The sequence below is a fragment of the Musa acuminata genome, chromosome BXJ1-9 (genome assembly GCF_036884655.1).
Source record: "Musa acuminata AAA Group cultivar baxijiao chromosome BXJ1-9, Cavendish_Baxijiao_AAA, whole genome shotgun sequence".
Lineage (NCBI taxonomy): Eukaryota > Viridiplantae > Streptophyta > Magnoliopsida > Zingiberales > Musaceae > Musa > Musa acuminata.
Genome location: NC_088335.1, coordinates 15,099,001 through 15,171,089, shown reverse-complemented (window position 1 = coordinate 15,171,089; position 72,089 = coordinate 15,099,001).

Sequence of the window (72,089 nt, the reverse complement as noted above, 5' to 3'; positions counted from 1 at the left end):
ATATAGTTTAAAGCAGGCTCCAAAACAATGGCATGAGAAATTTGATCAACAATTCTTTCTAATGGATTTATTCATAATGTTATGAATAAATAAGTTTATCTCAAAACTTTTGATGACTATATGGTGATAATTTGTCATTATGTTGATGATGTGCTAATAGTGAGCAATAATATGAAAGGTATTGTAGAAACAAAGAGGTCCCTATCTTCAACATTTAAGATGAAAGATCTTGGGCAAGTTGACACCATAATAAGCATCAAGGTAAAAAAAAATATTGGGAGATATGTTTTGAGTCAAACTCATTATATAGAAAAAGTATTGGAGAAATTCAGTCACTTAAAAATCAAAGAAGCAAATACTTTGTTTGACCCAAGTATTAAATTAATTGAGCATGTTGGAAGAACAATGGCTTAATTAGAATATTCAAGTGCTATAAGAAGTCTTATGTATGCAATGCAGTGCACAAGACTTGATATAGTATTTACAGTTAGTAAATTGAGTAGATATACTAGCAATCCAAATGTAAAGTATTAGAAGGCTATTGAAAGAGGTTCTTTGGTACCTTAAACGGACTAAAGATTATATAGGAAAATCTAGGAGCGATATCACATACGATTGGAAGAACAAAAAATAAAAAATCTCAGATTTCCTAGAAGGTATTCGTTATCATGCGAAGATTAATGCACAAAAATCTGTGAAATTGAAAAACCACATGTGAGAGTTATATTACCTAGGGAAATCGTATATTCCTAAATTCCTACAGATCTGTGAGAGAGGATTAAAGATGTCAAGTATCTTCCTCTCTAGTAGCGATCCACACAGCAAGGGCTGCGAATACACTTCTCAAATCGTTATCTAAATCTCTATACCTGCTGGTTGAGGAGGAGAATGGGAGAGGAGAATAGGAGGTGGTAGCCAAAAAGGCCCAACCTAGGGCCATTTGATTCCCTCTTATTTATAGAGTTCCCATATCAACTTAACCCTAATGGATCCTACTATTGAATCTCGTATTTTGATGATGAAAACAATTGATTAGCGTTTATGTTTTAATCTGCAATTTGAGTGACGCAGGATGCTTTGATCAGGATGAGACAATTAAAGCAGGAAGAATCATGTTGTGCTAGGGGAAAACATATCAGAAGATTGGACATCTGGTTAGAGGATCGGTCGACGTATCGACAGAAGGCTTCGGGCCATGGATTCGGGCATCGGGCCAAGAAGAGCGGATATTGCACCAAGGATATCGGAGTTACGGAGTCAATTGGCTGATTGGGCAATAGGTCGCAAGAGAGGATGATGCGCCGAAGAATCGGACGAAGCGTCAAGGGACCAATGACATGCCAGACAACATGATTAATGCTTAATATTAATTGTCTAGATCAAAGTGTGTTTTACATGTGCAGGATTAACTATGATAGCAAGACATAAAGCAAAATGAAGTCCCAAAGTCAAGGACGCAATTTCGTTGGGAGTTCGTCGGAAGTCCGGACGTTCGTCGAAAGTTTTGTCGGAACCTACCAAGAAGTCTCGGAGCTTGCTAGAGAAGCTTGTCTGAACTTGCCAAGGAGATCGTCGTGAAGTCCAGGAGCTTGCCGGGAGTCCACCGGAACATTGTTGAGAGATCGTCAGAAATTCGCCGGAAGAAACCAGACTTATCTTGCTCAGATTATGTCTTAGATTTCATAGTTAGCACGTAATTGGGTTTGGATTTGGGCCAATACAATTAAGGGCCAGCTAGGCCTTGTAAGGACTATGTTGGGCCTAATGAGAGGCCCAAACAGTGCCCCAAGAAGTCTCACCATCGTGGCATAGTCTTCGAGACTATGTCAAGCAGTGGTACCGCCCAGTGTAGTGTCAGTGTCAGATTGACACTAGGCGGTGGTACCGCCCGTGCCCGGGAAACCCGAGATGAGATATTTTTAGGCTCCAAGTTTGAATCAACTTGAAGCCTATAAATACCTCTCTTATCCCTGGTTAAAGCACATAAGCAAAAAGAGTTTAAAAGTAGAAAAACGTTGTAGCAATCTCTTGTGAGAATCCTCTAGTCTAAGTGTTAGAATTATGTAAGAGAGGAGTGAGTGCTTGTAAAGGTTGACTCCTAAACCTAAGAAAGGGAGAAGAGGGGTATAAGAAGGAGGTTGATCTTCACCTATTAAAGGATGATCGATAGTGGATGCCGGTGGCCTCGACGGAAGAGGAAACGGCGAAGTGGATGTAGGTCATGACGACCGAACCACTCTAAAATCTGGTTTGTATTTCTTTGAGCAATTTACTTTAACTACAAACCTCCTTACTTGCTCTTTACATCTACAACTCTCTTACGTATGCTTTCAAAGTATTACCTTTATAAAACAATTTTTCATCGAAAATAGTTTTTATCGTACGAAGATTTTTTGAAGACGTTATTTTACCGCTGCACTAATTCACCCCCCCTCTTAGTGCCGACCCTGATCCTAACAATTGGTATCAAAGCCTCGTGATTTATTAGTTGGTTTAACACCCAAGAGAAATGACTCTTTTCGACTTTCAAGAGGGTCACTCTCTCATTTGTCCTCCCTTTTTCAATGGGACGGACTACACTTATTAGAAAACTCGAATGAGAGTTTTCTTACTTTCATTGAATCTCGATTTATAGCACATAGTCAAATTTGGTTTTCAAAAATCTTCTCTTCCAATGAACCATTGGAATAATTTGGAGAAGAAGATATTTTCTTTAAATGCAAAGGCTATGAATGTCTTATTTTGTGCCTTATTCAAAAACGAGTTTAATCAGGTTTCTAAACTTGAGCATATTGATTTGAAATCATGTTTAATGGTTTTATAATTTATGATGAATCTTGTGATTTACGGATTATCGATTTTACCATCATGAAAGTGCCTTATTGATCTTTGTCGTAATAAATCTTGCACTTTCAGTTTTAAAAATGATACATGTTTTTATTTGGTATAAATAAAATAAAACCATATGAATTGAGACAACTAAAAAGAGGAAAATATTTTTCTTAAAAATTATTTTTCTCTATCTTATTGATTTTGATGAATCCATTTGTATCATTTTTACGAATCTCTTGGACTTTGAAAATGATTTTGATGATTTAAATTTGAATAATTTTTTTATCCAAATCATGATATTGATTCCTTGATATTTATAAATTAAAATTTATTATGAATCAAGATTTTTCATTAATTGTTCTCCTACGATTCTTCTTGGTATTTCATTTAAGAGGAGATTTAATATATGAATCATGTCTTTTGGTATTTACATGATCTTATCTCTCATGATATAATTTATTTTTGTATAACTTCTTATATTCATCACCCAATTAATTTTTCTTGATGAGATGAAATGAACATGATGAAATAAAAATATGCATAAAATATGGGATACAATGTAATTTGAATTTAGATACCATCATGACTTAAAATGCTATGATTTGTTGCTAAAATGATGTATTATAAATGTTGATTTAATGTTTTGTATCATGAATGCTCTAAATGATGAATGTTTGGTATCATGATCAAAATGTTGATAAATACTTAAAAATTTTAATGTTTTAGTATGATGTATGATATGCTCATAATGATCATTGATTTTTTGGTATCGTGCATGAAAAATAAAATGTAAGGTTTTGAAATTGTGCATGTTTTAATTTGAAAATATAATGATGTACAAATAAGATTGATACTTACCTTTGTCATAATTTAAAAATTAATATAAAAGGTCTTCCCTTCTTTTTGACAATGACAAAGGGGGAGATAAAAGATGCTAGCTCGCATAATTCAAGAAGAAAGTAAAAATTGCACTTCTCAAAAGAGAAGAAAGAACTTGCTTCTTGAACATCTCAAATTGTTAGCTTCCATGTTGTAAAATAATGTAATATTTTGATAGCTTACGTTTTTGCAAAGGAAGCAAAAATAACCGCACTTCTCAAATGAGAAGAAATTGATATCTTAAACATCACCAAGAATTGCTAGCTTGAAATCTCAAGAAGATGCAAAAATATGCTATCTTGCACATCGCAAAGAAAAGCAAATATACCAACTTGCACATCTTTAAATTTGCTAGCTTGTATGTTGTAAAACTTGCGTATCTAAATTTGCTAGCTTGTATGATGATAAAAATGGAGATTATGTTTATCATGCAATGAGTTGAACTTATATTTCCAAACATTTGAAAGTTACACTTCTCCTTTTTGTTGACGAAAGAGGGGGAGAAGTATGATCATGTTATGCATGATGAAGTGTTGCAAATATTCATGATGAAATTTGTAATGACTTGAATTTAGCTTGAATTCAAGGTTCTATCAATATGGCATATTGATAGGGGGAGTTTGTTTGAACTCTAGGAGTTAAGGTTAACTCCGTCATCAATTGGTTGTCATCATCAAAAATGGGGAGATTGTTGAATCTCGTATTTTGATGATGAAAACAATTGATTAGTGTTTATGATTTAATCTATGTTTTGAGTGACGCAGGATGATTTAATTAAGATGAGACAATTAAAACAGGAAGAATCATGTTGTGCTGGGAGAAAACATGTCAGAAGATTGGACGTCCGGTTAGAGGATCGGTCGATGTATCGACAGAAGGCTTCGGGCCATATATTCAGGCATTGGGCCAAGAAGAGCGGATATTGCACCAAGGATATCGGAGTTGTGGAGTCAACTGGCCGAGTGGGCAATAGGTCGCAAGAGAGGACGATGCGCCGAAGAATCGGACGAAGCATCGAGGGACTAATGACATGCCAGACAACATGGTTAATGCTTAGTATTAATTTTCTAGATCGAAGTATATTTTACATGTGCAGGATTAACTACGATAGCAAGGCATGAAGCAAAATGAAGTCCTGGAGTCAAGGACATGATTTCGTTAGGAGTTCGAGAGTTCGTCGGAAGTCCGGACGTTCGTCAAAAGTTCTATTGGAACCAGCCGAGAAGTCTTGGAGCTTGCCAAAGTAGCTCATCTGAACTTGCCAAGAAGATCATCGTGAGGTCCAAGAGCTTGCCGGGAGTCCGCCGGAACATTGCCGAGAGATTGTTGGATGTTCGCCGGAAGATCGCTGGAAGAAACCAGACTTATCTTGCTCAGATTATGTCTTAGATTTTATAGTTAGCACGTAATTGGGTTTGGATTTGAGCTAACACAATTAGGAGCCAGCTAGGCCCATGTAAGGACTATGTTGGGCCCAATGAGAGGCCCAAACAATGCCCCAAGAAGTCTCACGATCGTGGCACAGTCTTCGAGACTATGTCAGGCGGTGGTACCGCCTGTACTCGGGAAACTCGGGATGAGATATTTTTAGGCTCTAAGTTTGAATCAACTTGAAGCCTATAAATACCCCTCTCATCCCTGGTTAAAGCACACAAGCACAAAGAGTTTAAAAGTAGAAAAATACTGTAGAAATCTCTTGTGAGAATCCTCCTCTAGTCTAAGTGTTAGAATTATGTAAGAGAGGAGTGAGTGCTTGTAAAGGTTGACTCCTAAACCTGAGAAAAGGAGAAGAGGGGTGTAAGAAGGAGGTTGATCTTCACCTATTAAACGAAGATCGATAGTGGATGCCGGTGGCCTCGACGGAAGAGGAATCGGTGAAGTAGATGTAAGTCACGACGATCGAACCAATCTAAAATATGGTTTGTATTTCTTTAAGCAATTTACTTTAACTGCAAACCTCCTTACTTGCTCTTTACATCAACTACTCTCTTACATACACTTTCAAAGTATTACCTTTACGAAACGATTTTTTGTCGGAAACAGTTTTTATCGTATGAAGATTTTTTAAAGATGTTATTTTACCATTGCACTAATTCACCCCCCCCCCCCCCCTCTTAGTGCTGACCCCGATCCTAACACCTACCATAATAAGTATTGGATCTCTATCCAATTACCCAAGCTTCTTAGATTAGTGAGTCTCTATCCACTAATCTCTTATTAGCTCTTATTGGATCTCATCTATAGGATCCAATAATTCAAGGGCTTAATGAATATCTAATAAGATAGGGGCTCCGATGGATATCTCATATACGAACCTCTACTCGTCACAATACCTACCATATATGTTTGACCCTCTAGGTCTATTATCAAGTTGGCAATAAGTCATACCCGTCAGAACTCTTTTTGGCTCAGTGAATTATTATCTTCATAATAATTCACTCGACTCATCGACTATGGATGTACTAGACCACTAAGTTGCAATCCTTAAATTATATAGGGGAATCCAATCATTTGGACCTACCTATCCTCAATTACCATGTACCTATAATCCGTCATCCATCTAATATCTTAGAGACTATACACCATGCTTGTCATAGGTGCTCTACAAGCCTATCACATGAGTGATGGCATATGTGACTTGACATACAGTCTTTTTGCTTATTATTATTATTTGGTATTTTATTACTTTATTATTAAAACTTAGATTTTGATGATGAAACCAATTGATAGTATTTATCTGATCTGTGTTATAAGTGACACAATAAACTTTGATCAAGAAGAGACAATTAAAGTAGGAAGAATTATGTTGGGCCGGAGAGAAACATGTCAAAAGATTGGACGTCGAGCCGAAGGATCAGTCGATATATCGATAGAAGGCTTTGGGCCAAGAGTTAGGGCATCGGGCTAAGAAAAGCGAAAATTACACTAAGGAAATCGGAGTTGCAGAGGTCAACTAGCCGATTGGGCAATAGGTCGCAAAAGAGGTCGATGCGCCAAAGAATCAGATGATGCGTTGAGGAACCAATGATATATTGGACAACATGATTCAAGCTTTGTAATAATTGTCTAGATCAAAGTAGGTTTTAATTGTACAGGATTAACTAAGATAGCGATCGATACATAAAGCAAAATGAAGGGCCGGAGAGAAACATATCAGATGATTGGACGTCGAGTTGAATGATCGGTCGACATATCAATAGAAGGCTTCGGGCAAAGAGTTAGGGCATCGGGCCAAGAAGAGTGGAAATTACAATAAGGAAATCGGAGTTGTAGAGGTCAACTGGCCGATTGGACAATAGGCCGCAAGAGAGGATGATGCACCAAAGAATCAGACCAAGCATCGAGGAACTAATGACATACCGGACAACATGATTCAAGCTTTGCAATAATTGTCTAGATAGAAGTAGGTTTTAATTGTGCAGGATTAACTAATATAGCGATCAAGGCATAAAGCAAAATGAAGTCCCGAAGTCAAAAATGAGATTTCTTTGGGAGTTCGAGAGTTCGTCGGAAGTCCAAACGTTCATCAGAAGTTCTATCAGAATTGATCGAGAAGTCCAAGAGCTTATAGAACTACTAAAAAGATCGTCATGGAGTCTAGGAGCTTACTAGGAGTCCGCTAGAACATTGCCAAGAGTTTGTCGGAAGTTCGCTAGAAGATCGCCGGAAGCTCGTCGGAAGGAACCTAGACTAATCGGACTAGATTTGCTTAGTGTATGCCTTAGAATTCATAGTTAGCATATAAATGGGATTGGAATTAGGCCAACCCAATTAGGGGCCAGTTGAGCCTATGTATGAACTATGTTGGGCCAAGTGAAAGGCCCAAACAATGACCCAACAGGTGGCACCATCGGTGACACAGTCTCCAAGACTGTGTCAGGCAATGGTACCGCCAGATTGGGTAGTGGTACCGCTCAGTGATAGTGTCAGGCAGTGGTACTACTAGTCTAGGCGGTGGTACCGCCTAGACATAGTCTTCCAAGTGGTGGTATCGCCCAACACAAGCGGTGGTACCGCTAGTACCCCGAAAATTGAGGATGAGATATTTTTAGCCTCCAAGTTTAAATCCACTTGAGGCCTATAAATACCCCTCTCATCCCTGGTTAACATACACACAACTGAGAGTAAAAAAAAAAGAAAATGCTGGTGTAATCTTGTGTGAACTCCTCTCAAACTATATAGTGTTAGTGAAGTTTAAGAGAGGAGGTTGTGGGGGTGTAAAGGTTGTCTCCTAAATCTTTACACCCCCACAACCTCCTATGTGTGTCAGGCAGTGGTACCGCCTAGACATAGTCTTCTAGGTGGTGGTACCGCCCAACACAAGCGGTGGTACCACTAGTACCCCGAAAATTGAGGATGAGATATTTTTAGCCTCCAAGTTTAAATCCACTTGAGGCCTATAAATACCCCTCTCATCCCTGGTTAACATACACACAACTGAGAGCAAAAAAAAAAAGAAAATGCTGGTGTAATCTTGTGTGAACTCCTCTCAAACTATATAGTGTTAGTGAAGTTTAAGAGAGGAGGTTGTGGGGGTGTAAAGGTTGTCTCCTAAACCTGTGAAAAGGAGAAAGGGTTATAAAAGGGTAGTTGATCTTCGCCCCTTGAAAGAAGATCGTTAGTGAATGTCGGTGGCCTCCACGGAAGGGGAATAAGTGGAGTGGATGAAGGTCACGACGATCGAACCACTATAAATCGATTTATATTTTTGTTCTAATTTTAATTCTCATATTGCAAACTGATTTACTTACTTTATTTGCTCATTACATTCTTGCAAACATTTCAAAGTTAAGCATCTTTCTGAAATCAATTTTAATCGTATGAAATATTTTTCAAACCAATGTTTTTACTGTCGTACTAATTCACCCCCCCTTCTTAGTGCCAACTCGATCCTAACATTTATATTGTCTATTACATGAATATATTGTGATGTTCATTGATCTATGCAATAGGAATTGGATCATGATGATATCATGATAATGAGACTGATTCATCTTTAAACACATATCCTAAATAATCTTGGTCATAGATTACTCGAGAGGGACATCGAGAAAATCGGACAGACTGATGTGTTGTATACCCATCTGTACGATAGATACAGTTAGTCTCATAGCTGCTTGTATGGGGACACTAGGGATATAGTACATGTGCTCATTGGAGAATGAGTTCACTAATTGATCTGCTTACAGAATGTTGGATGGTTGATAATGCCTTATTATCACACAACGATTTCGTAATCCCAGTGGTATATCTGGTTCTTAGACTTGAGACACCAAAGATATCCTGTATGAGTACTCCACTCTTTGATACTAGACTTATAGGTCTGGAGGTTCCAGATCTAGCACAGCTGGTCATCGGGAGTGGTATCCAATCTTACGAGGACTATTGAGTGTCGATAGAGGATCATCCGCTCTCGGTGTCATGAGAGGAATATCCCATGTGTTCTTGCTCAGACAAATCCCTAGCTAGTGTCATTAAAATTAAGAGAGAAAGAGTTCTCCGGGAGAATCCGATTAGAATAAGTCTCGAGTAGAAACTGTATGGGTCTGATAGTACCATGCCTGATATACGGTCTCTAGGATATTAGATGGATGAAGGATTATAGGTATACGGTAACTGAGGACAGATAGGTCCAATGGATTGGATTCCCTTATATCATTTGAGGATTGCATTGTAGTAGCCTAGTATGTTCGTAGTCGATGAATCAAGTGAATTATTATGGAGATAATAATTCACTGAACTAGAAGGAGTTCTGATAGGTATGACTCACGGCCAGCTTGATATTGGGCCTAGAGGGTCACACACATATGATAGGCATTGCGATAAGTAGAGGTTCGGATATGAGATATCCGTTAGAACCCCTATCTTATTGGATATCCAATAACTACCTGAACTATTGGATCCTATGGATGAGATCCAATAAGAGCAAATGAGAGATTATTGGATAGAGATCCACTAATCTAAGAGGCTTGAGTAGTTGGATGGAGATCTAATACCCAATAGGACAAGAGTCATTTTGGGTTTCCTCTCCTATTCTCCTCCCCTTCTCATCCTCAGATAGTAGGCTTGGAGTTTTGAGGAGCATCGTCGCAACCCTGCTATGTGGATCACCGTTACAGAGGAGGACGCTTAACCTCCTTCACCCTCTCCTAGAGATCTATAGGGATTCAGGGATATACAATCTCCCTAGGTAACATAATCTTTCATATACTTAGTTTTAAGTTCTATGATTTTTGTGCACCAATCTTCGCATGATGATGAACACATCTTTTGGGAAATTAAAAATTTTATTTTTTATGTTTTTCCATTGTGCATGTGATGTTGGCCCTTGATTTCTCAACAGTGGTATCAAAACCAAGTTGTTCGTGCGATAGATTGGTTTTGAACTGTGTGTGTTGTATTTTAGAGAAGCTTTTGATGTCAAAATCATTGATGCAAAAGCAAGAAAGGGCAGCAACTATTGCTGCCCTTGCTACCCTTGCAAATGGCAGCGCTGCCATCTGTGTGCAGGCTCCCGACCGATGGTTGGTGGGTTGCTGTAATGGCGGCCACCTGTGCGCGGGCACTGTATGCATAGGTACAGTGGTTGCCTGTGCTTGGGCACTATGTTCGCACACAAGGGCGGCGCCTACGGGTGCCTGTGGGCGCAAGCGGCACCTGCCGCTATTAGGCCTACGCGCAAGCCCCAACCATTGGCGCCTGCAGGCATTGCCCCGGCAAGGGGCGGCGCTTGTGGGCGTTGTGCCCGCAGGCAAAACAACCTACAGGGGTGCTTGCCCGGTGGGGCAACGACACCTGCGAGCGCTACGCCCGTGAGCCAAGCTGCCTATAGCGATGCTTGCAGGGGCACCCACCCACATGGTGCAATGCCAACCACGGGCGAACCGTCGGTGTAGAGGCAGCGCCCCCGCCCCCCCTCCTACAGCGATCACCGCCGATAGGGTGTCGGCGGTGACAACACAACAAGGGAGAAGGAAGGGATTATGGTTTCGGGCAAAAGGATAGTTTGCCCCTTAGAATTTCAAAAATTTTGAGTCTATCCTTTTTTGTCTAAATTACCAAAATACCTCTTAGAATTCATAAAATTCCTTATGTCCCCAATTTTAAAAAAAATAATTAATTAAAAATTTTAATTAATTAATTAATTAATTATTATTATTATTATTATTATTATTATTATTATTATTATTATTATTATTATTATCTAGTAGTCCTACATGATGATGGTGTATGCATGTGATGTATGATATGTGGACGGATGATCATGGACCATATGATGTGGGAGCGTGGAAACGATAGCGGGACCTACATGACGGATGATCGCGATACATAGAGATCCATTGAGATGTCGATGGAATCGATAAGGACAAGATAGATGATCATAGGGCATGGAGATGCACCACTGCACACATAGATCTTGATGTAAGTGACTAGGCCCACTGGCTCCGGCTTGATCACATTAGGCTATGGTCCATGATCATCTGGTGTGATTGCTCATGTGATGTGTGGTTGCTTGTACACCTACAAGATATGTATATATATTTGCATGCGATGTAGATATATATTAAATATGTATGTATATAACATGTCATATTAGGAGACCAAATCAAAAATCCCCTCTCTCGATAATATTAAGTCGGTAAACGTGAGGCAATTAGATTGACTCACGTGGCCTTCCATCATTATAGGTAGGGACCGATTCTAGATGTATGTTGAGTTGGTCGAGTCCCTTGAGGCTCACCTATATCACGATTCGCTATCTTGCCTACTACATAAAGATATCACCGGTGACCTGAGGACTTCGTGTCAAGTCGCACGTGCCATCACTCGCGTGATTGGCTTGCAAGATACTTATGACTAGCAATCTCCCACTTGACCTAAAGCCAATCACCTATGTGTTTAATCCACATCAGACCCCTGTTACGCTTAAAGACAATATGAGACAACAGCTTTGTCAGTTGATCTATGATGTTATCTTCAGATAAAACTCTTTCCACTACTACATCTCCTCGGGTCATGATCTCTCTAATCAAGTGGAACCTCCTTAGAACGTGCTTAGACTTCTGATGCGACTTGGGTTCCTTCGCTTGAGTAATCTCCCCGTTATTGTCGCAATTTGAGGGAATCGGCTTCGTGCTACCCGGCACAACTCCCAGATCTATCATGAACTTCTTCATCCAGACTCCCTCCTTTGCTGCCTCTATTGCAGCAATGTACTCCGCCTCTATGGTCGAGTCAGCAATAGTATCTTGCTTGGAACTCTTCTAATATACTACTCCATTCATGGTGTACACATACCCCGAATTTGACTTACTATCATCGATATCAGATTGAAAACTCGAGTCCGTGTAGCCTTCAACCCTGAGGCTACTATCTCCAAATACTAGTAAAAGATCCTTAGTTCTTCTCAAGTACTTAAGCATACACTTTACTGCTTTCCAGTGCTTCAAGTTGGGATCCGCCTGATACCTACTCGTGACACTCAAAGCATGCACTATATCAGGTCTAGTACATAGCATGGTATACATGATAGACCCTATCGCTGAGGCATAGGGTATCCTATCCATGTTTGCCCTTTCTTTAGGAGTTTTTGGGGATATACTCCTAGAAAGCGATATCCTATGTCTCATCGATATGAGATCTCTCTTGTAATTTTTCATGTCAAACCTTTTGACAATGGTGTCTATGTACCTAGACTGGGATAAGCTAAGCATCTTATTGGATCTATCTTTATAGATCCGAATGCCTATGATATAGGATGTTTCCCCCAAGTCTTTCATGGAGAAGTGTTAGATAACCAAGCATTTACTATGGATAGCATTCCTACATCATTCCTAATGATCAGGATGTCATCCACATATAACATTAAGAGGGTGATACGCTCCCACTTACCTTCCTGTACACACAAGACTCATCTTCGTTCTTAACGAAGTCATAAGATTGGATTGCCTCATCAAATCTTATGTTCCAACTTCGAGAACCTTGCTTTAGTCCATAAATGGACCTAAGCAACTTACACACCTTATCTGGGCAGTCTTTGGATACGAATCTCTCAGGTTGTATTATATACACTATTGAATCTCAAATTTTGATAATGAAAGCAATTGATATATTTATGATCTGATCTACATTTTGAATGATGCAGAAAGGTTCGATTAGGGAGATATAATTAAAGTAGGAAGAATTATGTTGGGCCAGAATGGAATATGTCAGAAGATTGAACGTCGAGCCGAAGGATCGGTCGATGTATTGACAGAAGGCCTCGAGCCATGGGATCAGGCATTGGGCCAAGAAGAGCAAAAATTACGTCAAGAAAATTGGAGTTATAGAGGTCAACTGGCCAATTGGGCAATAGGCCGCAAGAGAGAACGATGCGTTGAAGAATCAAATAAGGCGTTAATGAACCAATGACATGCCGAACAATATTTGATTAGCTTTGTAATAATTACCTAAATCGAAGTAGGTTGCAGGCGTAATTGGGTTGGAATTGGGCCAACTCAATTAGGGGCCAATTGGGCCCAAGTCTAGGCTGTGTTAGGCTAAGTGAAAGGCCCAAACAATGACCCAACAGGTGGAACTGTCATGGCATAGTCTCCGAGACTATGTTAGGCGGTGGTACCACTAGTCTAGGTGATGGTACCGCCCAAACATAGTCTCTGAGAGACTATCAGGCGGTGGTATCGCTAGACTGGGCGATGGTACCACCCAGTAGCAAGGTGTCAATCGGTGGTACTGCCCAGTGTTAGTGCTGCAGGCTGTGGTACCGCCAACACAAGAGGTGGTGCCGCTAGTACCTTGAAAATTAGGGATAAGATACTTTAGGCTCCAAATTTGAATCCACTTGAGGCCTATAAATATCCCTCTCATCCCTGGTTAAAAAGCACAAGAATTGAGAGTAAAAAAGAACAAAAATACTGTTGTAATCTTATGAGAACCCCTCTCAAGCTCTAAGTGTTAGTCTTGTTTAAGAGATGAGTGAAGAGGGTTGTAAAGGTTCTCTCCTGAACTTGTCAAAAGGAGAATCGAGTTGTAAGGGTAGTTGATCTTCGTCGATTGAAGGAAGATCATTAGTGGATGCTGGTAGCCTCGATGAAAGAGGAATTGGCGAAGTGGATATAGGTCACGATAATCGAACCACTATAAAACTCGGTTTGCATTTCCTTCTTGCAATTTACATTTATTACAAACTGCCTTACTTGCTTTACTTCCACTACGCTTATGAACAAGCATTCAATTTCAAGTTATCTTTCGAGCTCGGTTTTTATCATATGAGGTTTTTGAACCGATGTGATTTATTCACTACACTAATTCACCCCTCCTCTTAGTGCTGACTCGATCCTAACAATTGGTATCAGAGCCACGGTTATTTCTCACTTGGTTTAACACCCAAGAGAAATGACTCTTTTCGGCTTTTAAGAGGGCTTTTCTATCGTTTGTCCTCCTATGTTCAATGGGACGGATTACACATATTGGAAAACTCGAATGAGAGTTTTCTTGCTTTCTATTGATTTAAATTTATAAAATATTATTGAAAACGGATTTCAAAAGTCTTATACTCCAATGAGTGAATTAAATAATTTCGAGAAGAAAACTTTTTCTTTAAATGCTAGAGCTATGAATGCTCTATTTTGTACCTTAGACAAAAATAAATTCAATCGGTTTTCTACTTGTGAAACGACTTTCAATATTTGACATACTCTTGAAACCACACATGATGGCACTAGTAGAGTAAAAGATTCTAAGATAAATCTTTTGATGCATGATTGTGAACTATTTTGAATGAAGCCAAGTGAAATCATTGTTGACATGTACACTCATTTTACGGATGTCGTCAATGGTCTAAAAGCTCTTGGTAAAAGTTTTTCGAATCTTGAACTTGTGAATAAATTTTTACGATCACTTTCTAAAAATTAGGATTCGAAAGTAACAACAATATAAGAATCAAAGAACTTAAACTATTTTTCGATTGAAGAACTTATTAGGTCTTTGATGACCTATGAAATGACATGCAATGAACATGAAGAACTCAAGAACAACCTTCCAAAGAATAGGAAGGATTTGGTACTTAGAATAAATGAAGACCACTCGAGCGAAAGCTAAAGTAGTGATGACTTTGAACTCTTGACTACAAAGCTTAAAAAATTCTTAAAATAAGAATCTAAGAATAAAAATAAACTTAAAAAGAAGAAGCTACAAAAGAAGAAGAAAATACAAAAGGTGGCTTGGGACGAATCGAGTTCATCCGAAGATGAAAAAAACAACAAAGGCGATGTGGCAAACTACGTCTTAACGGCTTTCAATGACAAGGTAATCAAAATCCCCTTAGTTTACTTTGAAATTACTTGATGCTTTTCATGAGTTATTTTTAATTTAATTTAGAAAAATTATATATAATTTTTTTTGAAAATTGCATGTTTAATGATCTAATGAAAATGTTCAAAGTTTTGGAATCATGCTTATCTTTCTAGTGATTTTGAAAAATAAAAAATTTAGCATGACAATCACATATTAACTCCTAGCACTAAGTATGACAAGTTAGATTCACTTAATCATTTTAATTGAAAATGACATGTTGTAGATTTAACGATGCATAATGATTTGAAATCTTATGTTTTGGAATTACGTGTTACACTTTTGATCTTATATTTTTCATGATATAATTCCTTTGTATTTATGATTTGTATATCTCATGATATGATTGAATCATTGATGTAAAGATAGAAAATGTATTACTACAACAGACAAAATGATTTTGATTAAAAAATGGTTTATGAAATCATGCTTGATGAAATAATGTAATGATGATTTCAAATCATGCTTGATGAGTTTATATTTCGAAATTATGTATGATGATCTTTGTGATGATGAAATTTGCTTTTAAATGATGATACATATTTTTGTTTAGCATAAAAGACAAAGTCATACTTTGTTCGGAACGAGGTCAGCACTAAGAGGGGGGATGAATTAGTACAGCGGATAAAAACGTCGGTTTTGAAAAATCTTTCGTATGATAAAACCCGAACTCGGAAATGCTTAACTTGAAACACGTGTTCATAAATGTATTGAAGGCAGTAAGCTATTAAAGAGGTTTACAGTAAAGATAAATTACTCAAAGTAAAATACAAACCAGATTTTAGAGTGGTTCGGTCGTCGTGACCTATATCTACTTCGCCGATTCCTCTTCCGTCGAGGCCACCGGCATCCACTATCGATCTTCCTTTAATAGGCAAAGATCAACCTCCTTCTTACACCCCTATTCTCCTTTTCACGGGTTTAGGAGACAACCCTTACAAGCACTCACTCCTCCCTTACAGAATTCTAAACTTAGAGTGGAGGAGAGAATTTCTAAAGAGATTGTAGCAGCGTTTATTCACTTTTAAACTCTCTGTGCTTGTGTGTATTAACCAGAGATGAGAGGGGTATTTATAGGCTTTAAGTTGATTCAAACTTGGAGCCTCAAAATATTTCATCTTGGGTTTCCCGGGCACGAGCGGTACCACCGCCTGCGATGGGCGATACCACCGCTAGTGTCATTCTGACATTGGGCGGGATCACCGCCCAGTCTAGGCGATACTACCACCTTAGAGGCTGTGCTAGGCGGTACCACCACCTAGACTGGTGGTACCACTGCCTGCAGCCTCTCGGAGGCTGTGTTTGGGCGGTACCATCGCCTAGATCGGTGGTACCATCGCCTAACACAGTCTCGGAGACTGTGTCACGATGGTGCCACCTCATGGGTCACTATTTGGGCCTCTTATGGGGCCCAACATAGTCCTTACATGGGCCCAACTGGCCCCTAATTGGGTTGGCCCAAATCCAAACTCAATTACATGCTAACTACATTTCATAAGACATATTCTAAGCTAAACAAGTCCATAAGTCTAGTTTCTTCTGGTGAGCTTCCGATGATCTTCCCGCGAACTTCCGACGAACTCTCGGTAATGTTCCAGCAGACCCCCTAGACTTCACGATGATCTTCTTGGCGAGTTACGATGAGCTTCTCTAGCAAGCTCCGAGACTTCTTGGCTGGTTCCGACAGAACTTCCGACGAACTTTCGGACATTCGACGAACTCTCGAACTCCCAACGAAATCATGTCCTTGACTCCGAGACTTCATTTTGCTTCATGTCTTACTATCGTAGTTAATCCTACACATGTAAAACACACTTCGATCTAGACAATTAATACTAAGCATTAATCATATTGTCCGGCATGTCATTGGTCCCTCGATGCTTCATTTGATTTTTCGACGCATCGTCCTCTCTTGCGGCCTATTGCCCAATCAGCCAGTTGACTCCGTAAATCCGATATCCTTGGTTCAATATCTGCTCTTCTTGGTCTGATGTCCGAATACATGGCCAGGAGCCTTCTGTCGATACGTCGACCAATCCTCCGGCTCGACGTCCAATCTTTTGACATGTTTTCTCTCGGCACAACAAGATTTTTCTTACTTTAATTGTCTCATCCTGATCGAAGCATCATGTGTTACTCAAAATGTAGATTAAATCATAAACACTTATCAATTGGTTTCATCATCAAAATCCGAGATTCAACAATCTCCCCCTTTTTGATGATGATAACCAATTGATGACGGAGTTAATCTTAACTCCCGGAGTTTAAACAAACTCCCCATATCAATATGACATATTGATAGAAACTCTGGGATTCAAAAATCCAAGCAACACATCATGATCAAATCACGCATAACATCAACATACTTCTCCCCCTTTATCATCAACAAAAAGGAGAAGTTTAATTCTCATGTGTTTAGATATAACAATTTCAAATCGTTGCATAATAAATCTCAAGTTTAATCATCATGCAAGCTAGCAAAAAAAATTGAGTTTTAATTGTTAAATCTCGTATTTTGATGATGAAACCACTTGATATGTGTTTATAATTTAAACTGCATTTTGAGTGATGCAGGTCTACTCGATCAGGATTAGACAGTTAACGCAGGAAGAATTGACGTTGCGTCGGAGGAGATCACGTCAGGGTATTGGACGGCAGAAGGCTTCGGACGTCGGGCATCGGGCCAAGGAGAGCGGAATTGCACCAAGGATATCGGGGTTGTGGAGGTCAACCGCTGATTGGGCAACAAGCTGCAAGAGAGGACGATGTGCTGAAGAATCGGATGAAGTGCCAACCAATGACGTGCCGGGCAACAAAATGTCAATTCGTGTTGTAATAATTGTCTAGATCGGAGTAGAGTTTTTGCTTGTGTGTGTAGGATTAACTACGATAACGATGAAGACATAAAGCAAAACAAAGTGTCGGAGTCAAGCGCGAAGGATTTGTTGTGAGTTCGAGAGTTTGATGGAAGTCCGAAGGTTCGTTGGGAATGCTGCCGGAACTAGCCGAGAATGAGTAAGGAGCTTGCCGAAGGGTTTTTCGGAAGCTCACCGGAAGGTTCATTGAAAGTTCGTGGAGCTCGCCGAGAAAGATCGGAGCTTGCCGAAGAAGCTCGTTGGAACTTGCTAAGATCAAATCGTGAAGTCTAGGAGCTTGCCGGGAGTCCGCAGAATGGTTTCCAAGAGTTTATCGGAAGACCGTCGGAAGTTCGTCGGAAGCTCGCCGGAAGAAGTCTTGACTTACGGACTTTGTAATAGCTTAGAAAATATCTTTAAATTCATAGTTAGCACATTAATTAGGGTTAGGATTAGGTGTTAATCCTATAACCCAAGTAGGGGCCAATTGGGCTCAAGTTCGGACTGGTTTGGGCCAAGTTTGGAGCCCAACCAGTGAGCTGAATTGGCCTAGGCGGTGGCACCGCCTAGATTGGGCGGTGGCACCACCAGTCCACTGTCAGTGTCAGACACTGACAGGCGGTGGCACCGCCAGCCTCGGAAACCCAAGAGAATTCAAATTTTGGAGCCTAAATTTGAATTCTCTTAGGGCCTATAAATACCTCTCATTTCTCAGCAAAGAACACAATCTTTTGAGAAGCTAGAAGTTGTGAAAAGCTTTAGGAAAAGTCTTGTTTTCAATACTTGAGTGTTCACCTCCTTTCTTTTCATTGAAATCTTTGTAAAATGGAGAACCACTTGTAAGAGGTTGTAAGAGGGGTGTAAGAAGGAGGTTGATCTTCACCTAGTAAAGGAAGATCATTAGTAGATGCCGGTGGCCTCGACGGAAAAGGAATCGGAGGAGTGGATGTAGGTCACGATTGACCGAACCACTATAAACTACCGTCTTCTCTGGTTTGCATTTTATTCTTGCCATTTACATACTGCAAACTACTTTACTTAGTCACTACGCTTCCATACGCTTCTAAGTTATTAAGCTTCGAAAATCGATTTTCATCGAAAGTATTTAAATCATCGAAAGTTTATCATACTTTACCGTTGCACTAATTCACCCCTCCCTCTTAGTGCTACTCCGGTCCTAACAATTGGTATCAGAGCCCGGTATTTCTCATTTCGGATTTACATCCGAGAGAAATGGCTCTTCATGGCTTTCAAGAGGGTTTATCGGTTTTTCGTCCACCGTTGTTTAACGGATTGGACTACACTTATTGGAAAACTCGAATGAGAGTTTTCTTAATTTCTATGAATTTGGATTTGTGGAATATCATTGAAAACGATTTTCAACTTCCCTCTAAACCGATGAACGAATGGTCGGATTTGAAGAAGAAGTATTTTTCTTTAAACGCAAAGGCTATGAATGCCTTATTTTGCGTTTTGGACAAAAATGAGTTCAATCGGATTTCTACATGCGAAACGGCTTTTAATATTTGGCAAACACTTGAAATCACGCACGAGGGAACTAGTAGAGTCAAAGACTTGAAAGTTAACATTTTAATGCATGATTTTGAGCTTTTTCGAATGAAGCCGAGCGAAACCATTGTTGACATGTACACCCGTTTTACGGATATCGTCAATGGTTTACAAGCTCTTCGCAAATGTTTCTCAAATTTTAAACTTGTTAGTAATGTTTTACGATCACTTTCTAAAGCTTGGGAATCAAAAGTAATGACAATACAAGAAACAAAAGATTTAAATATTTTTCCACTTGAAGAACTTATCGGCTCATTGATGACATATGAAATGGTGCGCAATGCACATGATGAACACATTGAACACTTGAACCACCTTCCAAAGAATAGAAAGGATTTGGAACTCCGGACAAATGAATACCACTTGAGCGATGACTCAAGTGATGAGGACAATGATGAACTTGAACTTCGAACACTAACTCTTAATAAGTTCATTAAACAAAAATTTAAAATAAACAATGAACTTGAATGGAGGAAGAGGTCAAAGAAAAGGAAGGCACCCAAGGATGAATCAAGAACTTCAAAAAATGAAACGGCGAATTGGGCTTTGACGGGATTCGACTACAAGGTAAGTAACTCAACTCTCTTGAATTATTTTGAAATTACTTGAAGTTTTTCATGAGTGCTTAATTTAGATAGTAGGAATAGAAAATAAAAAATTATTTTTAAAAAATTATATCATGTTTTTCTTTTAGCATCTTTGAAAAATTAAAAAATTTAAGCATGAAAAGATAGATTCACCTAAAAAGAAAAATGTATGACTACAATAAATAACAAATGATTTTGTTTGAAAATGTCTTATGCCCAATGAAACCATCATTGATGAATATGCTTTATGTTTAATAGTTTCTTTGGCTTATATGCTCTATCATTATAAATATTTTGAAAATAAATGAAATTATGTTTGATTTGAAGTAATGCATAATGATCATGCTTAATGATGCATTTTTTGATTTGACATAAAAGTGGCTTTAAAAATGATGTATGTTTTGATTTGACATAAATGAAATAGGCATGCTTATATGAAATAGTGAAGTGTCATGCTTGACAATTGTATACTTAATGATGCATAAAGTTGTAATGAAAATATTAATATTTTAATACTATGATTTGATGATTTTATGCATGACATTGTAAAGTTATATATAATGATGCATAATGATGAAATTATGTAATAAAAATATTAAACATTTTGAAACCATGTTTTAGTATCATGCATATTGATCATGCTTAATTATGCATGATGAATCTTACGATTTATGGATTATTGATTTTTACCATAATAAAAGTACCTTATTGATCTTTGTTATAATAAATCTTACTCTTTCGGTTTTAAACATGATACATGTTTTTATTTGGCATAAATGAAACAAAATCATATGTTTTGAAACAATCGAAAAGAGGGAAACATTCTTGAAAATTATTTTGCTCGATCTTATTGATTTTGATGAATCCATTTGTATCATCTTGTGAATCTCTTAGATTTTGATAATGATTTTGATGACTTAAATTTGAATAATTTTTTATCGAAATCACGATCTTGATCTCTTGAAATTTATAACATGAAATCCTTTATGAATCAAGATTGTTTTCTATTTAAAAGGAGATTTGTCGAAATGTTACATAGTCTTTTAGTATTCATGATCTTGATAATTATGTTTTGAAACTTTATGTAAACCAAGAATGTTCATCATGATTCTCTCTTTGAATATTTAAAGAGGAGAATTTTCTAGATGAATCATGATTTTGATGATTGAAGATTTGATGTGCATGAATTGAGATCTTGCTCTCATACTATTCTTTTCGCTATTCACCAAAAGGAAGACTAATTCTAATAAACCATGATATGCTATATGAATTTTATTGTATTCATGAAGTAATATCTCATCATTAATTTTTGGTTATATTCCTTCATGTGATGATATGAATGCATAAAACACTTATGATATGATTTTTTATACAATTCCATGTATTCATGAAATATTTATCTCATCACCCAATTAATTCCTCTTGATACTCCTAATGTGATGAAGTGAAATTATAAATGAAATACAAATGGGGAGAAGTTTTGATCATGCATGGTAGGATATAATTTGACAAATTGATACCATCATGATATGAAACATTTATTATTTGCAATGATGTATGCAATACTTGTACCTTCTAATTATGATGTGATGTATTACATATGATGTAAATCATGATTTAAAATGCTACGATTTGTTACTAAAATGATGCATGCAATACTTATGTTTTTTATGTGATGTATTACATAAGATGTGAATCATGATTAATATTGCCTTAATTTGAATTCAAGGTTTATCTCAATTATGAAATTTTTAAATAAGAATGATTACTCACCTTTGTCATGATTTAGAAATTGACATAAAGAGTCTTCCCTTCCTTAAAAAGGGTCTTCCCTTCTTTTTGACAATGACTAAGGGGGAGATAGCCAGTTTGCACAATTCAAAAAGAAAGCAAAAATTACACTTCTCAAAAGAGAAGAAATTGCTATCTTGAACATCACCGAGAATTGCTAGCTTGAAACATCAAGAAAATGCAAAAATATGCTATCATGCTTATCTCAAGAAAAGCAAATATGCCAACTTGCATATATTTGAATTTGCTAGCTTATAAAACTTGCATATTTCAAAAAGCAAGAGTTGCTTTCTTGAACATCTCTAAATTGCTAGCTTGAAAGTTCTAAAATGTTGTAAAATTACTAGATTGCATGATGATAAAAATTTAATATTATGTTTTTCATGCAATGAGTTGAACTCATATAACAAACACTTGATTGTGGTACTTCTCGTTTTTGTTGATGACAAAGGGGGAGAAGTATGATGACATGACATGTTATGCATAAGTTTATGATGACATGTTGCTTGGATTCTTGAATCCAAGAGTTTCTATCAATAAGCCATATTGATAGGGGGAGTTTGTTTAAACTCCGGGAGTTAAGGTTAACTCCGTCATCAAGTGGTTGTCATCATCAAAAAGGGGGAGATTGTTAAATCTCATATTTTGATGATGAAACCACTTGATATGTGTTTATAATTTAAACTGCATTTTGAGTGATGCAAGTCTACTCGATCAGGATTAGACAGTTAACGCAGGAAGAATTGACGTTGCGTCGGAGGAGATCATGTCAGGGTATTGGACGGCAGAAGGCTTCGGACGTCGGGCATCGGGCCAAGGAGAGCGGAATTGCACCAAGGATATCGGGGTTGTGGAGGTCAACCGCCAATTGGGCAACAAGCCGCAAGAGAGGACGATGTGCTGAAGAATCGGATAAAGCGCCAACCAATGACGTGCTGGGCAACAGAATGTCAATTCGCGTTGTAATAATTGTCTAGATCGGAGTAGAGTTTTTGCTTGTGTGTGTAGGATTAACTACGATAACGATGAAGACATAAAGCAAAACAAAGTGTCGGAGTTAAGCGCGAAGGATTTGTTGCGAGTTCGAGAGTTTGACGGAAGTCCGAAGGTTCGTTGGGAATGCTGCCGGAACTAGCCGAGAATGAGTAGGGAGCTTGCCGAAGGGTTTTTCGGAAGCTCACTGGAAGGTTCGTTGGAAGTTCGCGGAGCTCGCCGAGAAATATCGGAGCTTGCTGAAGAAGCTCGTTGGAACTCGCCAAGATCAAATCGTGAAGTCTAGGAGCTTGCCGGGAGTCCGCAGAATGGTTTCCGAGAGTTTATCGGAAGACCGTTGGAAGTTCGTCGGAAGCTCTCCGGAAGAAGTCTTGACTTATGGACTTTGTAATAGCTTAGAAAATGTCTTTAAATTCATAGTTAGCACGTTAATTAGGGTTAGGATTAGGTGTTAATCCTATAACCCAAGTAGGGGCCAATTGGGCCCGAGTTCGGACTGGTTTGGGCCAAGTTTGGAGCCCAACCGGTGAGCTGAATTGGCCTAGGTGGTGGCACCGCCTAGACTGGGTGGTGGCACCGCCCAGCACCCAAGAGCTCGGTGGTGGCACCGCTTGACTGGGCGGTGGCACCGCCAGTCCACTATCAGTGTCAAACACTAACAGGCGGTGGCACCGCCAGCCTCGGAAACCCAAGAGAATTCAAATTTTGGAGCCCAAATTTGAATCCTCTTGGGGCCTATAAATACCTCTCATTTCTCAGCAGAGAACACAACCTTTTGAGAAGCTAGAAGTTGAGAAAAGCTTTAGGAAAAGTCTTGTTTTCAATAGCTTGAGTGTTCACCTCCTTTCTTTTCATTGAAATATTTGTAAAAGGGTGAACCACTTGTAAGAGGTTGTAAGAGGGGTGTAAGAAGGAGGTTGATCTTCGCCTAGTAAAGGAAGATCATTAGTGGATGCCGATGGCCTCGACAGAAGAGGAATCGGAGGAGTGGATGTAGGTCACGATTGACCAAACCACTATAAACTACCGTCTTCTCTGGTTTGCATTTTATTCTTGCCATTTACATACTGCAAACTACTTTACTTAGTCACTACGCTTCCATACGCTTCTAAGTTATAAAGCTTCCAAAATCGGTTTTCATCGAAAGTGTTTAAATCGTCGAAAGTTTATCATACTTTACCGTTGCACTAATTCACCCCCCCCCTTCTTAGTGCCGCTCCGGTCCTAACATTAATCATGTAAGCTAACAATATTGAAGATGTTCAAGAAGGCAACTTTTGCTTCTTGAAATATGCAAGTTAGCAATCTTTGCTTCTCTTTTGAGATGAGCAAGCTAACATGTTTTTACATCTTCTTGAATTGTGCAAGCTAACAAGTTTGCCTCTTTTCATGATGCGCACGCTAGAAATTCTTTCTCACCCTTTGTCATTGGCAAAAAGAGAGAAATAACAAAATAATGGTGCAATTCATCAATTTTCAAACTATGACAAGAATAAAGTATCATTCTTATTTCAATATATCATAATTGAGATAAACCTTGAATTTAAATTTAATTCAAGTCAATGTAATTTTAGTCGTGATTCTCATACATGATATATAATACATCAAATACCTCATCATAATAAAATCATAAGTATTGCATGCAGCATTTTTGAATAAGCTAGCAACTTGGCTTCTTAGAAAGTTTTTCTCCTTTCAATTTGTGAGCTAGCAAATTTTACACATGAAAGTTGGCAAGATTTTTGCATCTTTTTTAGATGAGCAAGCATTATGCTTCTTCTTGAAAGATGCAAACTAGCAAACTAGCAAAGTTTGCTCGCCCTATGTCATTATCAAATAGAAGGGAAGAATACAATGTTGTGATTATTTTTCCTTTTTATCAATCTTCACATCATGACAAATTTGAAGTATCAATCCTTTTTTTTTTTCAATATGTTTATGCATCATAATAGTTTCAAATTAAAACATGCATAATTTTAAAACCTTACATTTCATTTTTCATGCATGATATTAAAAATAAATCAATCATCACTACAACTCATCATGCACATTATTAAATTATAAAATCATCAAACATGATACAAATATTTATTTTCAAAATATGCATCATTATTTTGAGCATATCATACGTGATACTAAGACATTCATAATACATCATTTTAACAATAAATCATAGTATTTCAAATCATGATAATATCTAAATGTCATTATATCCTATCATGCATGATCATAACTTCTCATCTGTATAATATCATGAGTATTGCATGATTTCATATCATCACATGAAAATTAACAGTAAAAATTGGTGATGAGATGCACAAATAATGAAGAGAAATTATAAAAATCAAGAGACATATTATGATTCTTTTTTAATAACTCAAATAGCAAAAAGAAAGAATTATAGTAAATAATCTTGATTTGTAAAATGAATTCTTAAGTTATAATTCCAAGAAATCTAGAGAAACCATGATTCATTTTAACAAATCTCCTCTTAAATAAAATGATGAAAATAATTCTTAGGAGATCATGAAAAATCTTTTTCATAAAAGATTTTCAAGTTATAATCAATTCATGAATACCAAGGAACATTCATGATTCATTTGGAAAATTTTTCTCTTTAGTAAATGACAGAAAGAAGCATAGGAGATCAAAAAACGAAGATTTTGATTTTTGCATAAGAAATCTCAAGTTACAAATCTCGAAAAATCAAGATAAAGCTCATTCGAATTCAAATCATCAACTCAAAATCATTTTTAAGAGATTCAAAAAACTGATACAAATAGATTCATTAATCTCATTTTTGAAAAAATAAAAAAAAAGAGAAATTTTTCAAGGAGAAAGGTTTCCTCTTTTTAGATTGTTTCATACAAGAATGCCTTTGTCTTTTTTACCAAATAGAAATATGCATCATATTTAAAATCGAAAAAGCCACTTTCATTATGGTAAAAATCGATAATTCATATATTGCAAGGATCATCATGCATAATTTCGAAATATAGATTTATTAAGCATGATTACATTATTTCATCAAGCATGATTTCATATTTTCAATCAAAATCATTTGGTTTGTTTATCATAAAATTTGTATTTTTTTTTATTATTTTTAAAATCATTAGAAAGGTAAGCATGATCCAATTTTATTTTTGCATTTTCATTAAACATGCAATTCAAAAAAATATATTTAATTTTTTTAAACTAAATTAAAAATAAGTCATGAGAAGCATTATGTAATTTCAAAATAAACTAAAGGCGTTTTGAGTACCTCATCGTCGAATGCCATTAAGGCGTAGTTTGCCACCTCGCCTTTATTGATTTTCTCCTCGTCTTCGGAGGAGCTCGATTCATCCCAATTTGTGTTCTTCTTCTTACGTTCATAGCAAGTAGTTATATTCTTTTTGTTCTTTAATTTTTGTTTCATGAACTTTTTAAATTTCATAGTGATGAGTTCAAGTTCACCATCACTTGAGCATATGCTCGAGTGGTCTTCAATTGTTCTTAGTCCAAAATCCTTCCTGTTCTTTGGAAGGTGGTTCTCAAGTTCTTTATGTGCATTACACGCCATTTCATAGGTCATCAAGGACTCAATTAGTTCTTCAAGTGGTAGGTTGTTTAGGTTTTTAGCCTCTTATATTGCGGTTACTTTCACATCCCAACTCTTATTAAGAGAATGTAAAATTTTGTTTACAAGTTCTAAATCCGAAAAACTTCTACCAAGTGCTTTTAAACCATTGACAACATCCGTAAAACGGGTGTATATGTCAACAATGGTTTAACTTGGCTTCATTCGAAAAAGTTTAAAATCATGCATTAAAAAGTTGATTTTCGAATATTTTAATCTACTTGTGCCTTCGTGAGTGGTTTAAAGAACATGCCAAATGTCGAAAGCCATTTCGTAAGTAAAAATCCGATTAAACTCGTTTTTATCTAAGGCGCAAAATAAGGCATTCATAGCCTTTGCATTAAGAGAAAAAGTCTTCTTCTCCAAATCATTCCAATGGTTCATTAAAAGAGAAGTCCTTTGAAAACCAAATTCGACTATGTAACATAAATCGAGATTCAAAGAAAGCAAGAAAACTCTCATTCGAGTTTTCCAATAAGTGTAGTCCGTCTCATTGAAAAAGGGAGGACGAATGAGAGAGTGACCCCCTTAAAAGTCGAAAAGAGACATTTCTCTTTGGGTGTTAAACCAAATGAGAAAACGAGGCTCTGATACCAACTGTTAGGAATGGGGTCGGCACTAAGAGGAGGGGTCGGCACCAACTGTTAGCGAAGTAGATAAAAATGTCAATTTTATAAAATCTTTCGTACTATAAAACCCGAACTCGAAATTCTTAACTTGAAACACATGTTCGTAAATATATTGAAGGCAGTAAGCTATTAAAGAGGTTTGCAGTAAAGATAAGTTGCTCAAAGTAAAATGCAAACCAGATTTTAAAGTGGTTCGGTCGTCGTGACCTACATCCACTTCGCCGATTCCTCTTCTGTCAAGGCCATTGGCATCCACTATTGATCTTCCTTTAATAGGCAAAGATCAACCTCCTTCTTACACCCCTCTTCTCTTTTTCATGGGTTTAGGAGACAACTCTTACAAGCACTCACTCCTCTCTTACAGAATTCTAAACTTAGAGTGGAGGAGGAAATTTCTAAAGAGATTGCAGCAGCGTTTATTCACTTTTAAACACTCTGTACTTATGTGTATTAACCAGGGATGAGAGGGGTATTTATAGGCTTCAAGTTGATTCAAACTTGGAGCCTAAAAACATCTCATCCTGGGTTTCCCGGGCACGAGCGGTACCACTGCCTGCGCTGGGCGATACCATCGCTAGTCTCAGTCTGACACTAGCCGGTACCACTACCCAGTTTGGGCGATACCACTGCTTGGGAGGCTGTGCTGGGCGGTACCACCACCCAGACTGGTGGTACCACCGCTTGCAGCCTCTCGGAGGTTTTGTCTGGGCGATATCATTGCCGAGACCGATGGTACCACCGCTTGACACAGTTTCGGAGACTGTGCCACGACGGTGGCACCTCATGAGTCACTGTTTGGGCCTCTCATTGGGCCCAACACTATCCTTACATAGGCCCAACTAGCCCCTAATTGGGTTAGCCTAAATTCAAACACAATTACGTGCTAACTATGTTTTCTAAGATATATTCTAAGCTAAACAAGTCCATAAGTCTAGTTTATTCCGGCGATCTTCCAGCAAACTTTCGATGAACTCCCAGTAATGTTCTAGCAGACTCCCGGCAAGCTCCTAGACTTCACGACGATCTTCTTGGCGAGTTCCGATGAGCTTCTCTGGCAAGCTCCGAGACTACTCGGTTGGTTCCGCATACTTCCGATGAATGTCCGGATTTCCGTCGAACTCTCAAACTCCTAACGAAATCATGTCCTTGACTCCGAGACTTCATTTTGCTTCATGCCTTGCTATCGTAATTAATCTTATACATGTAAAACATACTTCGATCTAGATAATTAATACAAAGCATTAATCATATTATATGGCATGTCATTGGTCCATCGACGCTTCATCCGATTCTTCGGCGCATCGTCCTCTCTTGCAGCCTATTGCCCAATCAGCCAATTCACTCTGCAACTCCGATATCCTTGGCGCAATGTCTGCTCTTCTTGGCCCGATACCCGAATACATGGCCCGAAGCCTTCTGTCGATATGTCGACCGATCCTCCGGCTCTACATCTTATCTTCTGACATGTTTTCCCCCGGCACAATATGATTCTTCTTGCTTTAATTGTCTCATCCTGATCAAAGCATCCTACGTTACTCAAACAATAAATTAAATTATAAACACATATCAATTGGTTTCATCATCAAAATTTGAGATTCAACAATCTCCCCCTTTTTTATGATGACAACCAATTGATGACGGAGTTCACCTTAACTCCCAGAGTTTAAACAAACTCCCCCTATCAATATGCCATATTGATAGAAACTCTTGGATTAAAAAATCCAAGTAACACATCATGATCAAATCATGCATAACATCAACATACTTCTCCCCCTTTGTCATCAACAAAAAGGAGAAGTTCAATTCTCATGTGTTTAGACATAACAGTTTCAAATCGTTGCATAATAAATCTCAAGTTTAATCATCATGCAAGCTAGCAAAAAAATTTGAGGTTAACATCATGTAAGCTAGCAATATTTAAGATGTTCAAGAAGGCAACATTTACTTCTTGAAATATGCAAGTTAGCAATCTTTGCTTCACTTTTGAGATGAGCAAGATAACATGTTTTTACATCTTCTTGACTTGTGCAAGCTAATAAGTTTGCCTCTTTTTATGATGTGCACGTTAGAAATTCTCTCCCCCTTTGTCATTGGCAAAAAGAGAGGAATAACAAAACAATGGTGTAATTCATGAATTTTCAAATTATGACAAGAATAAAGTGTCATTCTTATTTCAATATGTCATAATTGAGATATACCTTGAATTTAAATTTAATTCAAGTCAATGCAATTTTAATCATGATTCTCATACATGATATGTAATACATCAAATACACCATCATAATAAAATCATAAGTATTGCATGCATCATTTTTGAATAAGCTAGCAACATTGCTTCCTAGAAAGTTTTTCTCCTTGCAATTTGTGAGCTAGCAAATTTTACACATGAAAATTGGCAAGATTTGTGCATCTTTTTTAGATGAGCAAGCATTTTGCTTCTTCTTGAAAGATGCAAGCTAGCAAAGTTTGCTCCCCCTATATCATTGTCAAATAGAAGGGAAGAATACAATGTTGTGATTCATTTCCCTTTTTATCAATCTTCGCATCATGACAAAGTTGAAGTATCAATCCTTTTTTTTATTCAATATATTTGTGCATCATAATAGTTTCAAATTAAAACATGCACAATTTCAAAACCTTACATTTTATTTTTTATTCATGATATTAAAAATAAATCAATCATCACTACAACTCATCATGCACATTATTAAAATATAAAATCATCAAACATGATACAAATATTTATTTTCAAAATATGCATCATTATTTTGAGCATATCATACATGATACTAAGACATTTATAATACATCATTTTAGCAATAAATCATAGTATTTCAAATCATGATGATATCTAAATGTCATTATATCCTATCATGCATGATCATAACTTCTCATTTGTATAATATCATGAGTATTGCATGATTTCATATTATCACATGAAAATTAACATTAAAAATTGTTGATGAGATGCACAAATAATGAAGACAAATTGTGAAAATCAAAAGACATATTTTGATTCTTTTTTAATAACTCAAATAGTGAAAAGAAAGAATGATAGTAAATAATCTTGATTTTTAAAAAGAATTCTCAAGTTATAATTCCAAGAAATCAAGAGAAACCATGATTCATTTTAACAAATCTCCTCTTAAATAAAATTATGAAAATAATTCTTAGGATATCATGAAAAATCTTGATTCATAAAAGATTTTCAAGTTATAATCAATTCATGAATACCGAAGGAACATTCATGATTCGTTTGGATAATTTTCCTTTTTAGTAAGTGACAGAAAGAAGCATAGGAGATCAAAAACCAAGATCTTGATTTATGTTTAAGAAATCTCAAGTTATAAATCTCGAAAAATCAAGATAAAGCTCATTCAAATTCAAATTGTCAACTCAAAATCATTTTCAAGAGATTCAAAAAAGTGATACAAATAGATTCATTAATCTCGTTTTTGAAAAAAATCAATAAAATAGAGAAATTTTTCAATGTGAAAGGTTTCCTCTTTTTAGTTTGTTTCACACGAGCATGCCTTTGTCTTTTTTACCAAATAGAAATATACATCATATTTAAAACCAAAAAAGTCACTTTTATTATGGTAAAAATCGATAATTCATATATTGCAAGGATCATCATGCAGAATTTCAATATATAGATTTATTAAGCATGATTACATTATTTCATCAAGCATGATTTCATATTTTCAATCAAAATCATTTTGTTTATTTATCTAAAAATATGTATTTTTTATGATTATTTTTAAAATCATTAGCAAGGTAAGCATGATCCAATTTTATTTTTGCATTTTCATTAAACATGCAATTTAAAAAAAAATTAATTTTCTTAAACTAAATTAAAAATAAGTCATGAGAAGCATTATGTAATTTCAAAATAAACTAAAGGCATTTTGATTACCTCATTGTAGAATCTGTTAAGGCATAGTTTGCCACCTCACCTTTGTTGATTTTCTCCATATCTTCGGTAGAGCTCGATTCATCGCAATTTGTATTCTTCTTCTTGCATTCAGTTGCATTCTTTTTGTTCTTTAATTTTTGTTTCATGAACTTTTTAAATTTCATAGTGATGAGTTCAAGTTCACCATCACTTGAGCTTATGCTTGAGTGGTCTTCGATTGTTCTTAGTCTGAAATCCTTCCTATTTTTTGGAAGGTATTTCTCAAGTTTTTTATATGAATTGCACGTCATTTCATAGGTCATCAAGGACCCAATTAGTTCTTTAAGTGGTAGGTTTTTTAGGTTTTTAGCCTCTTGTATTGCGGTTACTTTCGGATCCCAACTCTTATTAAGAGAACGTAAAATTTTGTTTACAAGTTTAAAATCCAAAAAACTTCTACCAAGTGCTTTTAAACCATTGACGACATCCATAAAATAGGTGTACATATCAACAATGGTTTAACTTGACTTCATTCGAAAAAGTTCAAAATCATGCATTAAAAAGTTGATTTTCGAATCTTTTAATCTAATCGTGCCTTCGTGAGTGGTTTCAAGAATATGCCAAATGTTGAAAGTTGTTTCGCAAGTAGAAACTCGATTAAACTTATTTTTATCTAAGGCGCAAAATAAGGCATTCATAGCATTTGCATTTGGAGAAAAAATCTTCTTGTCCAAATCATTCCAATAGTTGATAAGAAGAGAAGACATTTGAAAACCAAATTCGGCTATGTGCCATAAATCAAGATTCAAAGAAAGTAAGAAAACTCTCATTCGAGTTTTCCAATAAGTGTAGTCCGTCGCATTGAAAAAGGGAGGATGAATGAGAGAGTGACTCTCTTGAAAGCCGAAAAGAGCCATTTCTCTTTAGGTGTTAAACCGAATAAGAAAATGAGGCTTTAATACCAACTATTAGGAATGAGGTCGGTACGAAGAGGGGGGGGGGGTGAATTAGTGCAGCAAATAAAAACGTCGGTTTCAAAAAATCTTTCGTATGATAAAACCCGAAGTAAAAAATGCTTAACTTTAAACACGTGTTCATAAATGTGTTGAAGGCAGTAAACTATTAAAGAGGTTTGTAGTAAAGATAAATTGCTTAAAGTAAAATGCAAACCAGATTTTAGAGTGGTTCGGTCGTCATGACCTACATCCACTTCGCCAATTCCTTTTCCGTCGAGGCCATCGATGTTGAATCTCGGATTTTGATGATGAAACCAATCGATAAGTATTTATATTTTAATCTATGTTTTAAGTGATGCAGGATGCTTTAAACAAGATGAGACAATTAAAGCAGGAAAAATATGATGTGCCGGGGGAAAACATGTCAGAAGATTGGACGTCGGGCTAGAGAAACGATCGACATATCGACAGAAGGTTTCGAGCCATGGATTCAGGCATCGGGCCAAGAAGAGCGGATATTGTGCCAAGGATATCAGATTTGCAGAGTCAACTGACTGATTGGGCAATAGGCCGCAAGAGAGGACGATGCGCCGAAGAATCGGACGAAGTTTCGAGGGACCAATGACATGCCGGACAACTTGAATAATGCTTAGTATTAATTGTCTAAATTGAAGTATGTTTTACATGTGCAGGATTAACTACGATAGCAACGCATGTAGCAAAATGAAGTCCCGGAGTCAAGGACGTGATTTCGTTGGGAGTTCGAGAGTTCGTCGGAAGTCCGGACGTTCGTCGGAAGTTCTGGCGGAACCAGCCGAGAAGTCTCGAAGCTTGCTAGAGAAGCTCATTAGAACTCACCAAGAAGATTATCATGAAGTCTAGGAGCTTATCGGGAGTCTGCTGGAATATTGCCGAGAGATCGTCGGAAGTTTACTGGAAGATCGCCGGAAGCTCTCCGGAAAAATAGACATAGGGACTTGTTTAGCTTAGCAAATGTCTTAGGATTTCGTAGTAGCACGTAATTGGGCTTGGATTTGGGTCAACCCAATTAGGGGCCAGCTAGGCCCATGTAAGAACTATGTTAGGCCCAATAAGAAGCCCAAACAATGCCCAAAGAAGTCTCACCATCGTGGCACAGTCTTCGAGACTATGTCAAGCGGTGGTACCGCTAGTCTGGGCGGTTGTACCGCCCCTAGCAGGGGGCCAAGCGATGGTACCGCCTAGCACTGCCCCCCAGGTGGTGGGACCGCCAAACCCGGGTGGTGGTATCGCCTAGGGCAGTGTCAGCCAGACTAACACTGGGCGGTGGTACCGCCCAATGTAGGTGGTGGTACCGCCCGTGCCTTGGGAACTCGGGATGGGAAAGTTTTAGGCTCCAAGTTTGAATCAACTTGAAGCCTATAAATACTCCTCTCATCCTTGGTTAAAGAACATAAGCACAGAGTATTCAAAAGTGAGAAAAATACTGCTGCAATCTCTTTAGAAATTCCCTCCTCCACTCTAAGTTTAGAATTCCGTAAGAGAAGTGTGAGTGCTTATAAGGGTTATCTCCTGAACCCATGAAAAGGAGAAGAGGAGTGTAAAAGGTGGTTGGTATTTGCCTATTGAAGGAAGACCTCTAGTAGATGCCGATTACCTCGTCGGAGGAGGAAGCCGAAAGTGGATGTAGGTCACGATTGACCGAACCACTCTAATAATGCTGTGTTCTCTAGTTTGTATTTTATTCTTGTCATTTACATAGTACAAACTACTTTACTTAGTCACTACATTTTCATAAGCTTCTAAGTTATTAAGCTTTCGAAATCGATTTTTGTCAAAATCAATTTTTATAGTATAAAAATTTTTAAATCGACGTTATTTTACCACTGCACTAATTCACCCCCTGCCCTCCCTTTAGTGCTGACTCTTGATCCTAACAATTGGTATCAGAGCCTTATGATTTCTCAGTTGGTTTAACACCCAAGAGAAATGACTCTTTACGGCTTTCAAGAGGGTAACTCTCTCATTTGTCCTCCCTTTTTTAATGAGATGGACTACACTTACTGAAAAACTCAAATGAGAGTTTCTTGCTTTCGTTGGATTTAAATTTATGGAACATTGTTGAAAATGATTTTCAAATGTCTTCTCTTCCAATGAACCAGTGGAATGACTTGGAGAAGAAGACGTTTTCTTTAAATGCTAAAACTATGAATGCTCTATTTTGCGCTTTAGATAAAACAAAGTTTAATCGGGTTTCTTTGTGCGAAACGACCTTCGATATTTGAAATATTCTCGAAATCACACACGAAGGCACGAATAAAGTTATAGATTCTAAGATTAACCTTTTAATGCATGATTTTGAACTTTTTCATATGAAATCAAGCGAAATTGTTGTTGATATGTACACTCATTTTACGAATGTCATCAATGGTTTAAAATCTCTTGGTAAAACTTTTTCAAATTTTGAACTTGTTAGTAAAGTTTTACGCTCACTTTCTAAAACTTGGGATTCAAAAGTAATGGCTTTACAAGAAACAAAAGATTTAAATATTTTTTCACTTGAAGAACTTAACGGTACATTGATGACATATGAAATGGTGCACAATGCACATGATAAACAAAACCATATTTCAAAGAACAGGAAGGATTTGGGACATAGAAAAATTGAAGACCACTCGAGCATAAGGTCAAGTGATGGTGAACTTGAACTTCACCGCCCAGAGGCTTAGTCTCCAAGCTCTGCCAGGCGGTGCAATCGCCCTAGTCAGGCCGTGCAACCGCCAGACCCTGGAATTCCGGGAGATGACAGTTTTGAGCTCGTAATTCAAACTGGTTTGGGGTCTATAAATACTCCACCCTTTCAGCAATGAAAGGGCAACCAAAGAAATCAAAAATTCAATCTTACTAAGTGATTTTTAGAGCTCAAAAGTGTTGTATGAGTTAAAAGTTCTCCTTCCTCTTCTCTTCCAAGTTTTGATCTGTCAAGAGAGGAAAGAAAATTCTGGAAGGGTTGTGTCCTAAGCCCGTCAAAAGGAGTGAAACTGTAAAAGGGTGGTTGGCCTTCGCCTATTGAAGTAAGGCTTCTAGTGGACGTCGGTGACCTCGTCGGAGGAGGAAGCCAAAAGTGGATGTAGGTCAAGATTGACCGAACCACTCTAAAATTGCGGTGCTCCCTGGTTTACATTTATTCTTGTTGCTTACCTTACTGCAAACCTCCATATGTGCTTTACTTCCTCTTTACTTTTGCTGCGCTCCTTTACGAACTTGCTTTCAAGTTAAGTTTCCAAAAATGGTTTTACATCGGAAACGATTTCATCATACGAACGCAGTTTTAAATGTCAAAAGTTTTCCGCTGCACTAATTCACCCCCCCCCCCTCTTAGTACTCTTGATCCTAACAATTGGTATCAGAGCGGGGTTTGTTGAATCTCGTATTTTAATGATGAAACTACTTGATATGTGTTTATAATTTAAACTGCATTTTGAGTGATGCAGGTCTACTCGATCAAGATTAGACAGTTAACGCAAGAGGAATTGACGTTGCGCCGGAGGAGATCACGTTAGGGTATTGAACGGCAGAAGGCTTCGGATGTCGGGCATCGGGCCAAGGGGAGTGGAATTGCGCCAAGGATATCGGGGTTACGGAGGTCAACCGCCAATTGGGCAACAAGCCGCAAGAGAGGACGATGTGCTGAAGAATCGGATGAAGCGCCAACCAATGATGTGCCGGGCAACAAAATGTCAATTCGCATTGTAATAATTGTCTAGATCGGAGTAGAGTTTTGGCTTGTGTGTGCAGGATTAACTACGATAACGACGAAGACATAAAGTGAAACAAAGTGTCAGAGTCAAGTGCAAAGGATTTGTTTCGAGTTCGAGAGTTCGACGGAAGTCCGAAGGTTCGTCGGGAATGTTGTCGGAACTAGCCAAGAATGAGTAGGGAGCTTGCCGAAGGGTTTTTCGAAAGCTCGCCAGAAGGTTCGTTGGAAGTTCGCGGAGCTCGCCGAGAAAGATCGGAGCTTGCCGAAGAAGCTCATCAGAACTCGCCAAGATCAAATCGTGAAGTCTAGGAGCTTGCTGGGAGTCCGTAGAATGGTTTCTGAGAGTTTATCAGAAGTTCGCCGGAAGCTCGCCAAAAAAAGTCTTGACTTATGAACTTTGTAATAGCTTAGGAAATATCTTTAAATTCGTAGTTAGCATGTTAATTAGGGTTAGAATTAAGTGTTAATCCTATAACCCAAGTAGGGGCCAATTGGGCTCGAGTTCGGATTGGTTTGGGCCAAGTTTGGAGCCCAACCAATGAGCTGAATTGGCCTAGGCGGTGGCACCGCCTAGACTGGGTGGTGGCACCGCCCAGCACCCAAGAGCTGGGCCGTGGCACCGATTGGCTGGGCGGTGGCACCACCAGTCCACTATTAGTGTCAGACACTGACAGGCGGTGGCACCGCCAACACCGGGAACCAAAGAGAATTTAAATTTTGGAGCCCAAATTTGAATCCTCTTGAGGCCTATAAATACCCCTCAAATCTCAGCTGAGAGAACAACCTTTTGAGATGCTAGAAGTTGAGAAAAGCTTTAGTAAAAGTCTTGTTTTCAATAGCTTGAGTGTTCACCTCCTTTCTTTTCATTGAAATCTTTGTAAAAGGGTAAACCACTTGTAAGAGGTTGTAAGAGGGGTGTAAGAAAGAGGTTGATCTTTGCCTAGTAAAGGAAGATCATTAGTGGATGCCGGTGGCCTCGACGGAAGAGGAATCAGAGGAGTGGATGTAGGTCACGATTGACCGAACCACTATAAACTACCGTCTTCTCTGGTTTGCATTTACTTCCTGCTATTACCTTAATGCAAACCTCTTCAATAGCTTACTGCCTTCAAGTTAAAATGCAATCGAAACGGTTTCAAATGAAACATTGGTTTTATCGTATGAAGTTTCTGAAAGTGTTTAAATCGTCGAAAGTTTATCATACTTTACCGTTGCACTAATTCACCCCCCCCCCCCCTCTTAGTGCCGCTCCGGTCTTAACAATTGGTATCAGAGCCCGGTATTTCTCATTTCGGATTTACACCCGAGAGAAATGACTCTTCATGGCTTTCAAGAGGGCTTTTCGGTTGTTCGTCCACCATTGTTTAACGGATTGGGAAAACTCGAATGAGAGTTTTCTTGATTTCTATGAATTTGGATTTATGGAATATTGTTGAAAACGGTTTTCAACTTCCCTCTAAACCGATGAACGAATGGTCAGATTTGGAGAATAAGTATTTTTCTTTAAACGCAAAGGCTATGAATGCCTTATTTTGCGCTTTGGACAAAAATGAGTTCAATCGGATTTCAACGTGCGAAACGGCTTTTGATATTTGGCGAACACTTGAAATCATGCACGAGGGAACTAGTAGAGTCAAAGACTCGAAAGTTAACATTTTATTACATGATTTTGAGCTTTTTCAAATGCAACCAAGCGAGACTATAGGCGACATGTATACCCGTTTCACGGATGTCGTCAATAATCTAAGAGTTCTTGGTAAATCTTTTTTGAATTTTGATCTCATAAGCAAGATCTTAAGATCCCTTCCAAAAAGGTGGGATCCTAAAATAACCGCAATACAAGAAACAAAAGATTTAAATATTTTTCCACTTGAAAAACTAATTGGTTCGTTGATGACATATGAAATGGTGTACAAAACACATGATAAACATGATGAACAAAATCACCTTCCAAAGAATAGGAAGGATTTGAAACTCTAGACAAATGAATACCACTTGAGCGATGACTCAAGTGATGAGGACAATGATGAACTTGAACTTCGAACACTAAATCTTAATAAGTTTATTAAATAAAAATCTAAAATAAACAATAAACTTGAACGGAGGAAGAGGCCAAAGATGAGGAAGGCAACCAAGGATGAATCAAAAACTTCCAAAGGTGAAACGGCAAATTGGGCTTTGACAAGCTTCGACTACAAGGTAAATAACTCAACTCTCTTGAATTATTCTGAAATTACATAATTATTTTCATGAGTTATTTTTAACTTAGTTTAGGATTAATTTTCTTAAAATTTACATGAAAATAAAAAAAAATTAGAAATCATGCTTATCATTCTAGTAATTTTGAAAATAATCATGAAAATTGTATGTTTATGATAATCAAAATGATTTTGATTAAAAATGCCTTATGAAATATGATATCATGCCTAATAAATTTATTTTTTGAAGCTATGCATGATGATGATGAGCTTTGGATAATTTATAGTTTATTGATTATTGATGATTTCCATAATGATCTTTTACGATTTATGGATTATTGATTTATACCATGATAAAAGTTGCTTTCGAAAATGATGCACGGCTTTTGTATGCAAACTAAACATGAAAAGATAGATTCACCTAAAAAGAAAAATGTATGACTACAACAAATAACAAATGATTTTGGTTGAAAATACTTTATACTCAATGAAACCATCATTGATGAATATGCTTTATGTTTAATAGTTTCTTTGGCTTATATGCTCTATCATGATAAATATTTTGAAAATAAATAAAATCTTGTTTGATTTGAAGTAATGCATAATGATCATGCTTAATGATGCATTTTTTGATTTGACATAAAAGAGGCTTTAAAAAATGATGTATGTTTTGATTTGACATAAATGAAATAGGCATGCTTATATGAAATAGTGAAGTGTCATGCTTGACAATTGTATACTTAATGATGCATAAAGTTGTAATGAAAATATTAAAATTTTAATACTATGATTTGATGATTTTATGCATGATATTGTAAAGTTATATCTAATGATGCATAATGATGAAATTATGTAATAAAAATATTAAACATTTTGAAACCATGTTTTAGTGTCATACATATTGATCATGCTTAATAAATTTCAAAATTATGCATGATGAATCTTGCGATTTATGGATTATTGATTTTTACCATAATGAAAGTACCTTATTGATCTTTGTTGTAATAAATCTTACTCTTTCGGTTTTAAACATGATAAATATTTTTATGTGGCATAAATTAAACAAAATCATATGTTTTGAAATAATCAAAAACAGGAAAACATTCTTGAAAATTATTTTGCTCAATCTTATTGATTTTGATGAATCCATTTGTATCATCTTTGTGAATCTCTTGGATTTTGATAATGATTTTGATGATTTAAATTTGAATAATTTTTTATCGAAATCATGATCTTGATCTCTTGAAATTCATAACATGAAATCCTTTATGAATCAAGATTTTTTTTTTCTATTTAAAAGGAGATTTGTCGAAATGTTTCATAGTCTTTTAGTATTCATGATCTTGACAATTATGTTTTGAAACTCTATGTAAACCAAGAATGTTCATCATGATTCTCTCTTTGAATATTTAAAGAGGAGAATTTTCTAGATGAATCATGATTTTGATTTTGATGATTGAATATTTGATATGTATGAATTGAGATCTTGCTCTCCTACTACTCTTTCTGCTATTCACCAAAAGGAAGACTAATTATAATAAACCATGATATGCTATATGAATTTTATTGTATTCATGAGTAATATCTCATCACTAAGTTTTGTTTATATTCCTTCATGTGATGATATGAATGTATGAAACACTTATGATATGATTTTTTATACAATTCCATGTATTCGTGAAAAATTTATCTCATCACCCAATTAATTCCTCTTGATACTCCTAATGTGATGATGTGAAATTATACATGAAATACAAATGGGGAGAAGTTTTGATCATGCATTGTAGGATATAATTTGACAAATTAATACCATCATGATATGAAACATTTATGATTTGCAATGATGTATGCAATACTTGTGCTTTCTAATTATGATGTGATGTATTACATATGATGTAAATCATGATTTAAAATACTATGAGTTGTTGCTAAAATGATGTATTATAAATATTGATTTAATGTTTTGTATCATGAATACTCTAAATGATAAATGCTTGGTATCATGATCAAAATGTTGATAAATAGTGAAAAATTTTAGTATCATGTATGATATCCTCATAATGTTGATCGATTTATTCAATATTGTGCATGAATGAATATAAGATTTTTGAAAATGTGCATATTCTAATTTGAAAATATGATGATGCACAAATAAGATTGATACTTACCTTTGTCATAATTGATGTAAAGGGTCTTCCCTTCTTTTTGATAATGACAAAGGGGGAGATAGCTAGCTTGCACAAGTCAAGAAGATGCAAAAACTTGATTGATAGCTTGCCTATCTTAAGTAGCAAAGATTGCTAACTTGCTTATTTCAAGAAGCAAAAGTTGTCTTCTTGAACATCACTATCTTGCCTATCTCAAGAAGCAAGACTTGCAACCTGCACATTACAATAGGAAGCAAGAATCGATAGCTTACACACTTCAACAAGAAAGCTATCTTATATTTGCTTTCGAGATTTTTGCTAGCTTGTATGTGGCAAAACTTGCTCGCTTTTTCAAACACTTTGCTAGCTTGCACTTTGTAAAGGAAGTAAAAAATAACACTTCTCAAAAGAGAAGAAAGAACTTACTATCTTGAACATCACAAAAATTGCTACCTTGCTTGATGTAAAATTTGCTAAGATCACTATCTCAAAAGAGTTGCTATCTCAAAAGAAGCAAATGTGCTATCTTGCCTATCTCAAAATACAAAACATGCTAACTTGTTACGGAAGCAAAATTGCTAGCTCAAACATTGCAAAGGAAGCAAAAATTTGCTAGCTTGCAACTTGTATATCATGAAAATTGCTAGCTTGTAGTCTAAAGAGAAGCAATTAGTTGATTATCTCAAGAAAAGCAAACATGCTAAACTTACACATCTTTAATTGCTAGATTGCATGATGATAAAATTTGATACTATGTTTTTCATGCAATGTATGGAACTTTTTATCTCTAAACACATAAGAGTAGGAACTTCTCCTTTTTGTTGATGACAAAGGGGGAGAAGTATGTTGATGACATAACATATGATGCATAAGTTTATACATATGCTCATGATGATGTGTTGCAAATATTCATGATGAATATTGGAATGACTTGAATTCTGTTTGAATTCAAGGTTCTATCAATATGGCATATTGATAGGGGGAGTTTGTTTAAACTCCGGGAATTAAGGTTAACTCCGTCATCAAGTGGTTGTCATCATAAAAAAGGGAGAGATTGTTGAATCTCGTATTTTGATGATAAAACTACTTGATATGTGTTTATAATTTAAACTGCATTTTGAGTGATGCAAGTCTACTCGATCAAGATTAGACAGTTAACATAGGAAGAATTGACGTTGCGCCGGAGGAGATCACGTTAGGGTATTGAACGACAGAAGGCTTCGGACGTCGGGCATCGGGCCAAGGAGAGCGGAATTGTGCCAAGGGTATCGGGGTTACGGAGGTCAACCGCCGATTGGGCAACAAGCCGCAAGAGAGGACGATGTGCTGAAGAATCGGATGAAGCGCCAACCAATGACGTGCCGGGCAACAGAATGTCAATTTACGTTGTAATAATTGTCTAGATCAGAGTAGAGTTTTGGCTTGTGTGTGCAGGATTAACTACGATAACGACGAAGACATAAAGCGAAAGAAAGTGTCTGAGTCAAGTGCAAAGGATTTGTTGCGAGTTCGAGAGTTCGACGGAAGTCCGAAGGTTCATCGGGAATGCTGCCGGAACTAGCCGAGAATGAGTAGGGAGCTTGCCGAAGGGTTTTTCGGAAGCTCGCTAGAAGGTTCGTTGGAAGTTCGCGGAGCTCACCGAGAAAGATCGGAGCTTGCCGAAGAAGCTCATCGGAACTCGCCAAGATCAAATTGTGAAGTCTAGGAACTTGCCCGGAGTCCGCAGAATGGTTTCCGAGAGTTTATCGGAAGACCGCTGGAAGTTCGCCGGAAGCTCGTCAGAAAAAGTCTTGACTTATGGACTTTGTAATAGCTTAGGAAATGTCTTTAAATTCATTATTAGCATGTTAATTAGGGTTAGGATTAAGTGTTAATCCTATAACCCAAGTAGGGCCCAATTGGGCTCGAGTTCGGACTAGTTTGGGCCAAGTTTGGAGCCCAACCAGTAAGTTGAATTGGCCTAGGCGGTGGCACCGCCCAGCACCCGAGAGCTGGGCGGTGGCACCGCCAGTCCACTGTTAGTGTCAGACACTGACAGGTGGTGGCACCGCCACTGACAGGCGGTGGCACCGCCAGCATCGGGAACCAAAGAGAATTCAAATTTTGGAGCCCAAATTTGAATCCTCTTAAGGCCTATAAATACCCCTCAAATCTCAGCTGAGAGAACAAACTTTTGAGAAGCTAGAAGTTGAGAAAAGCTTTAAGAAAAGTCTTGTTTTCAATAGCTTGAGTGTTCACCTCCTTTCTTTTCATTGAAATCTTTGTAAAAGGGTGAACCACTTGTAAGAGGTTGTAAGAGGGGTGTAAGAAGGAGGTTGATCTTCGCCTAGTAAAGGAAGATCATTAGTGGATGCTGGTGGCCTCGACGGAAGAGGAATCGGAGGAGTGGATGTAGGTCACGATTGACCGAACCACTATAAACTACCATCTTCTCTGGTTTGCATTTACTTCCTGCTATTACCTTACTGCAAACCCCTTCAATAGCTTACTGCCTTCAAGTTAAAATGCAATCGAAACGGTTTCAAACGAAACGTTGCTTTTGTCGTACGAAGTTTCCGAAAGTGTTTAAATCGTCGAAAGTTTATCATACTTTACCGTTGCACTAATTCACCCCCCCCCTCTCAGTGCCGCTCCAGTCCTAACAGGGTTAACTCTCAAGCGGATTAAAATGCAAGAGAGATGGCATATGCCGGAAACCAAGAGGGCCACTCTATTACACATCCACCCATGTTCAATGGGATGGACTACACCTATTGAAAGACCCGAATGAGGATCTTCCTTATTTCAATAGATTTTGAACTTTGGAATCTTGTCGAAAATGGATTTTCGAAGTCTTCTCTTCCAATGATCAATTGGAATGAATTGGAGAAGAAGACTTTCGCTCTTAATGCAAAGGCTATGAATGCCTTATTTTGTGCGCTTGATAAAAATGAGTTCAATCTTGTTTCGGTTTGTGAAACCGTGTTTGATATTTGGCATACACTTGAAGTGACTCATGAAGGCATAAGTAGAGTGAAAGAGTTAAAAATTAATCTTTTGATACATTCTTTTGAACTTTTCCGAATGAAACCAATCAAGACTATTGGCGACATATACACCCGTTTCACGGATGTCGTCAATGGTCTAAAAGGACTCGGCAAAAGTTTTTCGGATTTTGAGCTCGTAAATAAGATTCTAAGATCCCTTCCTAAGAGTTGGGACCCTAAAGTCACTGCTATTCAAGAGGCTAAAGATTTAAACAACCTCCCTCTTGAAGAACTAATCAAGTCATTAATGACCTATGAAATAACTTGCAAGGCTCATGAAGAGCAAGAAGACATCCTTCCAAAGAACAGAAAGGATATGACACTTAGAACTTTAGATGACCACTTGAGAGAAAACTCAAGTGATAAGGACTGTGACGATGACTTGGCACTTCTAACAAGAAAATTCAAAAAATTCATTAAGAGAAACAAGTTTAAAAGTGACACAAAAAATAAACTTGAACCCAAAAAGGACCAAGTTATTTGCTACAAGTGCAAAAAGCCAGGACACTACAAAAGTGATTGTCCCTAAGCCAAGAAGAGAACATCAAAGAAGAAGGTGCTCAAAGCAATGTGGGATGACTCGAGTGCATCCGAAGAAGAGAAGTCCAACACCGAGCAAGTTGCTCATTACGCCTTAATGACCATTGGAGAAGAGGTAACAAATTTAATTGATGCAGATTTATCATTTGATGAATTATTAAATGCCATCCATGACTTATTTGATGAATGCAAAACAATTAGTAGAAAATATAAATTGCTGAAAAATAAGCATGATAGTCTTGTTAGCAATTTTGATAAATTAAAAACTGAATATCTTGATAATTTAGCTCAATGTGAAAAATGTCATGATCTAGAGACTCTCCAAAAGGAGAACTTGCTACTTATGGACGCCTTGAAGAAATTCGAGGTTGGTAGCAAGTCTTTGAACATGATCCTTGCAAAAAAGGGTCACGTTCCCAAAAGAAGTGGAATCGGATTTGTGAGAAGTCCTCACCAAAATCCAACCACCTTCATAAAAGTCCCCATCTTACATGTTTGACATCAAAGCAAATGCAACTTTTGTTGCAAACATAGACACAAAATGCATCAATGTCTATTTAAGAAAATTAGTTCGAACAAATTAATTTGGGTTCCTAAAGGAACTCTGATAAACTCTATGCAACATGATAAACAATGTAGATCAATTTTTAAGGCACCCAAAAGAAAATGGATACCTAAAAATTATCCTGTCTCGTAGAGATGTAAACCATCACAAGCTGGGAGCAAGAAATAATATCCTGCTCTTTGGATACTCGATATTCATGACCCAAGATCCAAAAAGAACACGCATGCTCCCTAGCCTAAATAATAAAAAGAGGATTAGAAAATTAAAATTATAAGAGCAATACAGATACAATCTTATTTGGTCCCTTAGAATTGGAAACCCATGATTCTTCCTTCACATATCCTCTGGATTTCCGAACCCATCAAATTGATTTGTTCGTTACTTTCGAATCCAACTATATCATGAACTTACGTCTTGTAAGCAAAGTTTGTCATGAACTTGCAAAGCTTACCAACTTGGATAATCTGTCATAAACATGTGTAAGACATTTGGAGTAAGTATGCGTGTCATAAGATCTATCTTGATTGTGCAAAATTTCTCATCTAAAAATGAAAATTCTTACGTAATTACATAAGTAAAGTTGATTGCTCCACAAATGAAAACACTTCTCAAGTCAAAAACATTCAGATCATACCACATAGCCATCAGAACAAGTGCTCACCGCCTACAGGCAGTGGCACCGCCCAACTGGCGGTAGCACCACCGGCTATCACGTGTTGCAAGCGGTTGCATTGCCCCAGCCAATAGTGCAACCGCCCGCAATCTTACCCCTTTTAAACTGAGCAAGGGCCAGCGGTGGAACTGACCCCAACTCACTCCCTTCCCATCTTTATACCTCCAAAGCTTCTCCACCTCCATTTCTCCCCTCTTAGCATCCCAAATACTCCTCATTTCGAAGCAAAAGATCAGCAATCTCTCGTTCTCTTGAAGATCTCACTTAAGATATTCTCTAAGAAGCCTTTAAATTCTGTTTTTGACTCATTTACTCTTGCTCATTACTATTTTTTGAAATAGTAGTAGTTATGGGCTCTAGAAGTGTTGAATCTCGGATTTTGATGATGACGTCAATTGTCATTTGTTATCTAATTCATATGTTAAGATAAGTGTGCAGGATTAACTACGATGAAAGTAAGACATACAACAGGAGTTACTCCGGAGTCAAGACTATGATCACGTTGGGGGTTCGAGAATTCGACGGAAGTTTGGACGGTCATCGAAGGTTCTGCAGGAACAAATCCGAGAAGTCCAGGAGCTTGCAAAAGAAGCTTATCGGAACTTGCCAAGTGGATCATCGCAAGTCTAGGAGTTTACCGGAAGTATGTAGGAGCATCACTGAGGGTTCATCGGATGATCGACGGAAGCTCGCCGGAAGCTCGTCGGAAGAAGCGATTGACGCACCAGAGCAAGTTGCAATAAATGTCTTAAGAAATTCGTAGTTAGCATGATGATTAAGTTAGAAATGGAAGGTGATCCCAATAACTTAATCTTCAGGCAATCGGGCCCTTGACAGACCCAAATTGAGCCGAATGGATCAGCCCATTCGGACCCAGATTACTTGGCCAGAGGTGGCATCGCTTGGGTCGGCGTTGGCACCGCCTAGGGCTCAGTCTCCGAGCTCTTCACCGCCTCTGACAGAGGTGCAACCGCATGAGCTCGGTCTCCGAGCTCTAGCAGGAGGTGCAACTGCCCCTGACAAGAGGTGCAACCGCCCAGAGGCTCACTCTTCGAGCTCTGCCAGGCGGTGCAACGGCCCCAGTCAGGCGGTGTAACCGCCAAACCCCGAAATTACAGGAATTGTCAGTTTTGAGCTTGGAATTCAAACTGAGTTGGGGCCCATAAATACCCCACCCTTTCAGCAATGAAAGAGGAACCCAAAACCACCGAAATCCTGATCTTACTCTATGATTTCTAGAGCTCAAAAGTGTTGTATGAGTTAAAAGTTCTCCTTCCTCTTTTCTTCCAAGTTTTGATCTGTCAAGAGAGGAAAGAAAATTCTGTAAGGGTTATCTCCTAAGCCCGTCAAAAGGAGTGAAACTGTAAAAAGGTGGTTGGCCTTCGCCTATTGAAGGAAGGCCTCTAGTGGACGTCGGTGACCTCATCGGTGAAGGAAGCCAAAAGTGGATGTAGGTCAAGATAGACCGAACTACTCTAAATCTCGATTTGCATTTACTTTGAGCATATTATCTTTACTGCAAATCTTCTCAATAGCTTACTACCTTCTGCGCATTTACGATCGTATTTCAAAGTTCAGTATTTTCCGAATCGGTGTTTAGACGTAAATCAGTTTTATTGTGAAACCCCCCCCCCCCCAACAGGGGCGGTCGCCCGGCGGGACAACACCGCCTGCGGGCGTTGCCCCACCAGCAGAACCGCCCGCGTGGGGCGCCCACCTACAGCGACAGTGCCGCCAACGGGCGTGCCGCCTGCAGGCGAGGGCAGCGCCCTCGCCCCGCCCTGCTGGCGGCGGCGGCAGCAGTAAGAGGGAATTAAGGTTTTGGGCAAAAAGATAGTTTTGCCCCTGTGAATTTGAGAAATTCCAATTTCTGTCTTTTATCTAAATTATGAAAATACCCTTAGGAATTGAGAAATTCCTTACATGTCCCTGATTTCAGAAAATATTAATTAATTAAAAGGTTTAGTTGATTATTATTTTTATTATTATCTAGTAGTCCTACATGATGATGATTATTTATATATGTGATATAGGATGTGTGGACGGATGATCATGGACCGTGTGATGTGTGTACTCGTGATTATTATTATTGAGGTCTGCGTGCCTCCATTATATTTCTCGTTTATTGTCGGGCCTGCGTGCCTATGATTAAGTTGTAATCACATGAGGAGGCACAGCGGGAGCGTGGATGCGATAGCGGGACCCACGAGATGGACGATCGTGATGCATGAAGATGCATCAAGATGTCGACGGAACCGACGAGGACGAGATGGACGATCACAGGGCATGGAGATGCACCGTTGCACACATAGATCTTGATGTGAGTGATTAGGCCTACTGGCTCGGGCCTAATCATATTAGGTTGTGGTCCATGATCATCTGGTGTGATTGCTTATACACATACTAGATATGTATATATATTTGCATGCGATGTAGATATATATTAAATATGTATATGTGTGATATGTCATATTAGGAGACCAAATCATAGAAACATCTCTTGATAATATTAAGTCGGTAAACGTGAGGTAATTAGATTGACCCACTTGGCCTTCCATCGTTATAAGTAGGAACTGATTCTCAGTGTAGGTTGAGTTGGTCGAGTCCCTCGAGACTCACCTATATCGCGATTCGCTATCTTGCTTACGACATAGAGATGTCACCGGTGACCTGAGGGCATGGTATGCTTGGTCGAGTCCCTCGAGGGTATATCATCAAATCAGACTCATCTTGTAACGAAGGTGTTGACTTAACCGAGCATCATGGTTGGTCGAGTCCCTCGAGGCCATGGTGATTCGGAGGCCGAACAGGACGGGAATCACAAGGAGTTGTGATCGGCAAGAGTTGCCTACCTTTTAGGCTTAGTGTGATTGGTCGAGTCCCTCGAGGTTACACTAAGACGCTGATTGGATCCTGATCCCCACTAGAAGTCTGCCGGACACTTCCGTTTCATGTGCTGAGGGTGTCGCGTGACTCGTTAGTAAAATAGTGGGAGCATATTAAGATAGAAGTCCATATCTTGATAGTTTATTTCTTGCAAAATCTGCATGTTATTCATTTCTGCTGCATCTTTATTTTTAGAAAATGTTGCTTTCAAATCCCTTACGTGGCATACTTGATGTCAACCGCCTCACTGGTCCAAATTATACGGATTGGCTTCGTAACTTGAGAAGTATTCTCACAGTAGAGAAAATCGTGTACGTCCTTGATACAGTAATGCCTACGCCCGAAGAAGGGGCAAACGAGGATGAGATCGCTCGTTACGTGAAGTACATTGATGACTCCACTCTTGCTCAGTGCTATATGTTGGGCTCTATGACTCCTGAGTTACAGAGACAACATGAAAAGATGGATGCCAGATCCATTCTCCTACATGTCCGCAAATTGTTTGAGGAACAGGGAAGGACTCAGCGATATGAGATATCCAAGAGCCTCTTCCGCGCTAGGATGACTGAGGGGACACCGGTTCAGAACCATATCCTAAAGATGATTAAGTGGATAAAGAAACTCATAGGTCTAGGAATGGTCCTAGAGGATAACTTGTGTGTGGACATTGTGCTTCAGTCCCTACCAGATTCCTTTTCACAGTTCATAATGAATTTTAATATGAACAAGCTTGAGGTGACTCTCCCAGAGCTCCTCAATATGTTGAGGGAGGCAGAGAGTACTATTAAGAAAGAGAAGCCAGTTCTCTACACTGGTGAGACCAAAAAGAAAAGGAAAGCAGAAAGATCCCTTAAGAATGGAAAGGGCAAGGGCAAACCAGGTAAAGCAAAGATTGCTAAGAAAGACCCAGCAAAGGACAAAGGCCAGTGCTTCCACTGTGGTAAAGATGGGCACTAAAAGAGGAACTGCAAAAAGTACCTTGCAGAAAGGGCAAAATAGAAGCTTGGAGAAGCTTCAGGTACATTCATGATCAATCTCCAATTGGCAGATTTTTTGTGATAGTGCATTGGTATTGGATACCAGTATTGCTTATTACATTTACAATTTATTGTAAATTCTAGCAAAGCCGAGGGGGGATTGACGAGAGGAATATTGCATAAAAGTTTGTTTATGCAAGACACTACTCCACATATCATGAATGTAAGTGTCTAAGAGGAAACGAGATGAGGTGAACAGTGCATACCTATGACATTGTAGGCTAGGTCATATCCATGAGGGAATGATTCAAAAGTTGCTAAATGATGGATATCTTGATCCATTCGACTATGTGTCATATGCAACTTGCGAGCCTTGCCTTCGTGAAAAACTGACCAACTCTCCATTTAGTGGAATTGGAGAGAGAGCCACTGAGCTGTTGGAACTCATACATAGTGATGTATGTGGACCCATGTTAACTCATGCCATTGGTGGTTACTCCTACTTCATTACCTTTACTGATGATTTTTCAAAGTATGGATATGTGTACTTAATGAATTATAAGTTCGAGGCCTTTGAGAAATTCAGAGAGTATAAGAATGAGGTGGAGAACCAGACTAGAAAGAGTATCAAAACTCTTCAATCAGATCGAGGAGGTGAGTACCTAAGTATAGAGTTTACTCAGTTCCTCAAGAACCATGGGATATTATCCCAATGGACACCTCCTTATACACCTTAGCTCAATGGTGTATCTGAAAGGAGAAATCATACGCTATTAGATATGGTATCGTCAAAGGCAAGGTGTTGACTACGACGAAACCTTCTCACCCGTAGCAATGCTAAAATCTATCAGAATTCTATTGGCTATTGCAGCACACTATGATTATGAGATCTGGCAAATTGATGTGAAAACCGCATTCCTCAATGGGAACCTCGAGGAGGAGGTGTATATGATGCAACCTGAGGGATTCGTGTCCAAGAACTGCCCAGATAAGGTGTGTAGGTTGCTTAGATCCATTTATGGACTAAAGCAAGCTTCCCGAAGTTGGAACATAAGATTTGATGAGGCAATCAGATCTTATGACTTCGTTAAGAACGAAGATGAGCCTTGTGTGTACAGGAAGGTAAGTGGGAGCGCTATCACATTTTTTGGTGTTATATGTGGATGACATCCTCATCATTGGGAACGACGTAGGAATGCTATCCACAGTAAAGGCTTGGTTATCTAGACACTTCTCCATGAAGGACTTAGGGGAAGAATCCTATATCTTGGGGATTAGAATCTATAGAGATAAATCCAAGAGGATGCTTGGCTTGTCCCAGTCTAGGTACATAGAAACCATTGTCAAAAGGTTTGGCATGGAAAATTCCAAGAGAGGTCTCATACCGATGAGACATGGGATATCGCTTTCTACGAGTATGTCCCCAAAGACTCCAGAAGAAAGGGCGAACATGAATATGATACCTTATGCCTCAGCAATAGGGTCTATTATGTATGCCATGCTATGTACTAGGCCTGATATAGGGCATGCTCTGAGTGTCACGAGCAGGTATCAGGCGGATCCAAGCTTGGAGCACTGGAAAGCAGTAAAGTGTATCCTTAAGTACTTGAGAAGGACTAAGGATCTTTTACTAGTATATGGAGGTAATAGCCGGTTGAAGGCTACACTGACTCAAGTTTTCAGTTTGATGTCGATGATAGCAAGTCGAATTCAGGGTATGTGTACACCTTGAATGGAGGAGCAGTGTGCTGGAAGAGTTCCAAGCAAGATACCACTGCTGACTCGACCACAGAGGTGGAGTACATTGCTGCATCAAATGCAGCAAAGGAGGGAGTCTGGTTGAAGAAGTTCATCACAGATTTGGGAGTCATTCCGGATAGCGAGAAGTCGACTTCCTTATATTGCGACAACTATGGGGCGATTACTCAAATAAGGGAATCCAGATCTCATCAGAAGTGTTCTGAGGAGGTTCTAGCTTATCAGAGAGATCGTAACCCGAGGAGATGTAGCAGTGGAAAGAGTTCCATCCAAAGATAACATTGCAAATCCACTGACAAAGCCGTTGTCTCATTTTATCTTTGAGCGTCATAGGGGTCTGATGGGGATCAAACACATAGGTGATTGGCTTTAGGTCAAGTGGGAGATTGCTAGTCATAGGTGCCCAGCAAGCCAATCACGTGAGTGATGGCACGTGTGATTTGATACAGAATCTTTTTGCTTATTATATTTTGGCATATATCACTTTATAACTATTGCATAAATGCATACATATATTGTGATGTCCTTAGATTTGTGCAATGGGAATCGGATCGTGATGAGATCACGATAATGAGATCGATTCACCTTTAAACACATGTCCTAAATAATCCCGGTCATAGGTTACTCGAAAGGGTATTCGTGATAACCGGACAGACTGGTATGCTGTATACCCATCCATATGATGGATGCAGCTGGTCTCATAGCTGCTCGTGTAGGGATACAGTACAGGTGCTCATTGGAGAATGAGTTCATTGATTGATCCGCTTACGGAATGCTGGATGGTTGATGATGCCTTATTGTCAGACAACGATTCCGTAGTCCTAGTGGTGTATTTGGTCCTTAGACTTGAGACACCAAGGATATCCTGTATGAGTGCTCCACTCTTTGATACCAGACTTATAAGTTTGGTTGTCCCAGATCTAGTACAGCTGGTTATTGGGAGTGGTAGTCGACCTTACGAGGGCTATTGAGTGTCGATAGAGGATCATCCACTCTCGGCGTCATGAGAGGAATATCTCATGTGTTCTTGCTCAGACAAATCCCTGGCCAAGGTCATTCGGGTTGAGAGAGAAAGAGTTCTCCGGGAGAATCCGATTAGAGCAAGACTCGAGTAGAAACTGTATGGGTCTGAAAGTACCATGCTCGATATACGGTCTTTAGGATATTAGATGGATGAGGGACTATAGGTACACGGTAACTGAGGACAGACTGGTCCAATGGATTGGATTCCCCTGTATCGTCTGGGGACTACGGCGTAGTGGCCTAGTACGTCCGTAGTCGATGAGTCGAGTGAATTATTACAAAGATAATAATTCACTGAGTTAGAAGGAGTTCTGACAGGTATGACTCACGGCCAGCTCGATATTGGGCCTAGAAGGTCACATACATATGGTAGGCATTGCGATGAGTAGAGGTTCGGATATGAGATATCCGACGGAGCCCTTATCTTATTGGATGCAGATCCAATACCCACTAGGGGAGGACCCATTAAGGTTTGACAGGGGACCTCTATAAATATGAGGGATTCAGAGCCTCATAGGGGACCCATTAGTAGCAGATGCCCTCTCACGCCTTCTAAAATAAGCTGAACTAGTAGCTATTTCTATTCTTATTTGCGAGACTTTGGAAGTTATCAGAAGGGAATGGATAAATAATCCTGAGATCCAAAACATCATTAAAAGATTAGAAGAAGCCCTAGGTTCTGTCTCAAATTATAGTTGGGATTCGATGGACTTACGCTATAAAGGTCGAATAGTGGTTGCCCCACATTCTTCTTGCCAAGCAATAATTCTGAAGGAGTTCCATTCATCACCAATTGCTGGTCACTCGGGATTTCTCCGTACTTATAAGCGAGTTCGACAACTTTTTTACTGGAAAGGTATAAAAAATTTTATCAAAAAATTTGTTACTGAATGTGATGTTTGCCAACGTCACAAAAGTGAGACAATAGCCACCCTAGGCTTATTACAACCCCTCCCTATTCCTGATGCTACTTGGACTGACATATCTATGGATTTCATTGACAGTCTCCCATCATCTCAAGGAAAGAGTACTATACTTGTAGTCGTGGATAGACTTACAAAATATGTTCATTTCTGTGCTTTACGACATCCTTATATTGCTGCAAGTGTTGCTCGTATTTTTGTGGAAAACATAGCTAAATTGCTTGGGAGTCCCCGTTCCATTATTAGTGATAGAGACAAGATATTTACTAACTCCTTCTGAGCAGAACTTTTTCATTTACAAGGTACTCAACTGAATATGAGCACTGCTTATCATCCGCAAACAGATGGGCAAACTGAAGTGGTAAACAGGTGCCTAGAAAATTACCTTCGATGCTTTACTAGCGACAAGTCGAAGGAATGGGTCAAATGGCTTCCCTGGGCGGAGTGGTGGTATAATACCTCTTACCATTCTTCTATTAAAATGACTCCATTTGAAGCAGTTTATGGCCAACCCCCACCTATAATTACAAAGTATGTACCCGGTTCTTCTAAAGTTGATCAAGTGGACAAGGAATTGATGGATAGAAATAAGATTATTCAGCTTTTAAAGGATAACCTCACAGCCGCACAAGCAAGAATGAAACAACAAGCTGATAAACACCGAAGTGAACGAGAATTTACTGTGGGTGATTGGGTTTTCCTTCGTCTTCAACCCTACAAGAAAACTTCCATAAAGGTCCGATCTTCCATGAAGCTATCTCCTATGTTTTTTGGGCCTTATAAGGTATTAGAACGCATTGGACCAATGGCCTACCGCTTGGATTTGCCTGCTAGCTCTAAAATACATCTAGTCTTTCATGTTGCATGCCTTAAAAGGAAATTGGGTGAAGATGCAATAGTGCAGTGCCATTTGCCGGACACTTCTACTACTAGGAAAGTTCAAGCTCAACCACAAGTCATACTTGATCGACGAGTTGCAATGTACCGCAGACATCCTGTAACTAAAGTGCTAGTGCAATGGGCCAACTTACCAAAGGAAGATGCCACTTGGGAGTCCTACAGCATGCTAAAGGAGAAGTTTCCAGAATTTGATGCTGGTCAGCCTTGAGGACAAGGCTGAATTAAAGGAGGCGGGATTGTTAGGATCCTTTTATTTTTTCTTTTATTTTTTGTGCTTTCCTTTTATTTTCTGCGTATTTATTAAGTCTGTTTAGTTTAGCTAAAGTCGAACTCTATAAATAGGGATGTAACTGCTTCTTTTCGATCATCTATGAAAAATACTATTTTTGTCTTGTGACAAACCCTAGGAGGCCGATCCCCTCGAAGCGATCAAGGAGGGCCGATCCCCTCGAAGCGATTAAGGAGGCCGATCCCCTCGAAGTGATTATCCCCTTTCTCTTCTTCTTTTTTACGAAAAAACTTTATGGTCTTATCAAGGTGCAACCGCCTAGAGGCTCAGTCTTCGAGCTCTGCCAAGCGGTGCAACCGCTAGACCCCGAAATTCCGGGAATTGACAGTTTTGAGCTCGGAATTCAAACTGGGTTAGGGCCTATAAATATCCTACCCTTTCAGCAATGAAAGAGGAACCCAAAACCACCGAAATCCTGATCTTACTCTGTGATTTTTAGAGCTCAAAAGTGTTGTATAAGTTAAAAGTTCTCCTTCCTCCTTTCTTCCAAGTTTTGATCTATCAAGAGAGGAAAGAAAATTCTGTAAGGGTTGTCTCCTAAGCCCATCAAAAGGAGTGAAACTGTAAAAAGGTGGTTGGCTTTCACCTATTGAAGGAAGGCCTTCAGTGGACGTCGGTGACCTCATCGGTGGAGGAAGCCAAAAGTGGATGTAGGTCAAGATTGACCGAACCACTCTAAATCTCGGTTTGCATTTACTTTGAGCATATTATCTTTACTACAAACCTCCTCAATAGCTTACTGCCTTCTGCGCATTTACGATCATGTTTTAAAGTTTAGTATTTTCCGAATTGGTGTTTAGACGTAAATCAGTTTTATCGTACGAACATCATATTTCAGTTTACACTTACATTCTAATTTCCATCATAATTGCAAACTGCCTTCATAGACTTGCTTTAACTGCATCTTGCTTGATCACAAGTTAAAGTGATTTACGAATCGACTTTTCTACCGAAATCGCTCTTATCATACGAACGCAGTTTTAATCGTCGAAAGTTTTTCGCTGCACTAATTCACCCCCCCCTCTTAGTGCTCTTGATCCTAACAAGAAGATCCTCTAGGGACAAAGGGAAAAGGAGATTAGAAGAAGACTTTGATCTTACCCTTTTCAATTCAAAATATCATGCTGAAAAATTTTCTTCCTTCGAATTTAGAAGTGTCAATAAGGGAAAACATGTAGATCTAGATGAATTAAGAGACTTAGAGACAATCCAATGGTTTGCAAACTTAGATCTACTCCCAATTTTACAAATTAGTGAACCCATCTATCCAAGACTTGTTAGATTGTTTTACAACAATCTATAAGTAGATGAAGAAGAAAGAGTGTCTACCTATCTCTTAGGACAACACATCTCCATTACGGATAGATTCATTTGCGACATGATAGGCATTCCCGTAAAAAATAGAGGTCTTTATTTTAGAGGATCGTGGGATAATGAAATAGTTGGGACAACATATGTTGAAGCCTTAGGAACAATTTTTGGTAATCCCAACTTAGTGATAGTTCCTAAAAGCTGTGAACATCTACTACCACTAAACACTAAGGTACTTCATCATATCCTAACTAGCATCATTCTCCCTAAACAATACCCTCATGATAAAGTAAGTCAAATGGAATTAGGAACCATGTATTGGATCATGAAAGGACATAACATCTGTTTTGGTTACCTTATCCAACAAAACATGATATAACTATCTAAGAAAGACATGATGTTTCCATATGGTGGTATAATTACTAGAATACTTAAAGCCTATGATATTCCAATACCACCCAACTAAGAAGTGATGAAAGTAGACAGGTTTAGCATAATAAATAAAAATCTACTTCACCGATTGAGATGTTTTTATAGAAACAGTAATTGGGTTAGAATGCCTAGAAGAACCGATCCCTCTCAACCCGAACCAGAACCCGAAACACTAGTCTTTAGGGGTACTCAATCTCCTCCGATCTGTCCTTTTGAGGAAACACATCCATTTGAGCAAGCTCCTACATCATCTATCGAAGACATTGGGATTCGGATGAACCGATTTGAACAAAGATAAGATCGGCTTGAGCAAATTCATCGACAATTTGACTCCTTGTTTAGGCATTTTAATTTTTCACCCCCTGAATAAGCTTGTATATGTATATGTGGACACAATCACCTCTTGTTGTAACAATTACATTGTTGTAAACTCTTTATGTTACTCACCTTGATCATAATGCCTTGATGACTACTAATCTTTGATATGGTTACTTGATGTATTAATTGATGAGCATATGTAGGGTTACGTTGTTTAATCCCGTTACTCATTGTCGGATTTCACGTTGAAATTAAATGTTTCGATAATGCCTACTTTGAAAACCTTGTGTCTTGGTCTTCATGATAAATATGATTTGAGAAAGTAATATAGCCATAAAATTGATGTGTCATTGCCATGATGTTAATGTGTCATGATATTACCATGTTGTTGATGTATTGCCATGATATTAATGTGTCATTATATTGCCATAATACTAAACATCAACTAGCTGATATTTTTACAAAACCTCTAATTGAAGAACAATTTGATTTCATAAGAAGAGAATTAGGAATATTGATGTGTCTGAATGCATAAACTTATTTTTCAGACTTTATTGATTGAATAATCAAATCACTTGATTGCCTTTACATGCCTAAAATTATATGTTGGAAATTATATGTTTTGGATACAAAAATTTCCATAACAATGAGCATATTTTATCTTCATGATTGTATTTAAAAATCTATAGTATAGTCTTGTCCGAATGCATGAAAGTGTTAATTTTATTTTTGGATTCTCTTAACTAGTGGTATCCTAACAATCGGATTTTCTCGATACATTATTCTCTTCCTAACTTAATAAGCATATGTCATATCGAGTTTGATTCTCATCATTGATTTTTGACATATGAAATCAACTAGCAAATACATCTATCATACACTCATCATGTGAAAAATATTTTTTGAGAAATGGATTTGATGAAATGATTCCTGCTTGTAAATTCCTTCTTGAAATATGGATGATAGTGTTTTTACTTACAAGGATTTGTTTCACATACATATCTTGATCCTTGTAAAAATGAAGTATGATTTAATCTCTCATCGATTTTAACTTCATTCAAAGTAAACTCACAAATAGCTGGTATCACAAATAGCCTTCCTCCTTCATGCAAAAAGATAATAATAAATAAAAAGGAAAAAGTATTCAAAGCTATCTCCATGTCATGTTTTCCTTGAGATGTTTGCATAATTGGTATCTTATCACTCACTGTTGGAAAATGACATGAACCTAGTTATGGCATAATTACTGCACTTATGCTTAAAATTTGCTTATATCCTTCTCCTTTTTGTTGATGACAAAGGGGGAGAAATATATGAATTAATGCTATGAGTGACATATTTGAATAAGAAATATATGAATTGATGCTATGAGTGTCATATTTGCACTATGTTATTGCCATATCATGATAAAATATCAAGAACTTGCATAGCAACTTTACTTGTTGATATCCTGCCATGTGATGCTACGATTACTAAACACTTGAAATGTTTGCTTTACATTAAGATATCAAAAGCTTAAATTGTAAATTTACATGTTGATATCTTATGTTGAACTGCTACCATCATTTATATTTGAAATGTAAAACTTGAGAATGGATATCAAGTCTTGACATCATTTTCAGCAAGATACATCATGATAGGAATCATGATGGGAGTAATTGATAAAGTTAAGAGTTCTTATCTTATCAATAAGTCTATTGAATTCAAAGGCCTTGAATTCAAGAATGACTTATCTCAAGTATGGCATGTCGATAGGGGGAGTTCAGGTTAACTCTCTTATCAAATGATTATCATCATCAAAAACGGGGAGATTGTTGAATCTCAGATTTTGATGATGAAGTCAATTATCATTTATTATCTAATCCATATGTTGAGATAAGTGTATAGGATTAACTACGATGAAAGTAAGAAATGCAGTAGGAGTTACGCCGGAGTCAAGACTATTATCACGTTGGGAGTTAGAGAGTTCGACGGAAGTCTGGACGGTCATCGGAGGTTCTGCGGGAACAAATCCAAGAAGTCGAGGAGCTTGCCAAAAGAAGCTCGTCAGAACTTGCCAAGTGGATCGACACAAGTCCAGGAGTTTGCCGGATGTCCGCAGGAGCATCACTAAGGGTTCATCGGATGATCGACGGAAGTTCACCGGAAGCTCGCCGGAAGAAGCGATTGACGCACCAGGGCAAGTTGTAGTAAATATCTTAAGAAATATCGTAGTTAGCATGATGATTAAGTTAGATATGGGAGGTGATCCCATTAACTTAATCTTGGGGCAATTGGGCCCTTGACAGACCCAAATTGGGCCGAATGGACCAGCCCATTCGGACCCAGATTTCTTGGCCAACGGTGACACCGCTTGGGTCGGCGGTGGCACCGCCCAGGGCTCAGTCTCCAAGCTCGGTTGGGCGGTGCAACCGCCCCTGACAGGTGATGGAACTGCCTGAGCTCGGTCTCCGAGCTCTGCCAAGCGATGCAACCGCCCCAGTTAGGCGGTGGCACCGCCTGGGCTCAGTCTCCGAGCAAGACTGGGCAGTGCAACCACCCCTGTCAAGCGGTGGCACCGCCTAGAGGCTTAGTCTCCAAGCTCTGCCAAGCGGTGCAACTGCCCTTGACAGGAGGTGGCATCGCCCAGAGGCTCAATCTCCAAGCTCTGCCAAGTGGTGCAACCGTCTTAGTTAGGCGGTGCAACCGCCAGACCCCGGAATTCCAGGTGATGATAGTTTTGAGCTCGGAATTCAAACTAGTTTGGGGCCTATAAATACCCCACCCTTTCAGTAATTAAAGGGAAACCAAAGAAACCGAAAATCCAATCTTACTCTGTGATTTTTAGAGCTCAAAAGTGTTGTATGAGTTAAAAGTTCTTTTTCTCTTCTCTTCCAAGTTTTGATCTGTCGAGAGAGTAAAGAAAATTCTGTAAGGGTTGTCTCTTAAGCCCATCAAAAGGAGTGAAACTGTAAAAGGGTGGTTGGCCTTCGCCTATTGAAGGAAGGCCTCTAGTGGTCATCGGTGACCTCGTCGGAGGAGGAAGCCAAAAGTGGATGTAGGTCAAGATTGACCGAACCACTCTAAAATTGCGGTGCACTCTGGTTTGCATTTATTCTTGCTGCTTACCTTACTACAAACCTCCATATGTGCTTTACTTCCTCTTTACTTTTGCTGCACTCCTTTACGAACTCGCTTTCAAATTAGGTTTCTGAAAACGATTTTACGTCGGAAACGATTTCATCGTATGAACGCAGTTTTATACGTCGAAAGTTTTCCGCTGCACTAATTCACCCCTCCCCCCCCCTCTTAATGCTCTTGATCCTAACAAACATTTGATTGGCTTTGTAATAATTGTCTAGATCGAAGTAACATAATTGAGTTGGAATTGGGCTAACTCAATTAGGGGCTAATTAGCCCCAAGTCTTGGTTGTGTTGGAACAAGTGAAAAGCTTAAACAGTGACCCAATAGGTGGAACCATCGTGGCACAGTCTCTGAGACTATGTCAAGTAGTGGTACCGCCCAGACACATTCTCCGAGAGATTGTCAGGCAATGGTACCGTCATACTGGGCAGTGGTACTACCTAGTGGTAGGGTGTGAGATGTCTCCACTAGTAACTCTTTACTAGTTGGAGAATGAACATTATTACTTGAAGTCAATAAGTGTTCAAAAAACTCCACATCTCGAGATCCCATTATGATATTAGGCTTACCAAATTAAGAAGTCTATAAGTTTTGCTATTTAAGGCATAGCCTGCAAATACACATTTGATTCCTCTAGGTCTCAACTTTATCCTTTGAAGACTATTATTCTTACAATATGCAAGACACCCCCACACTTTAAAATAACTAATATTTTGTTGTCTTCCTTTCCATAACTCATATAAAGAGATTTTGTTTTTTTTGGAAGGAATTCTATTTAAAATATGCCATGTTGTTCACAAAACAAGTTAAATTCATTAGGAAAATATTTTCCTCCTCTATCAATTCTTAAAACTTTAATTTTCTTCCCTAATTGATTTTTAACTTCTACTATATATGCCTTAAAAGTATTAAAAGCATTATTTTCAATTTCAATAAGTAAACATATGTGAACCTAGACGTATCAACTATAAAGTAATGAAATACCAACTATAATTTAATGAAATATATATTGTCTTCTCTTGTTAACATGTCATTTAATTCACATATATTAGAATATATTAAATCTAACAAATTAGTATGTCTTTCAATACTTTTGAAGGGTTTCTTCATCATCTTTGATTTAACATAAATTTTATATTTATTAAGATCATCAAAATAATAATTTATTAAGCCATACTTAACTATTCTTTTAATGATGCTAGTTCCGATATGTTCTAATCTATTGTACTATAATGAATAAGAATCAACAATATAAACAGAAGTAAGATTTTTATTAAATTCAGAATCATTATTAATAATAGATAATTTGACCATTCCCTAAGCAAAATAGTCTTTTCCAATAAAAATTATATTACGAGATAAAACTAACTTTTCAGATTTAAATATATATTTAATTCCAGATTTGTCAAGGAGATTCCCACTCACTAAATTTCTACTGATATCTAGTATATGAAAAACATTAGTAAAAGTGACTTTCTTTCCCAAAGTGAAAGTGAGTTTCATATTTCCTTTGCCAATCATCTTAGAATGAACTTCATTTCCTATTTAAATCTTTTGCCCATCTATGACTTCTTTCTTAAGTCTTGAAGTGTGTCTTATCATAGCAAACATAGAGGATAGCACAAGTATCATACCACTAACTAGAAACCTAACCAAATATGGTATTCTCTTTGCTTGCCATCGCGATTATCTTATCATCTCCCTCAATGGAATTGACTTTTAGTTTCTGGTCTTTCTTAAATCTGTAATACCTAGCAAAATGGTCAGGTTTTCCACAAACAAAACATCCTCTACTCTTTAGCATCTTAAATTTTCTTTGATCCCTTTTAGAGCCAAGATGATTCTCTTTATTTTGCTTGTGTTTGTTGGAATTCTTAGGCTGATTCATAGTATTTTCTTTTATATTACCAAAAGAGTTCTCACTCTTGTCTCTCATCCTTGTTTCCTCTTAGATTTGAAGATGTTTTTAAATTTTCTCCAAAGTGATATCCTTAGAATCATGCAAATTTTTCTTCTTATACTCTTTCCAAGATGAAAGAAGCTTGATTATTATAGCCCCTACTTGAAAAGGTTCAAGAAGTTCCATTTTTTCAGCCTTCAATTGATTAACAATAACCTGCAACTCATGCACTTGTACTAAGATTGGCTTGTCATTGATAAACTTGTAATCAAAATATTTAGAAATTAAAATTTTCTTTGTACTTTCTTCCTCAACTTGATACTTGAATTCTAAATTATTCCAAATTACTTTTGTAGATGGCTCCATAGTATAAAGATCATAAAATCGATCCGAAAGAGCATTAAAAATGTGTCCTCTACACATAACTTCATCTTAATTTCACTTCTTTCATTCAGTCTTGACTTCATTGGTGTCATTGTCAGTTGGATTAGGAATTGATTGAAAATTTAGATCAAGCACATAAAAAATCTTTAAAGCGGTCAACATGAACTTCATCTTATTTTACCAATTGGTGAATTCATTCCATTAAAACAATCCAAATGAATAAAATCTTGATTTAGCAATTTGATAATATTTGTGGCCTCCATGGTGAATTTGTATAAACTCACAAAATATCATTTTTAAATTATTAAAAAAATACAATAAAGAAAAGGATGAAAAAACACTTTAGAAACTAATAACACACACAAGATCAAGAACACCATAGGAAATATATTTAGGCTTGAAACATATTTAAATACTTTTTTAAAAATGATATTTGTATCCTTTTCTCAATAAGATTGCTATGGGTTTGATACAAATAGTTTTAGTAGATATAACAAGACTTTAAAATATCTATATTGAGCAAGCAATAAAGAATCATCAAATAGGAATTAAAGAATATCTAATTCAATCACTTGGAGAGATATTGTTTACAATTTACTCTCAGATACCTATTTATAGATATTTTCACAAAAGACAACCCTTAAAAATAACTATCAAAATAACTACAAAGAAAATCACCTTTTCAAATAACTCTTTTGAAAAGATTTTTTTTATTTAAATAATTTATAACAAATGATATCAAAGTTCAAGAGATTAAGTGATTATAGATTCAATGAGGGTGAGCGACAAAGACTAGAAGGAGCATGAAGAAAAAATATTTTCTTCTCATAAGGTAAAAAATGAATATAATATATACTTATAAAAATATTGAGATTGTTAGGTTCGATAAGTATTTTGTAAGATAAAAAAAATCTTAGTACGAGAACAAAAATGAGTCCTCGCAATGCAAGAAAAATTTGATAATTAGAGTATGGTTCTTATGTAAATATTCAATCCTACGGATCTCCAAGCTTTGGTGTAAGAAAATAAGATTGTTAGGAATTCTTTAAATACCCCTAAAACTCTCCCCAAATAGTAAGGGGAGAAATAAAATTTTTAAGAGTATGTGAAAAGGTGTATAATGGGATTGTGCCTTAGTGAGTGATGGTAATTAATATCAATAGTAAATACTTTGAATTTTGTGTCTATAAATATTTATAATTAGGAGATTTAGATAATCCCAAAGAAAAATCTATTTCAATAGTTATATTATGGGGTAGGCTGATAGTGTTCTAGATATCCTTACAGTTTAGGGTCGTATACTCAAAGGTAATAATACTATTCTACAAGGGTGGTATCAGTCCTTCATAAATAATTTTGAGTGAACACTAGATATGTCAATATTTCACCCAAAGGTGAAATATAGATGATATCAATAGTCCATCATATTTTAGAAACTCAAAGCATTAATGTTATATTATTACAGTGGTACTTCCTTTATTGTGCTTTTGTAAATGTCCCTATACTTTTTAAAATAAATGGCTTGAGCATATGCAAGTTGTATTGAGTGAGTGAGACCTTGATCAGATTAACTAAACAGAACACAAGCTTAATTACTAAAAGTTCTATGGAATAAATAATTGAGGTGACTGATCAAGAAAGGTACGAAAGACTTAATTTAATGATATTTAGACTTTAGTATAGTTTACAACTAGCGCATAAGAATATCTAAGGATCAATTTAAATTTTCTGATAAGTCATTAGTTGATACCTTAAAATGATAGAATTTGAGGAATTCAATATTATATCCTTAATATAAATGATAAAGTTGTAAGCTCAAGACTCATAATATTTTGAGTATTAATCAAGGAGTAGGTAACACTAAAATAAGGATGAAGCGTAAGTCACCTGAGTTTATAATTACTATATAAACTTATAAAAGAATATATTCACAATAAAGTGTTACTTCTGTAGCAAATAAAGTTATGTGAAGAAGAAAAAGGAAAAAAAATTTTGATTTGAAATTAAAAGGTATAAATATAACCTTTATATGGTTCAAATCAAATATTACATATATTATTGATGGATTAATTCGATGCTTCAACATATGTTACCAATAATAGATATTTATTAAAAAAAAAGAATGAAGGAGGGACAAAATCAAAAGAGAATGAGATATTCATCATTATAGGGAATCATCTTAAAGTGAAAGCGATATTAGTTTGTATTTATCACTTACATCTTAAGATGATTCATTTGATAGATCTTGAAGATCCATGTTTATTCTTATAATTCTAGGAATTTGGATTCTTTACCTAGAATTATTAGAATATCATTTCCCTTTTGGTGGTTGTAAACTTACTATGATTCAATAAAATATTAACCTTTGAATTATATATAATAGTCTATACAGAATTAATATGAATCTTAAGTTTACAATGATCGTATAATTAAATATTAAAATGAACTATAGTTTTATAAACTTCCTGAGATTATGCTTATAACTATGGGTCACTCTATGCTTTCGTCTCATTAAAGAGAAACATTTTATCACCATATAAATAACCTATTGAGATATGGTTATATATATCTAATTCATATAAAGTCTATGATCATTCACACTGTTGAAGTGTATATAAATGAAGTCGATAGACAATTAGATAGAAAAATCAAGATCATCATATCTAACAAAGGTGATGAATTTTATGATATTTATGATGAACCCAATTATAATTATAATTCTTTTGCTAGATTCTTAAAAAAAAAAGGTATATGTGTTTAATATGAATACTAGATCTGTTACATCATAATATGATTGCTGAAAGATATAATCGTACCTTTATAGTTATGGTTAGGAGCATAATAAGTTATTCTTTTATACCTAAATCAATGTGAGAAGAAGCTCCAAGGACAACTATGCATTTCTTGAATGGTGTTCCTAGTAAGTAAATTACATGACTTTTTTTAAGTTATGAAAAGATAGAAAACTTAACTTAAGATATTTACATATTTGAGATTGTCCTATAGAGATAATGATCTTCAACTCACATAAAAGAAAATTAGATTTAATAACTATTTTAAATATTTTATAATCTATTCAGAAAAGTTTAAAGGGATACATATCTTACTGCTCTAATCATAGTACGAGGATAATTAAATCTGGTAATGTAAGATTCCTATAAAATAGCAAATTAGTGGGAGTGAAAATCTAGAAATTCAATTTTGATATAGAGGAGATATAAGCTAATACTCCTTTATTATTTGAGAAATTGTTGTTACTCAAATCATTAAATGATTTGATAAAAGTGAACAACAAAATAACATTACTAAACTCTCACGTTATATTGATATCGCTATTAATGGTCTTGTAGAATAATCATAATTGACAATCTTGGGAATATCTCAAAGGAAAAGAAATTCTGTCATTTATGGTTATTATGTGGCATATCTACAAGAATTATATTATAATATAGGAATTAGAATGGATTCCTCATTGTTTTCACAGGTCATGAAAGTGTTAGGACCCTTTTTCTGAGCTTTTGAATAATGTTTATTGAGTCTGTCTAGTCCAGTTATTTATTGAGTCGGTTTGGTTCAGTTAGAGTCAAATAGAGATTTATTTAATATTTATTTATTATTAGAGTTCAAGTCTTGATGGACTCTGGATGGAACTCTATAAATAGGGATGTAACTGCTTCTTTTCAGTTATCTATGAAAAATACTATTATGTCTTTTGACAACCCTAGGAGGCCGATTCCTTCGAAGCGATCAAGGAGGGACGATCCCCTCGAAGCAATCAAGGAGGCTGATCCCCTCGAAGTGATCATCCCTTTCTCTTCTTCTTTTTTTATGATAAGACTTTAGGGTCTTACTATTTGGTATCAGAGCGGTGATCCTTGGAATTCTCGCTACAGTGTTGTCGTAGCTATCAAAAAAAAAAAATTGTGTGAGGAAGGGTGAAGCCAATAGCCACGAATGCCAATCTTTCTCAACCGAGAAGGAACCTCTGCGTCTTGGTCAACGACCATTTGCCCCTTCTCCCCCATCATCGCTACTACCCAACCAGTAGTCACCACCACCGCCGCTGCCCCCTTACTGCAGTTATCTTCATCTTTAGGAAGAAAAAAAAAAAGCGAAGAAGAAGAAGAAGCCACAGCCACCCCTTCTTCCCCTGCCGGACCCCTGCTTCTTGCCGGCCCACCCGCCGCCACTGCTTCCCGGCCGAGGGACCACCATTGCCGCTGCTATTGCCCAGCCAGCAGCCACCGCCGCTGCCCCCACCAAGCCAGCAACCTCTCCTCCTCGCTTCCCCATCTCGCTCGAGCGAGAAGGACTGCCAGCGCCATTTCCCAACCAGTGGATCACCCCATCGCCACTTATACCGTCGGCGACGCTGCCCTAGCCGCACCACCATCGCTGCCTTCCCTTGGTTACAGCTTTGGCTGTGTGATCTATCAGCATCGCTGTTTCTATGGTGCGATAAAAATAGAGCAGCCGCTGGTCCCTCTACTACCGCAGGCGCCGGTTGCCTCTACCATCACCGCTGCTTCTCGACCACTTCAACACCACCCCTCTCCTTCGTTGCTATGCCACCATTGTTGCCAGCCACAGTGCGACGACCACCGCACGCCTCCCAACCGCCGATCCTCCTTGCTCTGCATCCGTAGTGATAGAAACAGGGCAACGCACCATTGCCCTTGTTCCCAACCGTGACACCGCCGACTCCTCCTTCTCCATCGCTGCCACTGCTATAGCTGCTGACATCGGTTGCCCTTGCTCTGCATCCGTGACACTGGTTGCCCATCTGGTCGAAAGGGGCCCCTGCCTCCCCTGGTTTCAGCCAGCCCCACCGTAGTTGCTGCATTCCGACTAGCGACCACCGTCGCCGCTGCTCCCCGGCCAGCAGCCTTCCCTCCTTGTTGCTCCACCCTACTTGAGCGAGAAGGGTCACGGTCGTTGTTTCCCGGCCAGCGGACCAACCCCCTCGTCGCTTCTATCGTTGACGACGCTGCCCCAACCGTGCCACCATCGCTGCCTTCCCTTGGGTCGCAGCTGCAGTCGCTCAACCATCCCTACTCATGGCGATCAAACCAAGGCAACCATGACCGTTGCAGCCATCGCCATTTCCTCAACCGGACGAGATCCCTCAGCATCACTAACGCCTCCTTCTGCAGTGCAACAGAGACAAAGCAATGCTACCTTCCATCCGTGCCATCACAGCCACCACAAAGGTGAGCCCTTGGCGGCACTGCCCCAACCACACCATCACCACAGGTTGCCATCACCGTAGCCTCAACCCCACTGCTCGGCGATCGCCCCTTGGGTCGTAGCAACTGCAGCCACATAGACATAATCGCCTTCCAACCCCAGCGCTCTCACCCCACGCAACGACAGAAATAGGGCAGCAACTCTTTCTCCAACGCAGCGACCGCAGCACTGACCTCGGCGTCCACCTCCTCGGCAACTTCACATCGACAGTGTTGATGCCCTTGACCGATACCAAAAATAGGAGTTGAGATTACAGATTTGCAGTCATACATAATGGCCACCGATAACTCAATGAAAGCACAAATGGAAGCATTAGAAATCAGAATTGAGAACCAGCTGTAAGAAACACTTAATGATTTCAAAAAAAGCCTACTGGAGAGCCTCAGCAAATTTCAACAAGATGGGAGCTCAAGTTCTACGTTGCACAGATATGGAAATACTGAAAAATGGTCCCAAGATTATGACACAATTTGCTCATACATGAAGGTGGATGGACAGCTTGCCAAAATTTGTCAGACTTCTATAGTGTTGGAATATCAGAGTAGGTTTGAAAGATTATCAAATCAAGCTAGAGATTGGTCGGAACGATAACTTTTAGATACATTAATTGAAGGGCTTATTCCAGAGATCCGGTGTGAAGTTAAGGCTCGTCAACCCCGCACTATGATAGCTGCGATCTCATTCGCACATCTACATGAGAAAAAAATCAACAGGGAAAATCATGGAAACAGAAGTAATAACCACCAGATGATCAGTAAGCCACCCACTATATCTATTCCCAACCAAAGCCTTGACACTCGAGGACTAACCCAAGAAGAACTCAAGAAAATTTCAGCAAAGGGTTTGTACTATGATGAAAAGTGGAGTATGGAGCACCAATGTAAACAAGGGCAATATTTGATGATTGAGCCAATTGGAGAGGAACCGAAAGCAGAAGAGTTGGAGTCCGATTACGAAGGTGTAAATTCTAATAAAGATGTTGAACCTACCGTACATACAATGCATACATTAGCTGACTACTCTAACCCGCAAACTATGGAAGTTGTCGCAACTCTAGAGCATCAGCCTATTATAATTTTGATTGATACTGGTAGCACTAACAATTTTATGGACAGTGAGACTGTTGACCGATTGGCCCACTGTTAGGATCAAGAGCACTAAGAGGGGGGGGGGGATGAATTAGTGCAGTGGAAAACTTTCGACGATTTAAAATGATGTTCGTACGATAAAGACGATTTCGGTAAGAAAGCCAATTCAGAAATCACTTTAACTTGTGATCAAGAGAGATGCAGTTAAAGTAAAGATATAGAGAGAGTTTGTAGTTAAGATAGAGAACAGAATGTAATTACAAACCGAAATACGACGTTCGTACGATAAAATCAATTTCGGTATGAAAGTCGATTCGAAAGTTACTTTAATTTAGATTAGGCGAAGTGCAGTTAAAGTAAAGCTATGGAGACAGTTTGCAGTTAAGATAGAGAATAGAAAGTAAATGCAAATCGAAATACGACGTTCGTATGATAAAAGCGATTTTGGTATGAAAGTTGATTCGGAATTTGCTTTAACTTAGATTAGGCGAAGTGCAGTTAAAGTAAAGCTATGGAGGTAGTTTGCAGTTAAGATAGAGAACAGAAAAGTAAATGCAAACCGAGATTTAGAGTGGTTCGGTCAATCTTGACCTACATCTACTTTTGGCTTCCTCCTCCGATAAGGTCACTGACGTCCACTAGAGGCCTTCCTTCAATAGGCAAAGGCCAACGACCCTTTTATAGTTTCACTCCTTTTGACGGGCCTAGGAGACAACCATTACAGAATTTCTCTCCTCTCTTGAAAGCTCAAAACTTGGAAGAAAAGAGAGAGGAGAACTTCTAGCCTTTTCAACACTTTTGAGCTCTAAAAATCACAGAGTAAGATTGGATTTTCGGTGCCCTTTCATGTAGGAAAGGGTAGGGTATATATAGGCCCCAAATTGGTTTGAATTTCGAGCTCAAAAATGTCTTTTCTTAGATTTTTGGGGTGCTGGCGGTACTACCTCCTGACTGGGACGGTACAACCGCTTGATAGAGCTCGAAGACCAAGCTCTGGCGGTGCCACCGCCTGACTGGGGCGGTTGCACCACCCATTCTTGTTCGGAAACTGAGCCCAGGCGGTGCCACCGCCTGATTGGGGCGGCTGCACCGCCTAGATTTCTTGGAGATTGAGCTCCTAGGTGGTGCCACCATCGGCCAGGAAATCTAGGTCCGAATGGGCTGATCTATTCGGCCCAATTTGGGTCTGTCAAGGGCCTAATTGCCCCCAAATTAAGTTAATGGGATCACCTCCCATTCCTAACTTGATCTGCATGCTAACTACGATATTTCTTAAATCATTTACTGCAACTTGCTCCGGTGCGTCAATCGCTTCTTCCGACGAGCTTCTGGCGAACTTCCGGCGAACATCCGACTAACCTTCGGTGATGCGCCGGCGGACTTCCAGCCAACTCCTAGACTTCCGATGATCCACTTGGCAAGTTCTGATGAGCTTCTTTGGCAAGCTCCTGGACTTCTCGGATTTGTTCCCGCAGAACCTCCGACGACCGTCCGGACTTCCGTCGAACTCTCGAACACCCAACGTGATCATGGTCTTGACTCTGGTGCAACTCTTGCTGCATGTCGTTCTTCCATCGTAGTTAATCTTACACACTTATCTCAACATATGGATTAGATAACAAATGACAATTGACTTCATCATCAAAATCCGAGATTCAACAATCTCCCCCTTTTTAATGATGACAATCAATTGATAATGGAGTTAACCTTAACTCCCTCTATCTATATGTCATACTTGAGATAAGTTATTCTTGAATTCAAAGCTTTTGAATTGAAGAGACATATTGATAAGTTAAGATCGTTTAACCTTATCAATGCTCCCGTCATGATTCCTATCATGATGTATTTCTCCGAAAATGATGTCAAGGCTTGACATTCATTTTTAGGTTTTACATTTCAAATGTGAAAGATAGCAATCATAGCAATTCATCATATGGTAAGATATCAACCTATAAGACTGTGATGTAAGTTCTTGATATCTTAACATAATACAAATGTTTCAAGTGTTTAGCAATCATAGCATTTCATCACATGGCAAGATATCAATAAGTAAAATTGCGATACAAGTTCTTGATATCTTAACATGATACAAACATGGCATAATCATAGCGTCAATTTACCATATATTTCGATGCAAGCTTCTTTTGATATCTTAACATAATATGGCACTTATAGCATCAATTCATATATTTCTCCCCCTTTGTCATCAACAAAAAGGAGAACGATATAAGCAAATTTTAGACATAAGTGCGGTAATTATTCATGCCATAACTAGGTTTATGTCATTTTTCAATAATGAGTGATAGGATACCAACTATACAAACATCTCAAGAAAACATGACATGGAGATAGCTTTCATTACTTCTTCCTTTTTATTTATTATTATCTTTTTGCATGAAGGATGAAAGTCATTTGTGAAGTTTAAATCGATAAGATATTAAAGCAAGCTTCATTTTTGCAAGGATGTATGTGAATCAAATCATTGTACGTAAAAATATCTTCCTTTTATAAGAAGGAATCATCAAATCTATTTCTCGAAAAATATTTTTCACATGATAAGTCTATGAGAAATGCATTTGCTAGATGTTTCCATATGTCAAAAATCAATGATGTGAATCCAAAACTCGATATGACATATGTTTATTAAGTCCGGAAGAGAATAATGTATCGAGAAAATCCGATTGTTAGGATCAAGAAGATCCGAAAAATGAACTTTAACACTTTCATGCATTCAGACGAGGTTTTGCTATAGATTTTCAAATTCAATCATGAAGATAAAACATGCTTATTATCATGGAAATTTTTTTGTATTCAAAACACATAATTTCCAACATGTAATTAAGGCATGTAATTGTGTAAAATTATTATGGTAATTAAGTGATTTGATCAAAAAAATCTGAAAAATAATCTTAACAAGTTCATGCATTCGAACACAATTTTGTAGTGCTCAAGGATTAAGAATTTGATGTATGAATCTTCTCAAATCACAATGAGAGTAGAACATGCTCATCATGGAAATCAAGGCACAAGATTTTCAACTTATAAAGTAAGCATATTATAGAAGCATTCAATCTCAACGTGAAACTTAAGTGATCAAGAAAATTTTGAAAACGAGTAGCGTAAAGAGATTCAAGGAAAATCTGAAAACGATGTTCAATCTACATTAATACTCCTAACTTTGCATATGCTCACCAAATAATACATTAAGCAAAACATATCAAGGATTAGTAGTTATCAAGGCAAGGGGCATTATGATCAAGGTGAGTAGCATAAAGAGTTTACAACAACATAGTTATTACAACAAGACAAGAAGAAATTGTGACCATATTTACATATACAAGCTCATTCAGAAGGTGGAAAATTAAAATGACTAAATAAAGAGTCAAATTATCGATGAATTTGCTACAACTCAAATAGGATTTAATCTTGTTGATGTTCAAGCCGATCTTGTCTTTATTCAAATCGATCTTGTCTTTGTTCGAATCCCTATGTCTTCGATAGATGATGCATGAGCTTGCTGAAATGGATGTGTTTCCTCAAAGGGACAGATCGGAGGAGATTGAGTACCCCTAAAGATTGGTGTTCCTGGTTCAGGTTCAGGTTGAGGGAGATTGGTTCTTCTAGGCATTCTAACCCAATTACCGTTTCTATAAAGATATCTCAATTGGTGAAGTAGATTTTTATTTATCATGCTAAACCAATCTACTTTTGTTACCTCTTCGTCGGTTGGTATTGGAATATCATAGGCTTTAAGTATTCTAGTTATTATACCACCATATGGAAGTATCATATCTTTTTTAGATATTTCTATCATGTTCTGTTGGATAAGGTAACCAAAACAAATGTTATGTCCTTTAATGATCCAATACATGGTTCCTAATTCCATTTGACTCACTTTATCATGATGGTATTGTTTAGGGAGAATAATGCTAGTTAGAATATGATGAAGTACTTTAGTGTTTAGTGGTAGTAGATGCTCACAGCTTTTAGGAACTATCACTAAGTTGGGATTACCGAAAATTGTTCCTAAGGCTTCGACGTAGGTTGTCCCAACTATTTCATCATCCCACAATCCTCTAAAATAAAGACCTTTATCTTTTACGGGAATGCTTATCATGTCGTAAATGAATCTATCCATAATGAAAATGTGTTATCCGAAGAGATAGGTAGACACTCTTTCTTTTTCATCTACTTGTAGATTGTTGTAAAACAACCTAACAAATCTTGGGTAGATGGGTTCACTAATTTATAGTATTGGGAGTAGATCTAAATTTACAAACCATTGAATTATCTCTAAATTACTTAGTTTATTTAGATAAACACACCTTCTCTTATGGACATTTCTAAATTCTATGGAAGCAAACTTTTTGGCATGAGGTTTTGAATCGAAAAGGGTGGAATCAAAGTCTTCTTCTAATCTCCTCTTCCCTTTGTCCCTAGAGGATCTTCTAGAGCCCATAACTACTGCTATTTAAGAAGATAGTAATGAACAAGAGTAAACAGAAATCAAAAGCTTCTTAGAGAATACCTTAAGTGAGATCTTTAAGAGAATGAGAGATTGTTGATCTTTGCTTGGAAATAGGCGGTATTTGGGCAGCTAAAGGGAAGAAATGGAGGTGGAGAAGTGTTGGAGCTACTAGAAGGAGAGGGAAGTGAGTTGGGGTCGGTTCTACCATCGGCCCTA